Source organism: Ixodes scapularis, unplaced genomic scaffold, assembly GCF_016920785.2.
Source record: "Ixodes scapularis isolate PalLabHiFi unplaced genomic scaffold, ASM1692078v2 PGA_scaffold2__306_contigs__length_199485367, whole genome shotgun sequence".
Classification (NCBI taxonomy): Eukaryota; Metazoa; Arthropoda; class Arachnida; order Ixodida; family Ixodidae; genus Ixodes; species Ixodes scapularis.
The window spans coordinates 55342840-55414928 of record NW_024609857.1 but is presented as its reverse complement, the minus strand read 5'-3'; the positions used below and the strand labels follow the sequence as shown (position 1 = coordinate 55414928).

Sequence of the window (72089 nt, the reverse complement as noted above, 5' to 3'; positions counted from 1 at the left end):
TCGCGTTTTCATTGGTCACATGTCGTCCTGGCTGCAGGAACAATGCTTCTCCCATCACTGGAGATGACCCCGGCGTGCTCCATATTTGATTGATTTTTTTAGACCGCTGAGTGAGTTATCGCCATATTTAGACAATCTCAGAATCCTTCTCAGGGCACCTTTAAACATTGGGCCTCCTAGTTTTGGCACCATGAAACGGTGAATATATTATTCTGACATACGCGTGAAATTCTGGCATGTATCCTCTGCCATCCTTGGAGTGTGAGAACCGGAAAGGCAGCACAAATGTTGAATAATTTCTTCGCAAGCTAATGCGGACGCGGGCAGAACGGCATCGCTGTCTTAACTACTCGCTCTACGATTCGCGTGCGCGGAGGTCCCTCGATTGTTTGCCCAATTTTCCTCAAGAAGTCTGAAAAACGTCGAATCTTGCCGATTCCAAGCGCTCAAACCTCCTCTTATTCGTCTCATCACTATACTTCGTTTTAACATAAGTTTGAAAGCAGTCGAAGCAGACAAGCTCAAAATTACAAAGTCACAGCGCATTCACTACGCTTCGTCGGTTCATCGACGAAAGCCCATGTACATAACCATTACGAACGCAGTGACCTTGCGTTTTCGACGCTAATTGATTGTCCCTATCGGCACATAGCGTCGGCCGTGTTGCAACGTAACGTGAAATAAAGAATAGTTCTAACGCCCAATATATAAAAAAAAACTAATTGTTTCGTTTGAATGTTCCACACAAATATTTTCATTATGTTGAATCAGAACAACAGAAAACTTACGTTGCAGTAGTATCGTAAAATAAAACCACCAAATCAAAGCTATAAAATATATCGAAAGAAGAGAAGAAGAAAAAGTCGTAAATGCAAAATGTCTGCCCAAGGGCCATTTGCACTATCTGCTTCCGCGCACGAGCGACGTGTGCCAAGACTCGTGCCAAGAATCCCCCTCGCAACGCTTTCTCAGATGATAACACTGCACGCACGCACGCTTCCCTCCCCAGAGGTAACACTGCCCGTTCCCGGAGTTTCTCTGACGGCGCCAGCCAGGTAAGGAATAATAACGGGGCATCTCCACAGATGTTTCGTCCAGATTGAGCGAAGCATGATCACGTCTATTCTTTCTGCTTCCGTTTGGGGGGTGTTTTGTCTTTTACAGGCGGCGGGAGGGAAGTCACAGTTCTCGCGTGTTCAGGGTCCACGCGCTCGTCCCGGCACAAGAATATCATTAGGGCCAAAGCAACGCAAAAACGTCTACACACGAGCGAAGGCTGGAAAGACGTTGCGTTCGTTCAAGACTTCAAGTCAATCAGCAGCTGCATGAATTCATTGAGGGGTCGGTCAGCATGACCAATAGTTAGAACGCGGGTCAGCAACCTCTGCTCTGCACTTCTGCTGGCTTATTTGACTCCCGTTCTTGTCAACCGTTAACAAGATTTCGACCTCCACTTGTATGCTGGTTGCTCGTCGTGACAAAACTGTTAGTTAACCTATACCCCTACCATGGCTTGCACCTACGTCACAGGATAACGTCGAACACCGGTGACTATCGTGCCGATGGTAGTTGAAACGATTGCTATTTGCAGTGTGAGCCGTAGAAAAATACGACGTGTTTAGTTGTAACAATCGCTCCAAGAAAAAAAGAAAGAATAAAGAAAAACTACGGTTTTTAACATAATTTGGCGATCATGTTCTTGTTAATAAACGATTATAAGCTTAACTACACTGGTGGTCGTTTCATCAGCCTGCCCCGCACCAGAGCAGCTACCAAAGAAGAAAACGCAGGGTCGGAAGGCAAGGCTAGAAGAACCTGATATATGTGATGCGGCCGTACATGACTGAGTTTCCAGGAATCATTTTGTTGGCGGCATGGTGACCGCACTTTCCTAACCAATTTACGTTCGCGAAAGCCTCTGTATTGGTCCTGGAAATTAAATCAGTCAATCAATCAATCAATATTTGTTTCTTAAAATACATTTCTAACATATATGCCACATAAGCCAAAACTGGCTTGTGTGTGGGACGTGACAGATACCTCTGCATTTTATTAAAGAATTATGAAACTTGCACTAGAGCCCGTCATTGGAAAATAAATGGGTCTTCTAATTCGTGAAAAATATACTCACAGGCTGTTTTACTATTTCATTAAAGAGCAGTAATGTTTTAGATATGTCGGGTTTTGGTATTACTTCAACTTATCGAAGCGAACCAATTCTCTAGGATTGTTTTTTACTGCCAAGCATCCACGTATTTGACAGATTTCTTTTATTTTGGGGGATCATCTTGAGTAACTTTTCCGGTAATTCATTAAAAATCTTGGGTACATAATAATTTCTTGTGGGCTCTCTATATTTGGTAGAAATAAACGGTTCAAAGACTTTCTATTCGGTCTTAACGTTCTTCCTTCTGCATTTTCCACTTTATGTTTGATGTTGAACAGTTCTCTATTATAATATCATGCTTCATCTGGTCTCTAAAACGCAACATTCCTAGGTCTTTAAGCATATAGTTTTGTAGATCAGTTTCTTCACTTAGGTAACCCATATTTTTAGCTATCCTTTTCTGGGTCTATTCCATTTTTAGTTGTACATTTTTCGCACAGTGTCCGTATACTGTTATCGCATATTGAAGTGTGGACTTGTCCAGTGAATTGTAAATCATTCTTAGCATGGATAAAGGGACCAGATCTTTTATGTGTACATCTGCGCCATTAATATTGTTAATTTTGACCAGTTTTTTCTACATGAATATGTCATTTAAAATGTTTCTGTATCTCTATTCCTAGGTTTTTGAAATTATCACGGAATTTCGGCTAAACGCAGGAGCAATTACGTGGATGCCCTTTGACTTTACAATCATAGCACCGATAACTAAACAGCCCTACAAGGTCGCAACCACCAGCGAACGCCACACGGTGACTTTTGCATTGTTTAGCAGAGCTTAGGGAAATCAAAACTTGCACTTTGGTTTTGGTTGAGTTAAAAGTCCCTAGGTGCATTCACGCGGCAGACAAATTAAGGGAACCAGGTCCGCGGATCGGAGAAATGTGCGTATCATGTGACCTTGACGCATGTGACCTTGACGTCATTACGGACAAATTCGCAAGACCGCGTAAGTCCGCGTACCTGACTCTAAATCTCATGGTTACCGTGTACCTAAGTGAGGACCGGGAGTCCGAGCTCGTAGCTTCGGTTGCTACTTTTGCTGCACGTGCTACCAAACAAGATTAGCACCTCTCAAAGTTGAAACCTTGCACCCCATAGCTTTCGCTGCACTCCAAGCTAAGAAAGAGCTATCATGCAGCTCACGTGACGCTCGATTTGCATCTTGTCGGCGTTTGGCCAATCTGCCAGTGAGGGAAACAACGATAAAAAACCCCAGCGACGAAACGCCGTTTTTTTTTTTTTATTTCACCCGTGGAAGAATTTATACACCTGGAATACCTCCACTATGATGTGTACAGAAACAATGATACCCAATGCAAACCCTGGCCTCAGTGAAGAAATGCAGCGGCGCTTCTACCGGTATGCTTACATGGCAGGTGAGATTATTGAACGCTTACTGATTCACGTGAACCTCGCAGTTTTATTTGCCATACATTAAAAAACAAAACAAAACAAAAACCGTTGTTTAGAAAAAAAAAAAGCAACGCAATTTCAAGTCAGAAAAGAAAAAGGCAAAAAAAAAATGACCAAGTTGCTGAAGATGAGTAAGGTATGCAGAGGTCCTAACGTAGCCTCCAATTCGTAGGGCGCAACCCAGACAGCACACGACGTCGGGCCACAATTGGCATTTAAACAGCAAACATTGGTCCAGTGTTGGGCCAATGTGGCCATCGTACAACCAATATTGGTGGTACACTGGAATATACTGGCCAACGTTGGCCTGAGTTGACCAACGGCTCACCAACGTTGGTAATCGATTGGCTTAGGCTGGCCAACATTGGCCTATCTCAGCCAATGGCTTACCAACGTTGGGAATCGATTGGCTTAGACTGGCCAACATTGGCCAACCTCAGCCAACGGCTTAGCAACGTTGGCAATTGGTTGGCTTAGGTTGGCCTACATTGGCCTGTCTTAGCCAATTGGTTACGAACATTGGTAATCAATTGGCTTAGGCTGGCCAAAATTGGTCTATGTTAGCCAATGAGTTGCCATCATTGGTAATCGATTGGCTAAGACAGGCCAATGTTGGCCAGCTTAAGCCAATCAATTACCGACATTGGTAATCGATTGACTTAGGCTAGGCAACATTGGCCTGTCTTAGCCAGTGGCTTACCAATGTTATATATAATTGGCTTAGTTCTTTTAATGTGCTGATCGCGCACGCTGAGAACAATCTCTAGCTATGCCTCCGGGGGGAACGATTCTTCTGTTTTCACACGCAGAGCAAGTTAGCAACTGAATTAAAACGCTGTATGCATTGCGAGCTGTAGCAAGTTTGAACGTCCACGCAGAAAAAAACCGTGTTCGGTGACAGGTTAAAAATAAACGCTGGGGAGGAGGTCGACTTCTCCTGATCTTTCGATCTACAAATATGGAAAGAGATGGGAGGAGCTTCTACCACCTGTCACCGACTATAACTAACACGCGTCTTCCCAAAACTGATAGTTATGCTCAGTAAATTCCACACGAAATACAAACACGCTTCCTTCGATTTGTGTATATGTTTATACGGCAAAAAGCATAGTGCCTCTTCTCTTATGCCCATTTAGCGACGCAGCCGGGAAACCTTTCCAAAGAGGGGGGGGGGGGGGGGGGAGGAGGCAGGGTTCAACCCCGAAATTTCCACCCGCCTCCCCAACCTAGGACACGGGTGTATTGTCAGCCGTATGTGATCTTGAAAATCTCAAGGCAACCCGCTTTGCTGAGCCGCAAAACGCGGCCTATAATTCAGACTGAACCGGACAAAATTAAAAAATAAATAAAAAGCACTAATATTTTAGCAAAAAAAATAAAACCTTAAACAAATATCCAGCGACTGGTACATGTCTTCACGAATAAAAAATTGCGTTGAATTAACATCTCGAACACCATATATTTGAGGCAGGAGGTGACATAAAGCTGATGCGCATTTCAATCTGCAAAGCAAGGTTATCACGCAACATATAACAGCTGTTATATGTTGCGTGATATGTTGCGTGAGCATTATGCCTGCTTGCCCAAAAATGACTTCAAAGTGCGTACAAAATACGGCAACAGCAGTATTGACTACGGTAGTGACAACGCCCTCAGAAATATAAGCTGTAATAGAGCCAACGGGTTACCAAAGTTGTCAATCGATTGGTTTAAGCTGGCCACCAATTGTCTGTCTTAGCCAGTGGCCTACCAACGTTGGTAATTGATTGGCTTAGTCTGGTTAGGGAGCCTTCATGTGCGCTTTGCTTAGGGTGGAGACATCTCGCCATTTTGTCCCACACTTTTATTTTTATTTTTTGTTCTGAAGCGCGTGAAAGAGCATGTCCCGGCACGCGTTTGTGGCGCTGACTGTGCTATGGCGACATTTTGTTTTCATCGATTTATTTGTATTTTACCCGTGAGCGCGTGCTGTCGGCATCGGGTACTACAAAGGGTGGCATCACCCTAAGCAGAAGGACTATGAGGCACCCTAAGGGCTCATTCACACTGGAAGCGGATCCGCGTTCGCAAAGCGGTTGCGAACGCGGTTGTATAAGGATTCAGTACAATTGCACGCGCACACGATGACATCAAATGCGCGTGCAATTGCACTGGATCTTTATACAACCGCTTTCGCAACCGCTTCGCGAACGCGGATCCGCTTCCAGTGTGAATGGGGGGTAAGTCTGGTGTGATGAGCGATCCCGCGACCAGCCGAAGAGGACGAGAAAGAAGAAGACGAGGTGGGGGCATGCGAGGAGCGCGAGTGGGGATTCGGGCGGTTGACAAAGGACGGTGCAGACGCGACCAGGCCGGACCTCCGTCGGCGTGACCAGACGTCAAATGCCCGACCCACAACCCACTTCTCACGCAGTCCGGGCGCCAACCTTCCGGAGGTAGACAAGACTGCATGCGTGGCGCAGTTGAACACCCGCTGCCACTCCGTGCCACAGACGTTCTGGGCCTGACTCAAGCCTTCGGCCAACGCCCAACTGCCTCGTCGCTACGTCCTTCGGCCCAGACCTTGGCGGACACCTGGTCATAGGCTGCCACCGTCGTACGGGGCCTGATTCAAGCCTTCGGCCATCGGTCAACTGCCTCGTCACTACGTCCGGACCTCGGCCCTGACGTCGTAGACCCCTGATCATCGGCTACACGGGTGCTACGCCGCAAGGACTGAAAAGTCGTGAGCGAGGGACTGACTTTTTAGGGGACACTCAAACCTTAACATTTGTTGAAGTGCTGCTTGGGAGTGTGCTTTACTAAGACCAATGTGGGTTTGAAAGCGTTGATCTTTGACCTTTGGATCTTTTCGTAGATGCCATCAGTGCGAAGCTAACAATTGAAGAATCGGCAGCTTAAAAATGATGCTGAAGTGGCTGCCAGGGTCTTGCGACAGGGGAGGCTGCAGGAAGAGGCGTTCGGAAGCCGTGATGGCTCCCCAGCCCCAGGACTCGCCCCAGGACCTTCCCCAGGACCAGGCATAGGCTCCCCGCTGAGCTTCCTCCCTAGCCCCATTCAATAAAAGTTCCGAAAAAAGTATTAATTGATCTTGAATTAGTCATTTGCTCGCCAGATAAAATAGTGCTCAGACAAAGCATAGGAGGACCTTGCCATTTGTGCCCAGAATGTTTTTCTTGCAGTGGGCTGCTAATTAGAAACAGGCCAGGGGTTCTTAAAACCCAATGTTGGAATAACCAAAATTTAAACACATTGCCATCATTGCATAGCCAGCATTAAAGATATGGCATTAACACTGGGACATGCCAATGAATCAGCTTGACTGCCGATAACGGCCTATTCAATGATTGAACTTGTATACCAATGATGGCATAGCCATTGAATTAGTGTGAAAGCCACAATTGGCATAGCCAATGACATAGTGTGGATGCCAACGATGGCTGAAATATTGGTTTAACGATGGCCTAAAGAAGGTGCCAATGATGGCTGGATCATTGGTTGAACGATGGCCCAACGTTGGCGCCAATGACGGCTGGAAGGTTGGTTGAACGATGGCCCAACGTTGGTGCCAATGATGGCTGGAACATTGGTTGAACGATGGCCCAACGTTGGTGCCAATGGCTGGGCCAACATTGGAAGAAGTTGCGCTCGGCCAGAATACCAATGTTGGACCAACCTCCGGAGCCAACGTTTGCCATTGTTGGCCCAATGTAGGTCCAACATTGCTGTACTGCCTGGGAACAAGCCTATGCTTCCCCGGACATGCACAGGAATCAAGCGAGAATATGGGGATCCTTATTCCGTGAACAACACAAAGACAATTCACTGGCTTTTTTTTATGTTGACGAGTGCTCACGCTCCCTCTTAATTGATGGAACCCATTGATTCATGTGCGAAACAAGCCTGCCGATGGCTAGCATATTCATAGTGTTGCGAAGCACCTTTAGCGTTGAACCTGTCCATGACCACGCTCTGCATATTTTGGCATTTGTTCGCTCGAATAGATCATTTTTTACTGAAATGCGAAGTATACGCCGAGTGAAACTGCTAACGCGAGTAATTGTCAGCCAAGTCTTCCGCAGGAGTCACGCTCCTTCAAGGCGACGAAGTTGGGAAGGGCATATGTACGCTTATAAACGTTGCCTCGGGGAAAAGAAAGCCATAAAGACAAGTCAGAAACACATTTAGCAGCCGCTTTGGTGGAATAACTGGCAGGAAGGCGCTCTATATAGTTAAGGAACACGGGACTAACTCATTAATTTTTTCACTTTACAGCTAGACAGCGAAGCAGGGTTGGGATTTATTGTGACTGATACGATAGGAGGAGGAATAAACTTTATTATAACTTGAGCAGAAGAAAGCTTGTGGGTCGTCCCCAGGTGGGTGGCTGCCTCAGTCCAGGATGCCATGGTCCCGCGCTGCCAGTCTGGCCCTGTTCACCAGTCGGGACTGGTCCTCAGGTTTTGAGCTGGTCAGCTGGTCCTCCCACTGCTCCGCGGTTGGTCGGGAAATGGGGGGTATGGAGGTGTTGTGCTTGCACTCCCATACCATATGGTAGAGAGTGTTAGGCACTCGACAGTTTTTACAGTCGTAGTCATATCGAGTTGGGTACATTGCGTGAAATAATGTGCCGTGCGGGAAAGTGTTAGTTTGTAGCTGTCTAAGTGTCACGGCGTCCTCTCTGGATATTGTAGGGTGTGGGGGAGGGTAGGTTCTCCTCCCTAGTCTGTAATGCGCTAGAATGTCGGTGTATCTTTTTGGAACGCCCTCGTCTGTATCCGCTGGAGCACGGTCGCCCAGCGAGGTAGCCCGGAGAGAGTGTTCTCGGGCAGCGGCATGCGCCGCTAGATTACCCGCTAGGGTTTCATGTCCTGGGGTCCAGACTATGACTATTTCGGGGGGGTCTTTGATTTTTTTTAACGTTTCGAGGGCCAATCGTGATATTCGGCCTAGTTGGTAATTTCTGCAGGCGGCTTGTGAGTCTGTTATTACCGTGAGGAGTTCCTTGCCTGTCGTCGCCGCAAGAGCGATTGCTGTCTCCTCTGCTGAGTCCGTGTCTGGGGTCCTCACGGAGGCCGCCGCGATTTCTTCTCCATTGTTGTTTAACACGCTAATCGCGTGTGCTTTCTTTCCCTTGTATTTCGCTGCGTCTGTGTACCGCACGCGGTCATCGTCTCTCTCGTAGGTCTTTCTCAGTGCTCTCACTCTTGCCATTCGTCGTTCTTTGTTGTGTTCTGGATGCATGTTGCGAGGAATGGATGCAACTGTGATATTGTCTCTTAGTTGTAATAGAATCCTTTGCTTACTTCTTGACTCGTCTTCGATTGCGTAGCCCAGTCTTCTTAAGGTGTCCCTGCCCGTCTTGGTGAGCTTAAGTCTTTCAACCTGGCTCACCTTGTGTGCTTCTGCCAGCTCTTCCCATGTGTTATGTATACCCAATCGGAGTAGTTTCTCTGTGGAGGTTGTTGGGGAAAGCCCCAAGGCCAGTTTGTATGTTTTGCGAATGAGTGTGTTAATCTTCTCGCGCTCGCTGTTTTTGAGCCCCAGATACGGGGTCCCGTACGTTATTCTGCTGATGACGAGTGCTTGAATGATTCTCAAAGTGTCTTGCTCCTTGAGGCCGTGGTTTCTGTTTGTTACCCGTTTTACTAGGTGCGTAACTTGTGTGACTGTTTCTTGGAGTTTTTGCACTGTGGCGATCCCTGCACCATCCTTCTGAAATACTACTCCCAGGACACGGAGCACGTCGACTTGTGGGATGTTATCTTCATGTAGAGTTAGTACGGGGTCTGGTGTTTCCGGTGGAGGACGACCTCTCGCCCTCTTTTTTAGCACCAAAAGTTGCGATTTATCCGGAGCGCACGAGAGACCACAATCTTTCAAATATCTCTCGGTCCTGTTCACCGCTTCTTGCAGAGCGTCTTGCTGCATTCCTGCCGACCCCGACGTCGTCCATATGGTAAGGTCGTCCGCGTAGATTGCATGGCTGAGACCTTTAATGTCTTTTAGAAGGAGCGGTAGACCCCTCATTGCAATATTGAAAAGCAACGGTGAGATCACCGATCCCTGAGGGGTTCCCTTTTGTGGAGCCTTGATCTGTTCGGTCCTTAGGTTTCCCAGGCCCATGGTCGCTGTCCGGTCTGTGAGAAAGTCACGGACGAAATTGTAAGTCTTTTGGCCGCAGTTTGTCCTTTGTAAGCTGTCTAGCACCGCACTGTGGGAGATGTTGTCAAACGCCCCTTTGACGTCCAATGCTAGAATTGCGCTCTTGTGCTGCGTGCTGAGGTTGTCTATTACATCCTCTTTGAGTTGTAGAAGGATGTCTTGGGTCGATAGAAGAGGTCTGAATCCAAACATCGTGTTAGGGAGGAATTCGTTCTCCTCGAGATACGGGGATAGTCTGTTGTGTACCATGTGCTCGAATAGCTTGCCCACACACGATGTGAGGGATATTGGTCTCAGGTTCTGCACAGTGATCGGTTTGCCCGGTTTTGGGATCATTGTCACATCCGCGTGTTTCCAGCATGCCGGTATCTTCCCGGTCTCCCAGCTCTCATTGATGTGCTTAAGGAGACACTCCGTGGCTCTGTCGTCCAGGTTACGGAGCGTCTTGTTGTTAACTCTGTCCCTTCCTGGGGCCGTGTTTCTCGTCAAGTTCCTGAGCGCCGCCACTATCTCTGCCCTGCTGAAGGGTTGATCCAACTCTGGGTTGGATTTTCCCTCGTAGTCCAGGTGAGTGATCGTCGTCGTCTGTTGTTGTTGGTTGCCAATGTATTTTTCAGTGATGGCTTCTAGCACGTCTTCCTCTGAACCCTGATAGTTGTGGATGAGGCGTTGAATATGTTGGCACGTGACCTTCTTTGACTCCGTCTTTGCCAGCAGCGACCTAAGTATTGCCCATGTTTTGCGATTGCTCAGGGTACCCTGTAGCCGGTCGCATAGCTGATTCCAGTTTTGTATTCCGAGTTTCTCTGCGTACTCCTCAGCTTCCCTGGTCAACAGGGCAATGCGGACCTTGAGCTTGCGGTTTCTCTTTTGTTTCTTCCATCTTTTTAGGAGGCCCTGTCGGGCCTCCCAGAGGTGGAGTAAGTGCGGGTCAACTTCGGGGTTGTCCGAAGTGAGTTGTATCGTCTTGGTGTGCTTGGTTACCTCTTCCATCACTTGCCTGGTCCATTCTTCAATATCGTCCATGTCCGCTGGGTGTTCCACCTTTCGGAACGCGGTCCAGTCCGTGATCTTCGCTTGTCCCGTTCTCAATGGAGTCTTGTTGTGTCGGAGTTCGGTTTGAATTATATAGTGATCGCTTCCTAGGGTTTCTTCCAGCCTCGTCCATTCGATTTGCCGTATGCCCTTCGAGAAAGTTAAGTCGGGGCTTGTGTCCCTGGAGATGCTGTTTCCAATCCTGGTTGGACACTGAGGGTCGTTCCACAGCGTCAGTTGGTGGTGCTGAGCCGCGTTGTGCACATCCGTGCCTTTCTTGTTGGTTTTGTGGTATCCCCACGCTACATGCGGTGCGTTGAAGTCCCCAACTACGAGTATCTTCTGCCCTTTGGTAACATTCTTTACCTCCCTCAGGAACTTGTCCAAGTCCCTTAGGTTGTCCGAGGGCGGGCTGTAAACATTCAGGATAAATAGACTCTGTAATGTCTTCTTTTGTGGTATCATCTCTATCAAAGTGTGCTCAATTCTGTGGCTGATTTGGTGTTGTTGTGTTGTGTGGTGTTTCTTGGTGAGGATGGCTGTCCGGTTTCTTCCTTCGGCTATGTGTGTCTCGTAGCCCCGTATCTTTATGGTGTCTGTTTCTGTTTCTTGTAGCGCGATGATATCCGGTTGATGAAGGCTGATAAATTGTAGTCGATTTTGTCTTTTCCGGTTAATCGATCGGATATTCCACTGCCAGATTTTGAGGATTTGGGCCGCGTCTTTCTTTCCCGTCTTTTTACTCTCCATTGTGGGTTCTGATCGTTTCTTCTGTCAGCGCATCCCCTCCTGGCGACGTTTTCGGCTTCTTTCGGGCTTGTTCCCTTTCCTTCTCAAGGTCGGAAATACGTTGGTTGAGCTCATCACCCATCTTGCCCATCTGGGCATTGAGGGTCTCCCCCATTCGATCAATCTTGGCGTTGAGGGTCGTACTCATTTGGATGATGGTTGGATTAACGTTTTCAAAGACCTTATTCACGGTTTCCATCATTTTGTTCATTTTATGTTCAACTGCTTTTGTCATCTGGCTCATTGTCTGATCAATCTTGTGATCGATCCTCTCATCTAATTTGTTCATGTGATATTCCATTTTTTGTTCGAGGTCCTCCGGCAGAGGTGTCGGAGCTTGCGGCGGTATTTGCGGCAGTTGTTGCTGCTGTTTCTGCATCTGCTCTATAAACTGTTGCAGTTTCTGCTCTAGGGCCTGTTCCCTAGCCTTCGCTTTTTTTTCGTTGTTTTCTAAGCGCCAGATTTGCTCCGCGTTCTGTTTCTTAAGTGTGTCTATGGTCTGCTCGAAATGTGCGTTACTTGAATCCTTTTGCGTGACCGGCAGTGGGGGAAAGGGGTCTGGAGCATTGGGAGAATGGGACCCCAGCTGGGGCCAGCTCACCACTCTGTCCTGCGGCAATGACGTCCGTTGCTGCTGCTCGAAAGGGCTGTCGTTTGCAACTCCCGTCCAAGCGGCTTGTTTACTTTGCGATTTGCTTCTTTCCCTCACGTGTAAAGGTGGGGGACTTGGTTTGAGTCGTTTCTGGCATTCCTTGCTTGCCGTTTCGTGGGGTTGGTAGCACAGCTTGCACTTAGGCTGACACTCGTGATTGTCTTGAGGATTTTCCGCTCCGCATCGGTTGCACCTGTTTGTGTCCGGGTTGGGGCAGACGTCCTGTCTGTGGCCGACATTCCCGCAGGCTCTGCAGTACTGCACGGATCTGCGGTGGGGCCGGCATCGGGTGAACACGCTACCCGCTTTCACGTAGAATGGCACGTGCGGTCCCTCAAACGTGAGTAGCGCCGAGCTGGATTTTCCGAGCATTCTTGCGTGCAGAATGCTGTAGCCGTTGACTGAGATAAGTTCTTTAAGTTCCTCTTCTGTTGTTCCTGCTTCTATTCCGTGCACCACTCCTCGTACGGTGCCCGGGAGCGGTTTTAGGTAAGGCATGAGTTCGTACAAGGCCGCGCCTAGCTGTATCTGGGTGATCATGCTCAGCTTCATGGCGTAGTCCTCGTCCGCAGTACTTGCGATGATCAAGTTCTGAGCCCATTGCGTCTGGATCGTCACATTCGAGTAGAAGTCTTTGAATGGAAAACCGCCTGCTGTGGCGATGCCTTGCGTGAGGCTTTTATCAGACCACGAAGAAAGCTTGAGGCCCGTTCTTGGTCTGTATACTACCTTGTATTCATCCTCTGGTAATGGTGGCAACATGCGTTTCCTTGGTGGCGTGTTGTTGCCTCCGCGGGTTCTTCCGTCCCCGCGTCGCTGTTGCTGCAGTTGGTTGTTGGTCGGTTGCTTCTTTGGGTTGGTCAGCCCACTCGTCTCTTCTTCTAGATCCTGGGCGCTGTTCGCCTTGCTGTTTCCTTTTATGCGGTTCTCATCCGCTGTTTTCTGGCTTTTTCTTTCTTTGAGAACTTCGTACCACGGGCCAGGCTGGCTCAGCGTCCTGCCGCTGTTTTCATCGAACTCCATGTGCGTGCCGCTCGTTCTGGTACTCGCGCTGTTCTCCATGTCTATCTCGTTGTTCATTTCCTGCTTTGTTACTTGCGTATGTATCATGCTTGCGGGGCCCGAAGGCCCGCGCGCAAAGCGGGTTTCGGCGTTGGGTCTCGCTTATTTCTTTCTCTCGGCGGGTGCCCCGTGTTCGAGTATAGCCAAGATGGCGACCGCTTGTATTCCTGGTGAGGCTTAGCTCTCCGCATACGAGGTAGATCTTTCCAAGGTGGAAATTTGGCCGAAAAATTCACTCACTTGTACAGCTGTGGTATCCCTCGGTGCCGCTTTTCTTGGTGAATTGAATGACACTGAAGATTATAAGGATATTTTGGTACTTTCGCGTTAACTGCCTAAAAAGGGCAGGAGCCCATGTGGAGCAATTCTGCTTCGCTCGACCCCCTGGTGTCTTTTTTTCACTGATACGATAATATCCTGTATTGACATGCCTTCAGCACACACATCATGCGCAGCAACAGGCCCGAGTGTGCAACCATCAGGCTCGCCTAGGAAGTGTCCAAACGCGATAGTAGAGAGAAAAACGGAAACAAATACTCAGCCTCCGGTTGAAAATTTCGCACAGATGCGTTCACTAAAATTACCGAAAGCTTCGCGGCAAAGATATTTTGTTTGTGGCTGGAAAGTTTGGAAGAATAGTGGCGGACCATATCTGAACATTAAGCGAAATACGTTTCATTCAGTGTGACATACATCTGTGGAACTAAGTGAACGTCATTTAGACCATCGGAGAACAAATAGCTATGTATCCTATTCCGCCGAAATATTAATGCTCCGCAAGCTATAAACATAATTAGGACCAGATATAATCAATCTACAAAGTCAATCAGCTTTTACAGCATTTTACACCTGAACGCATTGAACATTCTTCCAAGTTAGCATTTGCCTGTTTAATTTATAATTGAGTTACCTTCAAATCAATATAAATTCAAGAACGCGAGACAAATATTCCTCTTATGAATAAGAATCTGAAAAGAAATCTAAGCAAATAAACCTTTCTTTCCGAAACAAAATGGGTTTTCCACGTTTCACTGCTACTTTTGATAGCCAGAAATGACCGCACGATTATAGGGAGTTTTAGAATAGCGCACGCTAAAGCTTTACGTGCGCAAAGAATAGCGTCATCGCTACTGCACATGCTCCGAACGCAAACCAGGTTTTGCACTTTGCGTGCGCAATTTTAACGTGCGCTATTTCTCGGAAATAGTGTGAGTGTGCGTACGCAACGAGTCTGCGCTTCTCCGAGGAGGATTGGTAATGAGAAGTTGGCTAAAGCCAAGACGAGCAGAGCTAAAAAAAAAAAAAAAATGGCGGCTCCCAGGATTATGTTGGCGGCTGCTTTGGCATCCTCACGACTGCAATTTTCAATACGGGACGACATTGTACTCGGTTGGCGACGATCACCGGCAACTTGATGCTTGTGACGCGCGAACATTTCTCGGCGAGGGTACGATGTGCGAAGGTCAGTACAACGAGACCTCTCTTGCCGAGGCGACGCAAGCGGACACGACCGGTCAACCGCTCGCGTCTCATTCTCATGTTTAAACAAATCTAAAATGGTACTCTGGACCAAAAAAAACTTTTTTTTTTCTCTAAAGTTACAGCATTTCGTGTGTGAAATAAAAATTGTGACTTTATCTTGGTGGCGTCGTAAGCGCGAGATGCTTGGGCTTTTGCGTCGCTATTCTTTAAAACTCTCTCGCGTCGCGTGCGCTAATACAAGCGCTAAATGTAGCGCTAGCGTGTGCTAAAATTGCGCACGTTATTCTAAAGCTCCCTTTTGTGTTGCGCTTTTGACGCTCACTGTTACCTCTGGCTATGTATGGGCTTGCATTCACGCGTATTATGAAATCGTTTCGGGCTTTCAGACAGAGTTTTGCCCGTTCCTCCAAACTTGTATTGTGTTAGAATTACAAATTACCGAGCCTCAAATGTAATGGATTACCGTCACAAATTACTTTCGCTGAAGAGTAAGCATTACTTTACTCGTGATGTTACAAATTTCTTTCAAGTTACTTTCCTCGTATACTCATCAAGCAAACAACAGAAAAATTTTTAATGTTTTAAAAAATGTTCTGAAACACTACTTTTCATTTCTGATACACCCACATATGGTAGTCCTTGTAAATATAAAAATTGTATTTAAGAGAAAGGAAATGTAGCTGGACTCCGTTCACCTACAAGCTGACAAAGCAGAGAAAGCTGCAATCACACCCTCCATCCCTCTAGCGTATACGTTGACCGGGAATGATCCCTGGAATTCTGTAGACAAAGCTAGTGGTGCGCATGCTCAATATCAGCGTCTACTTCCGCTAGGAGATCATGATGACAGCACCTAATCGGCGTTGTCTTCGTGATCTTTGTTTTTTGCGTATTTGTATACGCCTTGCACGTTTTTCTAGTGGTTCTAGTGACAGGCTATACAAAAAATCGTGTTTTCTTTTCGGTTATTCTAATCACGATTTTTTTTTTCAAAGTTTTGTTGAGCTTGCCATTTTTATGTTGCTAAATCGCCCGCTCATATTGCTCCGGTTTTAGTATTATGTTGATGTTTGTAAAAAAGTAACGAGTAATTACAGTAATCCGTTACTAATATTTAGTAACGAAATTTCATGACAAATTACTGCCGTTAAAAAGTAACTTGAAAAAGTAAAGCATTACTTCCCAAGTCTGCTTTTACTTCTGACTTCTGTATTTAATACATTTTGAATTGGTGTTTGTTTTCGTCGAAGTGGGGTTCCTCTATTGAAATGTTAAGAGCGCTATCTGCATTTTGCAATAAATGAAACCGTAAAACATTGTCGTTTTTCTAAAAGTTTATTTACACGCGGCAGGAATGAAGGCAGTAATTGCAAGAAATAGCATATAAACACATTCAGTTCAATGAGATGTCAACTTGTGTCAAGCGTTACGTAAAACACAGCCAACGAAGAGCCAGATAAGCAAACGTTAAGAATGCCCTGTTAGAAAAAAAGTAAAGAGGGTTCGTGTTAGATTAAGTAGTTTGGCGCTATTGGTTCCTTCCGAGTTAGCCGAGTCTGTGGACCTGGAAAAGACCTTGCCAGACCAGGAAAAAGCGACAGTAGAGCAGGTTTGAAATCTCGATAACCAAGGTACGACAGGTCCGCGGACCTGTTGATGACGTTTGCCCGCATGATACACAATATTCCACAGGTCCGTGGACTTGCCCCCGGACCCGTTCCTGTGGTCCGCGGACCAGCTCTTGAGTCTTACATGTTGGTTTTTTTTTTTCTTTGTCTGGCATCACCGATTTTGTGGGAACTTGTCCGGGGACAAGTCCGCCTTGCGAATACAGATTTACTTTGCCACTCACAACAAATTTAGCGCTTGGAAGAACTATCAATAGCGACTGAGCCGCTTATCAAATAATTGGGGAATTCCAGTGAGTTACACGCTTTGAACTGCGTCATAAAGCTTGTTTTGCCGACACGGCGGTCATTCATGTCAATATTTTCCACCTGGGGATTAGTGCTTGCTTCGGCGGGTCTTGGCCGCCGGATAATAACAATTTCTGCTCATAGCACGATCGCACCGACGCCGGGAAATTTCGCACGTACAGGCTGATGCCACCATTGTAAGTTCGACACGCTTTTTTTTCAAAGTTAATTTTGAAGTTTAATATTTGGTACATTTGTTGAAAAGATAGGACATGTTTGCACATGTTTGGGCCGCTAGTGGCATGTTACGCCTGCTGGTAACGTCACGCGCAGTGTATGTGTAGCAACAAACAATGAACACTTCTCGCATATGTGTAAAATATGCCTTTATGGTAGCCTTCTTGACAGATTCCCGGAAGAGTGCCTATATGAGCGCATTCATTTGCGTGTTCGTATGCGTCTGGTATGACGCGCATTTCCTTCACTGCAAGAGGGGAGTCAATCACATGACCACAGCCGCTAAATCCACTGGACCATTGTTTCAAGCGTATGAACTGCGTTGTTTGTTTGTTTTTTCAGTAAACAGTTGTTTTGTCTTGATGTACTTTTGACCGTTACTAAGTGGACCTTCTGGAAAACCTGCACAAGAGAGGAGATAAAAGACACAGTCGATGTAGCAGCTTTAAGAATGTTCCCAAATCCACTTTGGCGTCTTTGTATTTTTTTTTTTTTGTTTTTTTGTCAGTTTGGAAAAGGGGTCACTGAAGGGATCGAAGACAACAACGTTGCACGCACCAATTTGGTTCCCTTTAAACAAGCGAAACTTGAACAAATGACGAACACTGAAAGCAAAAAGCGTCAGAAGGCGGCTGGCAGACCGCGGTTCTAAAAGCGGAGCGGATTAATAAACGTGAGTGACAGCAACGACCGGAGTAATGAGAACGCGTGCCCACGCCTGCCCACGCGTTCTTCGCTGCCGCCAGTCCCGTCGGGTATTCATGGTGGTCGCGCGGTGGTCTACCCTGCTCGTAAAACCGGGGCTCGTAAAAATAAGCTTGACTCGTGTTTCGCTGAGCGCGGATCGCTTGTTTTTCATCGCACCGGGAATTGCATAATCTCGCTTACTGTTTGCTGATGATTGAGTCGCATGCGAGCATCGGTGATTTGTGACCGCCAACCCCGTAAAACATGCATTGCCATGATTGTGTCGTGCGCAGCGTACAGATGCGTAGCAAATAAAATCATAAAAGCCACCAAGTTTGATTGTGACTGGCCTAAAAAAACGTCCGCGCATACACTCCCCCCTTATTCCCCCCCCCTCCCCCCCCCCCCCCCCCACACACACACACACGCACACAAAAAGACAGTAAACAAAAAGAGAAGTGTTTAAGCTTTTGAACATTTCAAAAATAGCGACCACAGGAGAAGTCATGAATGGCCAACGTGTGTGCATGTCTTCTGCTGTATCTGCGCTGGAATGCTCGTATTGGTCATACTAAAAGTAACAAAAAATGTTATTGACCTACAAAGACTGTTGGCTTTTTCTGCAACATCAAGCGACACCTTCACACGTATGCCATACCATGAGGTCAGACCTAGTTTTTGTCTTCAGCTAGTTATAAGAAGTTTATTAGAAATGATCTGGTTCAACCCGGCCGATGGTGTGTTTAGAGCTACTCCAATGCGCCGCTTGATCGGACAACAAATTTTGTACGCTGACAATATTTATCAGGGCATCCCTTATTTCAAAAGAGAAATTTGGTTAGAACCATGTCGCACTGAGGCAACAGTTATACAACTCTATCCGGAAAATCGAGTAAATCGTGCTGCCACCGACCCTGTCACATCGCGACCACAACGACAGTCGGGCAACATGTTGGGCCGCCCGGCAACCGTGTTGGCCGATTTGTTGTCCGGCCACCTTGTTACACCTTGCTGACGGCGGGGCCAACGCGGGGAATACTCCGCCATCTTGACTTTTTACCTTCATTCGTTCGTGGCGCGGCGCCGCTGGAAATGGGATCCTACAAAGTGCTAGCGCGTTCGAAAGGCCGGAAATAATCACGGGATGACATCAACCAGTGACCATGATTAGAAAACTTGACACAGGAAGTATTTTTCACCCTTTATTTTATCAAAATGTTCTTCATTCGCCGACAAACCGGATAGCCCTAACACAGCTGGGAAAGTGAGATCGCTGATATATGTTCGGCATCTACGCCACCATAAAGCGTTTCTGTCCGGTTCTTTCTTTCATGCAGTTACTATTTCTCCTGTAAAATTGAGTAAGTACCCGCAGTACCCCAAAGCGTCGTTTCTAGCGGGGTGTTGGTCTGAACTGACAGTGCTTGAAAACGGTGACACCGACACGATCGGCCTTTATAACAGTCGGTGGAGTAAATGTTCAACGCTGGCAATTTGCCTACCGCCTTCTATGTGCTCGCTTCATTCCCCAAAACGTCTTGGGGCTTTTTGAATCTATTCAGGTGACTGGTAACGGCTGTTCCCATGTTCCAAGCATCAACAATCATGTTCAGAAGAATCGTTTTAACGCTTCGATTTTTAAAATGTTTACTTTCATGGATTATTTTAATTATACGTTATCAGCGGGTGAGTTGGCATGCCATTCTATTTCACTAGCAGTAATGTGAACTGACCTCTCAGCAGTTCAAATTTCAACACCTGTCGGTACGTTCACGACCTTAGCTGCGACCTTTTCGACAATCGCTTTCCGTAATTACGCAATAAAAACATTAATAAAATTATTACTGTTAAAAAACGTTTTACAAGATTTTCTTTGAGTAAGCTCTTAAAAGAGACGTTGATTGGAAACTAGCTCTGCCATCGAAGCTATCTCTGGTGTCGTGTAGCGGCCCAAAAAATCGATCAGCCACCGATGAGGGCAACACACGTTGTCCAACGCAAGTTGCTCCTGTTTTCGTTGCGAAAGCTGGCATACCGAGGCAACGTTTTCGTTGTCGTTCATGTTGTGCTGCTGTTGCCGCGATGTGAGAGGTTTGTCCGACGACACGGAAAGCGAGCAACAAGTCTCCCGACGGTTGGACAACGTGTTGTGTTGCTGTTGCCGTCGTGTTGCCTCAGTGTGACAGGGCCTTTAGTTTCCCGGTCTCAAAAGCTTCTTGTGTATAAGCATTCGCAAGCAATATAATTTTTATCGACTCCTGCTCATTTTTGCTCAAACGTATGATGTACGTACTACTCGACATATGACATCATTATCTCATCACGAACGTTTAATTTTTTATGCGGAGAAACATACTTGCTCACCGTATACTATTCATGGACGGCGTTGAACGAACCAAAACCACAGCGACAGTACCGTTGCATAAATTTGAAACTGACCCAGCAGAGACTTCTTCACGAAACAGCGTTCACGCTAAGCGTTCGTCTGCATTCCACCCAGACCTTTCCAGGAACCTCCTTTCCTTCTCGACCCTAGACATCATCACCGACGGCGCGACGAGAGCCTCGAGATCCAACGCTTCAAAGCTCTCACTGTAATGGTTTCACTTTCGGTCGAAAAGCCGAGCTAAGCCAAAACCGCTTCGTTTTATTTTATTTCTTGTTTCTTTTCCCGTTAGCGAAAGCTCGGTGGATCAGCAACTCGTCAACTTTTGAGTCGCTTTACGTTGTTGGAAAGAAACCTGATTTTGGGTCCTTTCTTACATAACATACAAAAAAAAAAAAAAATCAACGAGAAAAAGAAAAATTGAAAAGGGCCAAAAAAAAAAAAGAATGAGAGGACGTTAGCTTATCTTAAAGGTGCCAGGCGGGTCGACGTTCTTTTTTCGAGGAATATTCTGGAGAACGGTTTTTTGAGCGCAAATTCGCTTCTCTCAACTCGAAGAGAAACTGGACAGAGTCTCTCCGAGCAGCTTCGAAAAATATCATTCATTCATTCATTCATTCATTCATTCATTTGTTAATTTTTTAATTTTTGTTAATTTAATATTTGCAGTCATTTCCACTTAAAAGTGTTAGGACACACCAAAAATAAAATATGAGAAAACTCTACTGCTAGGACCCATTGTATTTTCCTATAATCCTGGTTACTTTATTTTGAAAATGACGCGATAGCTTCGCTGATAAACCGATTTATATGCGGGAACCTCGGATTCGTCCCATTCGCAAATGCTGCCGCGTTTGTTGGGCCCGTGACGCCAACCGCCCAATGCGAGGCGTACCCTTGCAAGCACTTGCAGAGTTGATTCTCTCGGCGTGTCGGGCTTGAGCTTCCACGATTACCTTCCGCGTTTTGACCACGCGGTATCGAGACGGTAAGGTCTACGGCATCACTCTATTCGTCGGAGTCTCCGACTATTATCGCAGCAGCGGTGAGAGTTATGTTATCAAACCATGTTGAAAGCTGGTCATTTTGACTTCGACCGGCTCGCGACCAGCCCTAGCGACCACGACGAGATCGCAAATCGGGGGTCACACTGCTTATAGACGATTGCAAGCTGGGCGACTGGCCGCCGCCATGTCTCTGCTCGAGCAGGCACGCCCGTGCGATTACAAGCTTGCGAAAGCTACGTTCACCCGCGCGTTGCACGCGCTTGCACGCATGGGGCACCACTTGTGGCGCCGCGCTTGCAATTGTCTATAGACCTCGAGACCCAGGGTGAAAATCGCGTGGAAGTGTGCTTTTGTTCATCCATGGCTCTGTATAAGGCACGTGTTGATTCCACCTGCACGGAATGCGGATGGAAAAAATCGTCCATACCAACGGCACAGAGCACAGGCAAGGGTACAGAGCACGAGCTCTTAGCAGTTGTTTCCAGTGCGCGAGCGTTGCGTTGGCGCCCCCCATGGCCTCGTCCTCGCGTGCGTAGCATTTGTTTTGCTCCAAGTAAAGGCTGATTCACGCTGCACCTTTTCCTTGCGTTTTATTACGTTACGTACAAGTCGCCGAAACATTCGTGTCTCGAATGTCGCGTTCCAGGTTTTTTTTCTTTGAACTGGTAGCCACACTTACTATGAAGCACAGATGTTCCAGTGACTTTTACGTGAGATTTTGTAATGTAACGTAACGTAAGAAAACGGGACAGTGTGAATGGGCCTTGAGTGTAATTAATTAATTGGGTTGTGTGTGTGTTTATACAGCCTAGAACTTGGTCTGCCTCACAGGGGCGACGAGTCTCCCAGCTGTAGATGAGAAATTTAGCCAGTGCGGTACAACCGCCAGCCTGGGGTCTTTAACGTGCGTCACGCAGTAGTGATACACGACCGCACGCCGGTACGATGCTCATCCAGATCGAAACGGGCAGGGGTGGGGCTCGAACCCAGGATCCTTGAGTGTAAAACAAACCGTAGTCCTGCTTTTCACAGCATGAGCCGTGTCGATCGAATCTCGAGGCGAGTAGACCCTTTTACTGTTTACAAACACGAACCACTGTTTGCGTCCCAATGCGACTTCCGGACGCTCCCTCTTTGCATACCTGTCGAGCTTGCTCATGTCACCAGTGCTAGAAAGCATAAATGCTACACGGACAACAAAGTTGGAGATTTAGTGGCTGTAGGATTTAACATATTGTAGAAGGTTGTGCTTGTGCACGCATAAGCACAAATAAAAAAACACACACACACACAAAGAAGAAGAAAAAAAAAACGATATAGAAATGGGTTGCATCGGAACTTCGAGCTTAAAAAAAGTGAAAAATCCTTCCCTTTATACTTTTCTCTCGACCGCTTTCACAGCAGGGAAAGGGAAAGCTCCCTTATCGGCCGACCGCAGGAGTTGGCCGCCTTTTGTGCCTGTTAGTGGGTGCTACCTCGTACCAGAGGCGCTATCAAGAACAATCTGCCAGAAAATAGAATGTATGGAAAGGTAGTAGCGAACTGCTCAATACAAAAAACGGCCAATGTCTTCGCCTTGTTTTGTTTGTGTACGTGTGTGTCTGTGGGTTGTCGACCTCTGATAACCAAAAGATGCCCAAGCAAAAAATTTATACTTCATTTGAGTATAACTTGGCGAACGACAATATCTATGAAGCCACAGTAAACCAATTGGAATGATGTGATAGCTTTCCACCTGGCGAGTATGCTTAGTAATTAAGTTGTGTGAATGGTGAGACAGCGAGAAGTTAGCTCCAAGGAACGCCTGGTGTCTACGCTATAAATTAGAACGTTTGCCATTGCAGCACCACCAGAGGTCTGCACGGGCTCGCTCCGGCCCGCGGACCAGGCCGGGCCGGGAATAGTATGTATTGTCCTCGGGCCCGGGCCCGAAACCTGTACTGTCGAGGCACTTCCACGCTGGCCGGGCTCGGGCCGGGCCGGATGAGATAGGTGACCCACAGGGCCTGGCTTGGGTAAGATGAAACTTTGAGTCAAACGGACCCGGGCCCGGTCGGGCCTCAAAAGGTAGGCCCGTGCAGGGCTTCAAGTGATACTGCTAGCCTGGAGTCTCTAAGGTGCATCGCGATGTGTATATGACCGCGCGAAATGGGTAGAACGTGATGTGTCGCCGTGTGTTCCGCTCCAGTGCTTTTATTGGGCGCGTTAAGGTCACGCTCCTTTATTCCTACTTCGATGCTCCGAGTTTCATACTCCCAGCGCAGCAACTAAACGGAGCGTAGCGTACAGGAGCGTGACACACCGAAACTATATGGACGAGCTGCATGAGATACTTCCGACCGCACGGTTATGACGAATCTGGCATCTCGTGGATACGGGTGGCAGAAGCAGAAATTATTTTGAAGATAAACTAATTAGGGCCTATGTGAAGTGGCATAGCGTAAATTAAAAAAAGACGGTGACGTCAGAAATTTTTTAAGAATATTTTAATATTCGTGAAAGGTTTTAAGACTCGCTTCGAGCACATATAGGGAAAGTTACTTCAACCGATATGCACAGGAATCTGTGAAATTTATCAGATATTCCGTGATTCAGTCTTGCAGCGCGAAACTGAACCCGTCGATGTGCTATACCGATACCGGCACAACACCGTTCAATAAATGGCACGTAAATTCGTTTTCAGGCGAAATACATGAAGAAACCTTTTCCGCAAAGCTAACTTATTTTTTGGCTTTCCAATCGAAGTATCTTTATTCGCTGGGCTAAGCTTTTTAAAAAGGGTAGCGTTTGACTGTCTTCTCATCTCGACGACTTTTCTGCCGCTGTGCTATCGGCATGACCGTTTGATAGATGAATTCGTTTTCAGGCGAGATGCACGAACACAGCTTTTCCGGAACGTTAATTGCTGTCGTGGTTTTCAAATAAAATGGTTTTTACCTGCTGGATTAGACACTATTTAACTGAAAACGGGCAGTGGTCCGGGAGCGACCTTGGTCTCGGCAACGTTTCTGTCTGCGCAGCCATCTTGTTTGTAGACGTGACGTCACGAAGAGCGAACAAATCACTCGCGCTCCGAGAGATACTCGGTGCACGAAGAGCGCGCTCGAGTGACAGACTCCGGCGGCGCTCCTGTCCGTTTAGTGAACGGAGCGCCAAACTCTCGCGCTCCGGAGCACGGACTTAACGCGCCCATTGGCTCAGTGGAGCAGGTTTTGTGATGAGGCAATTTTCAAAACCGAGAGTTCGTGGATCGTCTGGTCTTCCATTCACCACAACAAATACTGTGTCGATACGTTAAAATATTCGCACGCATATTTCTTCCTAGACATGTCTTGAACGCGACATCATCGGATCATGGTGCTGGTGATTCCTTTTGTTGTAGTCGAGAACAAATTCGGTGCCGTGCCGCAGCATGAGAGCACCATGATCACAAGGGCAGCTGATCTGTCGGCAATGCAAACCAGGTACAGGTCATGTGTTAGCTTGTCTTGTGCTCGGACGGAAAGCGCAGACCATGCGTCCACACTGTGCTGGTCATACGACACACATGAATTATTAGTAACACAAGCTTTCAGCTTCAAAATGTGCTTTCGCAGAAGAGCCATACAAGAGATTAGTGCATTTAGTTTTGACCTTGAGTTTCTACATAGCTTTTGCTCTGCTTAAATTTAAACTAAAACCTGGTAAAACGGAGCTTAGAGGCGCTCTTTCTTGCTGTGCGCGTGACGTTGGAATCTCGCGTCCCATTCTAGCGTAGTGTAAATGCATAGATATCTCCATCGGTGAGAACACCAATAAATTGGCAAAACGTTCAGTAAACAGTGGATGAACAAATTCACGTTTGAACATTATTGAGTGTAGTTTTCGAAACCATTAATTGGTCGGGGAAAAGAAAGCTAAAAATAAATCCTCTATTTGTGGAGTATGAGCTTGTCACTGCGTGGCGCGAGCGTTATTAAAAAAAAAAAAAAGTGTAAAGTTGTGTGCACTTTTACTAACAAAATTTAATTAGTTATCTTTGGATTTAAAATTTGCGCATGTATTAATTCTCCTTTTCCCTTGTATTGTATTTCTGTAATATCCTCAAAATAGGGACCATAAGGAATAACTGAAATGAAATACAACGAACATGTTTGATTTTCTTTTTTTTTTTTTTCATTTGAGCAATTGGGATGCGTGGTATACACTCGGAAATGCACCTAATTATGAGTCCGATGGAAAGAAAAGTAGCCGTTAAAGGAAGGACGCCTTAATTTCCCCAAGGACATGCTCCGTCCTTTTCCTTCCCTTTGGAGCTCCCGACATCTTTACCGAAACCTCTAATTGAATCGGCACTCGAGTTGGCACTTTCCACACGACCCCCGCGTCGCTTTATCAGGGTCGTTCACGCAGTGCGGCAGAGCGCTAGCTGCCCCACGTTATCGCGGGACCTCTAGGCTCCACGAGAATGAGAGTCCGCGAGGGGAGGAGGAGTTCCCTTTTCGGGAGAAAGGGTGTCTGAAGAAAGAGCGGAGAGAGCCTCGGCATCGGGGGATTAGGGAAGCTCCCGAAAACCGTCGTCGTCGTCGTCCCGTCGCTGGGTGTTTCTTCGTTCTCGCTGCGCGAAAGCCGCTGTCGCGGATGTTGGGGAAATGGGGAGAGGGGGGCGGCGCCTGAGTCGCCTCGATTGCTGCGTGCGCGGGTGAGTCGCGCTCACCGTGGGCTCAAGCTGGCAGTCGCAGATAGTTCCAGCTGAGGCACCGCGCCTCCGCTCGATGCCGTGAACGCGCTTCCCGGCTCACCCACCCCCCTCCCTCCACCCTCGCCCTCCCCCAATCTCTCTTTCTTTCTCTATTTCTCTCTCTCCCTCTCTCTCGCTCTTTCTCATCCTCTTTGACTCGTTTTCAATCACTTTCACTCACCCTCTTGCTTTTTCTTCCTCCACTTATGGTCTTTACGTTTTGATATCTGTAACTGGTTTCATTCCATCCGATGTCTAAAATTTAGAAGTACAGGGTGCGATACAGAAAATGAAACCCGGTTTGTCGCTCCGCATTAATATGCTATGCATCGTGGAGAGCTGTAACTCTCGCGTGAATGAAACGCTAGCAGTGGTGATGAAACCCGAAATTTTGAAAACCTGACGTTAAATGCATCATAAGATAGATAACACGATAAAAACTAGGTATCTTAATATGCCGACGTCCAATCAGGCGTGTGGTATTCGTCGAACCTATGAGCGGTGTTGTTTGCGCATGCCTAATTTATTTCAGTGAAATAAACCTGTCGGCGAGAAAGGCAATATTGGTTTATTTCTTCTTGACAAGTGTCGTTTCAGTGAAATCAATGCCAAAGGCGCCGGGAAAAAAAAAACGTTTCTTGGTTTGATGAATATTAGGCCTTGGTGGACGTCGGCTCATGTAGACGTTACGTTTATTGGTTTTAGCTTTTGATCCGGGTAACATTATGTTTTCAAACTTTCGTTTGAAAAGTAAAACTTCAACGGCTCCCATACGTTTTTTTTTGTTCTTAATTATACAATTTGAAAAATGATTGGCTAAGCACATTTTAGAACAGATAATGGATAAAAAAATGACAGATAAGTCTTATCCTCATCAACATATATCATGTCATTTTACATGATACAGTAACTACCGCTTTGTTGGGAATATTTTCCGAACGAACGATAAATCATCAAGACTGCGGCATCACCCCAATCTGACAGAGGATCACAGGTTCAGACTCATTTCACTATACTTTCAAATAATTTGTGGCAATTTTTAGCATTGTCAAAATAATTTCCCATCTCCTTCAATCGTCTTGAGCATCTATAGTGTAGAGTCTGCTGATACTGCTTAGAAAAAAAAAAGTTTCCTGTGCAACGGTGCGACTAAAAAGAGATATTTTCGACTCTTATTTTTTTCTTTCGCACGCAGACGGCATTTTTCAAATAAAGAATGGCGATAAACCACGAGAGCGTCCACAATCGGTACACGCTTACGATGCATTTGCACACTCCATCTGATCTACGGCTTCCACGTTGTAAAAACGGCGTGAATATAGACTGAATCTAGGGGCCATTTCGATACGATGGTTTCTTAACAAGTGCGATGTATCAAGTGCCATCTCTCGCCACGCAGTCAGAATAAAAGGGAAAGCCCTTCATTTCAAGCCGGGTCGCTTTCAGCGCCATTCACCCCACTCAAGGATGCATGGCTGCCATTTCTTTTCTTTTTTTTTTATTTCCAACAATACTTTCCCCATTAAAACCGCGATTATCGCCGCTATAAATATTGTCTTGTCGCCACGTGGAGGGTTCGAAAGGCACACACAAACCGAAGCCCTTTATACGCATATACGTAACGCAAATGGCACATTTACAAAAGAAAAGGCAATAAATATCGAGACTCCCTTTGCAACAGTGTGTCAATACGCGGTTAGCCAAATAAACTAAACTCGAATATTAAAAAAAAGTAAAAAAAAAAATTCGGATGGTACCTAAACAACCGTATACCTTTCAGGAAAGATGCACGGTGCTACTGAAAGGGGAGACCGCGTTAAGAACGTGCCCTGTTATATATTTGCATACAAATAAAGAAAGAAATGTTAGGTGGGTGTCCTCACCCAAAAAAAGGACGACATCAAATCGGTGGTGCGGTTGTTTCGTGCCCGAAGCGTCAATGGGGCCGTGTCTCCGTTCACCCCTAAGCTGAAAGTGTGGTAGAAGCTACGTCCTCTTTAAGCCAGTCATATACGTTCATCTTCCGCGACTTCGCGACTTGATCAAGCTCTCACCCATGTTCACGGGGCGGGGTCCGTTGATGAAAGGGAGGCGGCTGATTGGTCCGGCGAGCACGTATCTTCTACAGCGCTTTCAGCTTACGGGGTGAACGAATATAGTGTGTCCACGTCTTTCCCCAAACTGAAGTATATCAACCGCAAACCACGTATCGCTGCTCTGGCTTTTTGCTCGGGACCTTTTCACCCCCTCCGCGATTGCGCGGCAGAGGGCTGTCACCAGATTTAACGGAGCGGCCCTTCTTCTCCCTGGGGGTCCCGGCGGTGCCGAAGTCGACCGGCGGGCATTGTGAAACCTACAATGGCTTAACGAGCTGCGGGAGAATCCACAATGTAACCATTAGATGGGTGGTCGTTCCGTGGTGCGCCGCCCGTCCCCTGCGCGCTGACAGACACCGACACCCGACGCCGCTTCCGCGGGCTATTCTCGAGGGGAACATTTCGAGCCCCCCGGGGGTGCCTGCTGGGACGCTCTCAGTAATGTTCGGAGGTACACCGCGTGGTGTGCAACGACGCGCCCGTCAAGTGTGCGACGAACGCGCGGGGATGAACGAACACGCGCGCTCCGCTTCACGTTCCACATCTGCTCCTGGCTTGAGGAGGTTTGTTCGGGAAAGCGTGCTTATATTTCGTCGTGTTAACTTAGTGCTCATGAGCCGAAGGCTCGAGCACTTACCGGGAACGCCCGAGACTCCTTGATCCGTGTAAGATGTAGAAATTATGAGGCGTGTGGCGATAGTGTACTCAGCTATTAGTGAGCTGCTCGAATTCACTCTACTATATACGAGGATGTTTCATAAAGTAACAGCGAATCGACAGTATTTAATTGAAAAACAACCAGCGCAGCCATTTCAAAAGCTTGCGCAGGGAAGGTATAGGAAGCATTCACTGGGCGGATATAAGGAGTATTCACTGGGCGCCATATTTGTGGGTGATGTCTAGAGCGCATGCTCTGAACGAGCCCACATTAATAGGCTGCTAAGGACGGCAATCTTGATGGTGTGGAGTGCACGTTGCAAAAAAACCGGGGAAGCTCGCCATCAGCACGTGCTCAGCAGTCGTGCACACAACTATGGCCGCCAGTGAATACTTCCTATAGCTGTGTGCGCTAATGCTGAGCGCGTGCTGATGGCGAGCTTCCACAGTTCTTTTGCAACGTGCATTTCGCACCATCAAGAGTGTCGGTCTTAGCAGCCTATTGATGTGAGCTCGTTCTGAGCATGCGCGCTAAACAGCACCCACAAATATGGCGTCCAGTGAATACTCCCTATACGCACATTCTTAGAAAAGACTTTGCTATTGACATTCGAGAGCGCCCGTTCTGAAGGGAAAGAGCCGGAAGATCATCATCATCAGCAGCAACAGCAGCCGCATCGTCATTGGCCGTGTTCCAAAATTTACTCGATCTCACTCTATACTTCGTTTCAGCTTCGGTCCAGACGCAGCCAAAGCTACAAGCGCGAGCTCCGAGCTTTCAGCATCCCTGCCAAGCACGCGCGCTCGTGCAGTGCAAGCACTGTTCTGGGCCACATGCTCGCGCTTGTAGCATCGGCTGCGTCTGGACCAAAGCTGAAACGAAGTATAGAGTTATACCCTTGTTACACGGGCACACTTAACTGCAGTTACGCTGAGCCACAGTTAGCGCACAATATTTGCCGACAACATTCGGCGGCTATGCAGTCAAAGCTATAGGCGAACGTGCGCTCGAGCATCTTGATCATCCATCGAAGCAGTGCACGCGCGCTCTTCACTTCTTCTGAAATGGCTGTTTGAGAGTATAGTGCGGTATCAGTGGTGCCGCGTAACAGCAGTTAAGCTGAGTTAACCGCGGTTAAGTGTGCCCGTGTAACAGGGGTATAAAGGTTCTGTAACTTGGCGTTCGAAAACCTACCCGCATCCAGCGTTGCTTTACCTGCCTTGTCACGTGACGAGATCCGCCGGATTAACTCGGACTCATTCGAGTAAGATTTGGAACACAGCCATTATCACCGAAGGGCAGCATATTAAAAATGGTGGTGCCATAATTTTTTTTTTTTTTTTACCATTGAGAAGGTGCGGACAGTCATCAAACTTTTGTGGTTGGAGACCGTGAAACCTCACGGGGTTTATAGAAGAATGCTAAAACGGTATGGAGATGCCTGCATTAGCGAAAGAACAATGTACCAATAAAACCACGCGTAAAAAAAAAATAAAAAAAAAATTGGGGGCGAGCATGCAGAGATCTTAGCCGGAGCGTTTTCAGCATTCCTTCCAGTATCCCTTGAAATGTCTCTCCAAGAGGGAGTAGCACTTTAAGCAGAGGAGCGCTGGCGGCAGTTACCACAGCGACACGTAAACGGAGTGTTTGTAGCTCAAACACACGTGTAACCGAGAACTTATTCAGCAGATTCTCGCTTCAAAGCGGTCACCGAAAGTAATTGAAAGGCTTCCCCTTTTCTACCGCGAATGACCGCAACCGAAGTAATTTATCTGTGTATATGTTTAAACACAGGGAAGTTAGTCATCCACTCCAATGGGCGTCTGGTGTCTTCGTTGTAGGTGAGCAATTTTGCCATTGCGGTACGACCCCTATCCTGGGGTCTTTAACGTACATCACGCAGAGGTGATTACATGAACACGCGCCGGCACGATGCTTCCCCGGATCGAAACGGGCAGGGGTGGGGGTTCTGCCACCGTTCCCCCTGATTGTAACACGTTACCTAATGAAGTTACGTAAACGTGACAGCCCATAAAACAAAAAATGCGTAAAAAGAAAAGTTCAAGGAGGACATTAGGCCCTGTAGAACAAAGGATAATCCGACCTAATCCTGACCACCGGGCCGCCACCTCCCGCGGTGTCTCCCGATCACCTGGTTCACGCGCGAGGCAAATCCCCACTTCGTGTAGGTCGGAGAGCGAGGCGAATTTTCTGAAGGCTGCACTCTTGTGTGCTTGTTCACGTATACACGCTGCCAGTATTTTTATGTTATATTCTCGCGAGTGCTGGTTTTACCTGGCGCGTGCTCAAGAAGACATGAGCTCCCTTTTTCTCTTCTTAATGATATTTCAACTGTTCTCGCTTTATGTAATTCATTGTTCACTGGGTTCTTTTTTTTTTTTGCGGCTGTTAAAATGAGAGGGCGGAAACATAAAAACCTGGTATGTCTTTTTTATTTATATTTTTTTTTTCTTTTTTATTCTGAGTGTTGTTTACGTTTTGGTACTAAGCTGGGTCGGACGAGGGCTTTAGTCTCGCTGCAACCCTCACCGAGGACTCGTGAGCAGTTAGTTGACAGTCGGTCACATTTACGGGGAGCGAGGGTTGTTCAGGACAAGTTGATGGAGAAGCGCCTCTATAGTTAACTGGCGCTCTTTTTTTTTTTTTTTAGTGTTTTGGGTTATTAGCGCCACTAATTTGGTACGCTTAAAGTACCGGCACCTCATTTTCAAATTTTCTGATAGGCGCCACCATACTTCTCTATGAGGGGGCTCAATAGACCCTTCCAAAATGTCATTATACCCACCCTTTGCAGAGCCAAACCCGACGCTCTAATAATAACACTATACAACCCTCCACAAAAAAAAAAAAAAAAAAAAAAAGCGCGACCGTTTTTGGAAGCATAGAGCAGAAAGCGGAAAAGATGTTTGTCCTTTTACGCCACCTTCGATTCACGAAGTCGAGGGTGGTTGATTTAGGCGAGCACGATCTTTTGTCACCGCCATTCGAGCGGCAAAAATGTAGAGCTTTTGGGGCTGCCACATGATGACTCTGGCTCTTGAAAAAAGTCTATTACGGTTCGTTATGCTCCGAAAATGCGACTCCCTGAGCTTCGGATATTATGTCAAGAAGCTCAGACGATATCGTTTGTCCCTGTCCCGGACTGTTTGAACATTTTGGAGGACGGAACACCGTTTTCTGCATTTACTGCCAAGAGAAATTTTATTCGCCAGGATGGCTGGAGTGTCGACACTATGAAGCGTAGCTCACTTAGTAGAAAGAGTTTCAGTAGATGGTTCCGATACCTCCGACACCCCCGATAACGATACCAAATGACGATACGACGCATGCGCAAAGGCGGCGGCGGAGTATCTAATATAGTTATTGGAGTCGTCGGAACGATCTACGAAAACTCTAATGGATTGAAGTAAATCGAGCGGTCACGCGTGACGTTACAAAGTCTGTCCCAAAGGCGCTTCGGTGTCCGTCCTTCTAGCTCGGGGAAAGGACAAGCTGTTGTTCTTTCTCCGGCTCGTGCCGCTCTTATTCGTCCCAGCCACGCTCTTTGGTTGGCTAGTGTTTATTGAACTCGCTGGACACTCTATGAGGATGGCACGGAAATATTCGAAGCAGGATGGCAAACAGGTATGTACGTGGCCACTAAAACACCAACATCGATATTTTTGTTTTATTACTCCAAGCGACTAGACATGATCATCCTAAAAGTGCTGAACTTGCCCAAACGGCGCATAAAATAAACATAATTTCACGAATCCAGGCCGCCCAAATCAATACCGCGTGCAAGTTCGTCTACTCCTTGCGCAGCTGGTCCGTTTGTTTACTCCCCAAAACGCGTCCACGTGCTTTTGTTTTCCTCCAACCCACGGTGGAAGCTCCGACCTCAACCAACGGCGCGCGCTTGGCTGCCTCGTCATCGCGCTTTCACTGCACGTTTTCAGTGTTTTCCTTTGAATGGCGTGCTCCTCCCTGGCGTCCGCTGCGCCGAAGAGGCATTTTGAAACACTTGTTCGCCGTATGGGCAGTTTTATCATAGCGTTACGCTACGCTAAAACGGTATTGTTACCGTTTTTAGGGCCGTGAGCTCATGGAGCGGTTGTGGTATTCCGTGAGCTCGCGTCGTGAGTTCGGTGCGAGCTTTGCAGCGCGCGGAACGAGCGATGTCGTGTTCAAGGTATCCTGCGATAACGCTATGCTAGAAGTGACAATTTTACTCCCGTGAAATGCAAATGGGCGTAAAATGCCAAGGACACATTTTACGGTAGCTGGAGGGTTAACAAAACACGGTAATGTAATTTTTACTTTAAAAAAAATCCTCTTTTTGGAAAAAGAAAACACGACCACGTGATTCGCGCTTTCTATTGTGAATATTGAACTCAACCGCACTCTTCACACACACACACACATACGCACACACACACACACAAAAAAAAAAAAAAGAAAAAAAAGAAAAGAAGCTTTTTTAGATTTTTTTTTCTTGTCTTTACGGTTTTGCGATTGGGGATAAATAATTGACGTATGGAGTCGTCACTTCGGATTACGCGGGATTAAGTTGTAGGGACGATTGGGAGGGTGTATCGACGTGGGGATGAGGACTAGGGGAACTGGGGGGAAGGAAAAGGGGGGAAGTGGGAATGGCGGGGTGCGGGGATGGCGAAGCGCAGGACGATCACCGCAGATGGTTCACGAACCACGTGTGTAACTCGAGTGCGGCAGATACAATATAAAACAGTTAATCCACGCGTTCATGAGGTACCCATATAACAAAGCTGGTGGGCGTTGATTTGGCCCCCTAAGCTTTGTTTTATTTAGCGGACTGATTTTCATTGGCTTCTTGGTTTTGAACGACTTCAAACACCATTTTAATAACCATAGCAATATAGAGCATATATGACATGTATCGGCAATAAAACAAAACTAAGTCACACAGTAAAAGCAATAAACATAATTCTTTTAAGGGGTTACAACAAGACGCCTCAAAGTTGTCTCTATTTTCCTTTTTTTTTTTGTGACGTTTGTTGACGGAATCCGTCTGGCGTTCTCTTCTAGCGGCGTGCTTTGAGCGAATGCCGCTTAGAACGAATTCCACACATTTATAACCTATGAACCACGCTTTAGTGTTTTTCCCCACGCATTAGTAATAATAATAAAAGAAAACGAGCATTGTTTATTTATTTTTTTTAATTTGCAGCTAGAGCAAGCGGCTACGTGATCTGTAGCCGATTCACTCCAATGTGTATCACAGCCACGTGCTGGGACTGGCGAAGGACACGCGCTGAGCCTGAGTTTTTTTTTTTTTTTTTTACGGCGGAGCTGCTAAGGGCTAGGATCCCCAGTATCGTGTCCGCGGGCAAACAATTGTCGACACAATACTCCGAACAGCCACCGCCATCTATGAACGACGGTGGCAACCAGTCAACCGGCTTACCGGTATCTGGTTGCCGCCGTCGTTTATAAATGACGGTAGCTGTCCGGAGTTTTGTGTCGACAATTACACGATCACACCTTAATCCTTACATTTATAAATACTTCATACCCACCACAGTAGAGCTTCGCTGGTCTTCCTTCGCCACCAGAGTGGAAAGGCTGAAAGTTTTTATTCTTTATTTGATTCTCATATTTTCACCAACCCACCCTTTGTGACTGTTTTCTCTCTTTTTTTTTTTAGTTTCAGACATTGTTTGGGTTTGGCTATATGCCGTCATCGCAGCGATTGGACACGAGTCGCTACCCGAATGCTTGCCGAGCTGTTGATTATAACGAGCCCAAATCGAGTGCTCACGCGATGCTCGTGTTCAGTCTACGAGGCCCATTAAAATATCGTCACTCGGAAGACTATGCCAACACTGTGAACTCCGATCCAGATCAAGTTTTGCGAAGGAGAGATTGGAACAAAACACTCGTTTTTATCGTTGAAAGTACATCGCGGGAAAGAAGGTTCTTGGTCAACAGCGTTGTTTGCGAATATACTTGGGTCCGAGGAGGGCCAGGCAGCTCGTGTAAAGTGAAAAACATTTCAAATGCATATTGTTGCGGATTTATGGGTCAGGCATGGGGGGGGGGGGGGGGGGGGAGGGGGGTTGTTTGTTGAGATATGACGTTGCGGACGAAACGTTGACCAGATCTATTTTTTTTTTACCCAATATTTTCTGTGTCACCAAGAACTAAACTTTCAGCTAATGTATATATGTTTTTTTAATTAAAGAAACAAAAAAAAACCTTAATTTTAAAGGGATGTTGAGCCAAAATCTGGATTCCACAAAACACGGTGACAAAAGCGTGTAACAGGATGCTACAAACACCAAGACATCACTCACACAGCAATATCTCGAACGGATGACCATATTTTTAAAAAAAGGAGGCGCATTTGACACATATGCTTAGGTCTTGCTTCTCCGAGAAGGTGAAAGGGAAAGGCCTCGCGTTTTTTCCGCCCCGCCGCCTTGAGGGGACGAAGCGAAGAGACGAGGAAACGAGATATGTTGACGTTACGCGCCTTGTCGGCCTCGTTCAATATCTACCTCTTTTTCCGAAAATACGGCCGTCCATTCGAGATATCGCCTTACGAGGAGTGTTGTAGAGATTGTAGGCGCCCCGCCTACTGCTCCTACATTGTTTTCTGAAATTCAAATTTTGGTTCACCAAAATTTGAATTTCAAGGGGGAGCGGTCGGGCCCTCTTCCCCTTGCCCTAAATCCGCCCCTGGTTGCACCGCCTCTTTACGTGTATGTGGCTTCAATACAAAATTCAATATCAAAATTAAAGTATCACAAAACAGCCACGCTACTTGAAAGTAAAATTGAAGCGAAAATCATGCTGTGCGCACTAGACCTTCCCGTGTTTTTTTTTATATTTCCACAAAATTGCAAGCTCATTATCTTCTACTATATTGCCGGTCTTTTACGTTTGTGTGGACATCCCGAAAAAAATACAACAAAAACAGTCATGCTGCTAATTTATGATATTTTCCCAGCTAAATATAACGAGCCTAACTGAATAGCATTCATTGTAAGTTCGAGAAGTCCCTGTTGGGTGCATTACTCAGAGGGAGTGCAGGGCTTATAAGATTTTTGATGCGATTAGGTACGTAAATTGCGAATTAAGGTACACTGATGAAATCATTTATAGGATAGAAAATTGTGTTCGCGGCGAAGGCTTTACTCTAAATTGTTAAATAAATACAGTATACACATATGTTTGCCGGCGAAATGCCCCTACAGAAGAATACCAAAATGTAATCACTTCAATTTTCCGCACGGAGCAGGAGCCCCATCTCTCGTTTGAAATGACAACTAGGCGGCAACTTTATAGTTCCGCATAGAGCTTCGAGATGGCGGCACCTACCTTCTGATAGAAAGGTTTCTTCTCGCGATGAAGCGGGTAGGACTCTACGAGACAGTGCGTGTGTCACGAACCCTTCGGGAGAGGCACGGCGACGCTTGGCGCGCGTTGTCACGTGAGGTGATTGCATCTTCAGATTGATTGGCACGATCCGTAGCGCCCGCCGCGGTCCATCGTGAGGTTAAATCAAGTATAGTTATAGGTGCTTGTTGTTGGTAGAAGCCAACAGGCGTGTATAGCTACATGAATAGGCAAAGTGCAATACCGAATTCAAAGAAGGTGGCAAGCACGGCTACAGCGGTTGTCACTCTTTCAGTTTGTTGTTTATTCCTAGATAATATTTTTTTTTTCTTTTATGTAACTGTGAAAATATTTGATTAACCTTTTGGTCAATGATCTGATCCAGGGTTTTCCAAATGTCTCGCTAAACGGCCGGCAATCCAAAATAAATAAGCATAAATAATATTAAGGGCCACCGATTCATTATCGGTGACCCTTAATCATTATTAATCGTTCGTTGCACAGCCTTAGTTTTGTGCTTGCGGCATTAAAGACGAAATGAAATAGTCGCCGCTGCTCCTCTGCGTATCACTATTAGCTGGTCATAAAAACGCATGTTTTTGTAAAAGTGCACTCTTCACATTGGGGATATAATGGATATAATAGCATAATTTTACGTCGTGGTTCCCGTGTCATGCGTAGAACCTGTGCGTTAAAAGAAAAAGACATGCAAACCCTCCTTTTCGTTTTTTTTAGTTCGTTTATTTGAGTGCAGTGTTTTTTTCTCTTTTTTTAACTTCTTTTCGTGGATTTCTTTGCACAGTTCATGCATACTACAAATCTGAAATTATGATTATGACGATAGTTTTTTTTATGATATTAACATTTTGATACAAAAATATGAGCGCTAAAGTGATTTTTCCCGTCAATAGCGAAATAAGGCGTACAAATATGGCGGCTTAATGCCGCCGTATTTTAGCAATGGTCACTATTTGAGACCATGCTTGTAGTACGCTGCATTCGAAGCTGTTACTGCCTCGTAGTAGCCTGGTACAAGGTGGTGAACCGCCACCAAAATTTGCATTGCTTAGAGAAACTTGAAGAAGTTCTCCTCAGAGTATTGCCTTCGAAACAACCATTATGCAAACAATGATAGGCATCCACCATTTTTCTTGAGGAGAATATGACGGCGTTCGTATACGGCTATCACCAGGATTTCTCAAAATGAGTTTGATAAGCGAGCTCTTCTAAAGTCTCAGAGTGACCGCCGACGTTTCGCTGAGACTATGCGCTCTTTATTCTCTCGTCGAATGGTCGCCTGTCACTCTGAAGAATGTTTGTTTATGCATTCTTCATTTCGAATGGAGCCTTTTAATTTTGTTTGGACTTCGCAGAAAAGAAGTCGAGGTTGCTCTCGCCAGAATGGACAAGGTTTGGTTTCATGAAACGGCGCCAGGAACCATGACTATAATAATCCCTGAAGAGGGGGAACAAATGAGACAAGGGACAAATATAAATCTCCAAACACAGCTAGGTGACTGGTGCGCGGCCAAAACAATCCGCCTATTCCTGGTATCGAACCAGGGACCACTCCATATCCAGTAGAGCGTTCTACCAACTGAGCTCACTCCTGATTAGATCAGTTGGTAGTGCGCTCCACTGTAAATGGAGAGGTCCCTGATTCGATACCAGGAACAGGCGGATTTTTTCGGCCGCGCACCGGTCACTTAGCTGTCTTTGGAGATTTGTGTTTGTCCCTTTTCCGCTTTGCTCCCCCTCTTCAGGGATTATTATTGTCATTCTTGTCCATTTCGCTTCCACCTTTGCATTAATTGCATTATAATCGAAGCCAGGAGCAGGTCTCGAACTCGTCTGCTTATCGCGCCCAAAAAAATGTGCTTCCTTCATTTCCACCTGATGACGTCATAGAAGTGTCATGCTGTTGCCGGTCGCGATTCTGGCGGCATCCCAACAGCTGTGGTTCTGCTGCAGGTCGCTTTCGAGTATGGCAGTCCAGGGTAGCTTCCACAGACAGGAGTCAGACGCTGCGATGACAGCGATCACTCGCGTTCTCTCGCGCTTTTTGCCGGAGCCTCTATAGCACCAGCCGCCAGGATCGCGATGATCCGACAGCATTACACGCCGGTTTTCCTGACGTCATTTGTTGCCACTTCGGGCCCACTTTCATTGTATGGGCGGGATATAGGACGCTAAACACACCAGCCGAAGTCGCGTTTCAGGCATAGAGTTATTATAATGTACGCTAGAGGTTCAACTGGCTCTAGTGTCTATGCGACTTCCGGGAGACAAATTGGAAAAGACAGCAACCAGTCTACTTTCGCGGTGCTCCTGTGCATTCCTATGGTAAAGTACGCGTGCATTTTGTCTTTTCGCCGGGAAAAAACGTGGATCACTGTGGCTATTTTGGTCGTACCGAATAGTATGTACCTTGATTAACATTGTAAAAGTTTTTTCTTCATTGAGCAATGTGTACTTTCGCTCTATTTCAAGCCCAGACATCTGTTCCTCAGCAGGTCTGTAAAACCGAGCAACGATTTTAAGCAAACTATCAATCGAAAGGAATATAGAGCGTGTTCACGGCTCGTCAGGATTCCGGTGACGCTTATATATTGACAATATGCCACTCTTATAACTATATGAAAATGGCACAGTCTTGCATCTTTACGAGCGGATAGAAACGTTCAACATGCAAAGAATATAGTACGTGGACTATAAAAGGTTGACGAAAATATTCCCTGGAGAAGAGAAACAAGAGTGACAAAGGACAAACCCAAATCTCCAAACACAGCAAGGCGACTGGTAAGCGACCGAACAAATCCGCCTGGTCCGGGTATCGAACGCGGGACCTCTCCATTACAGGTGGAGCGCTCTACCAACTGAGCTAACCAGAGGTTAGACGTCAACAGAGCAAACGGGTTTTATCAGCTGCCATTAGTCTAACACCAACAAGGGTGAAGCTTACGATTTAAACTTGTAATTATAATGCAATTAAATGCAAAGGTGCAAGCGAGCTGGAAAAGAATGACGAAAGCGCGCACACCTACCCCCTATCAAAGATTCGAAGTAAATAACCAAAATAAAGCGTTGACGGACGCGCGTGCAAGATGCAATTTGTTTTAGGCATTTGGTTTGAGAAGGTTACCGCTGCATGCTGAGGCAAGCACGTGCGGCGTGTGGAACACCAATCCCTGCATCCTCCTTGACGCTTGGGTAATTTAGTAATAGGTCTATCCTCACCCCTGCCCGTTTCGATCTGGGTGAGCATTGTACCGGCGTGCGGTCGTGTATTCCTATTGCGTGATGCATGTTAAAGACCCCGGGCTACCGGTTGCACCGCAGCGGTTAAATTGATCATCTGCGGCTGAGAGACTATAGTCGCCAGTTAAGGCAGACTACCTTCAGGCTGTATAAACATACACACAAACAGAATTCTTAGACTGTGGCTTAAGATGCTGACGCCTTTTGCCTCATTACTTGTTCTTCGACGTTATTATCGACCGGTGCCGCAATCTCGTTGGCTGCGGAGGTATAATGAGATGCTCGGAAATAGCCACGCCCTGCATTTCTTAAGCTATCAGTGGCTGTCTCGTTCCTCCTCTTTATCAGTATAATATTTTTTTGGAAAGGAAGAGGCTAAGAGGAGGACAAAATGAATGGTACATCCTTTGGTGGATCCTTACATAATGCGTTAGCATGACCCTTGGGAAACGCCACGCCTGTCATTCTTTGGGAAACGCTTACGCTGACCCCTACACTTTTCTCTATTATGGCTTTCTCTTTGGCTTCCTCTATATGTTGCTGCCTCTTTTTGGCTTCGTCACGAAGTTAGTGTCACCGTCTACCAGGGGGGAGGGGGGGGGGGGGGGGGGGGGGCGTGTGTGGCGCTTCCCAACGGTCATGCTAGCGGATTCCATAAAGATTCACCAATGGATCTTCTTTGATTTTTTTTTTCCAGCGAAGCGGGATCGGCGAGCCCACTTCGCCCCAGCCTTTGTCGCAGGCAGACCCGCGTCGGCTTGCCGCTTTTTGCGCCGCATTTCGGCCAGCCGAGCCAACACCACCCAGACAGAAGGCCTCCGCATGGTTTCCTCTTCCTCTATGAAACGTCATCACACTCGGATCGCGCTCGGTCGGCTATTGGACCTGAGTCCGACCTTCGACGCACTGATTGGCCACGAGCCGCAGCCGAACACTGACGCAGCACTCGTGCCCAATCTCTCGCCTCGATCGATCTGACTATGATGACGCGTGCGGAGGCTTCTGTCTAGGTGGTGTTGGCCGAGCTCGGCGCTGCTGCCACTCCTCTGCCTCGTTGCCTGCCTTGCACGCTTAGCAGCGGCATTTGGTGCCCGACGGTGCTTTCTCTGTTCACCTGTTTCCCGCGCGCGCATTCGCTTTTTCCTCGTGACATCGCCCCCTCTCGCCTTTGCCCTTTACTACTTTCCTCCTCTCTACGCGGCGCGCCTCTCTTTTCATTATCTTGTATCCGGACGGACGGTGTCAGCATTTCGCTGCCATGTAGGTGCTAATGCTAACGCATTAATATAACATCGCGAAAGGGACCAAGGACTGCCTGAAACGCGTGTCCGACTGGCGTGTTTTGCGTCCTATTCCACCCACGCATCTAAAGTGGACCCGAAGTGGCAACAAATGACGTCACAAAAGCCGGAGTGTCACGCTGTCGGATGTCGCGATCCTGGCGGTTGGGCGTAGATGTAGTCTCGAAAAACGCGAGAGAACGGCAGTGTCGCCGTCGTCGCAGCGTCCCAACTCCTGGCTTCTTCCGTGGACTGTCAAGCTTGAGAGCGACCTGCGACAGTACGGGCGCCTGCCACATCGACCACCGCTGCCGCGGTGCCGCCAGGATCGCGACCGGCGACAGTAGGACACTTTTACAACGTCCTCAGGCGGAAATCGAGGAACCAATTTTTTGTACTCACTAAACTCATTAGTTGGAGACGCGTTCCAGTCACCGTACTAAGGGATCATGGAAGACACAATCAAACACAGTGTTGTGACTTCCGCTCTTCTCTGTGTCCTTTATGCCGCTGTTTTGTTTATTCTCATTATGCCTCGACTCGCAGAATTATACACACTTCGCTAAAGGCTAGGAGGTGGTAAAACAATGTACGACTGTTTCAGATCTCATAGAACGCTGAGTAAGCTTTGTCGTCAAGTAATGAGCCCGTACTTACCTGTCTCTTGCTTCTCATTTTTCCAAAAAAGTGAAGGTGACTGCTTCTTTGACGAGTTTTGACAATATTCTTTCTTTATTGAGACATGTGACACTCCACTGTCAGTTAGCTACAGAAGTGAAACACGTAGCGATGAGGAATTCCTACGCAGCTGGTTCGTCCTTCCGGCTAATTCCTCGATGACCCAGATTTGACGTGTTAGTTGATTTTCGATTTCACAAGCGATGACATAAAAAATGCATAGTTTTCTTTTTGTATGCGAGTGAGTGTGTCTGTGTGTGCCCTCATGTGTACTTTTGTCCGTTATGCAGTGCGAAATCAGAGAACCTAAATTATTGATGAATACGTTGCTTGTCTTTTTTTTAGTCTTTCACACTCGGATCAAGTATACATGTTTGGCCCTGGGAGTTCACCACAAAATCACCAGATAACCACCAGAAAACCGATGAAAGGCCATCATGCGATTTCAAATTTATCAACATTTTATATAGCCTCAAAAAATTCTTTTCAGTAAAATTGAGACTCGACATCTCCAAATAATCTAAGGGAAAAACCTGTCATATCTTTGTTACGAAAACACAAGGAAAACAACGTTTGATTAGATAAAAGATTTTGGCACCCAACGTGGGGTGCCACACGTATGTCTTGCATCCGCATGAACAAGGCACTAATGTTGGAAAAGGTAACGTGGGATGTAGTATATTACACTGCAGACGAGGCAAACAACAACAACAACATATCAAAAGAACACTCGCACGCGTGGTGACACGTACAAGTCACGAAATAAAGACAAAAAACAAAACAAAAACTAAGTAAAAAAAAAGGCTCTTCCACGGTACGTTTGTTGCCGAGAAGTGCTCCCTCAACATCGTACGCTGTTGAGGCAGTGAACAGAAGGCACTAGAATTATAACGTCTGAAATAAATAAGGTTAGCGATACTGCACACCACAAAACCGCCCTCACTCAAGGAAGCACTCAGTTCATTCACACCGTTGTGAAGTTTTTCTCAGTAGTGTGAGTACGGAATTGTAAAACATAGATTGATTATGTTCTGCCGACTTTCAACAGATTTTTAGGGCTGAACAATTCCTTTAAAAAAATGGTTCTATTTCATACTGCGTTTGTCGCGTACCACGTACAATTAAATTTAGAAGCTTACGCACATTCGGCTGGTTAGGTTACCGATTAGTAATGCAAAACTATCGGTGCTATCTACTGAAGGTTGAATCTCGATAGTGCTAGTCAAAGATGAACGAACTTACAAAACACTGCTAAATGATCGCGATCATCGAGAAGATTTGTTAAAAAGAAACTACCGGGCAGGAGTGGAAACAGGGGAAAAGAACATGTGTAAAGGCGATTCATAGCTTTATGAAGGTAGACTTATCTATCATAAACCAGCCCGGCTTGCACATTTGATAGCAGCATTAAGAGCTTTGCGTTACTGAAGCACTTATACTGGACAGAATACCAGATAGTTTTGGGAGGGTACATTGGACAATTAATGACTAATCACTGCTCTTTAATGTCAAAAGCCCGTGTGGCGTCATATTCAAATTGTGTAAACAGGTGCAGGAGATCCTTTCAAAGCGCAGTTATTCGCTAATTCATGGACCTTCAAAGCATGCATCGACCCACCGAACCACCGTGAATGTCAAAGGAGAAAGAAAGCTTTGGCAAGTCAACTCCTGGCCATGTTCCAAAGACAACACGGCTTCCGTTGAGCGGGCATCTGGAGCCGAAGACACGCAGTCAAGAGGAAGGTCCCCCCGTCTGACGATGCGGTACTTCGAGGACGTATACCGGGAAGGTGACCGGTATAAAAGGACACGGCGACATAAGTATTCCCTACGGATTTCACAGGAAGTCGGCTGCATGCTTGCATTTTCTACCTGTTGGGGTGCATGGCTAAAGAGTGATTGATTTACATCGATGAAGATGGCGGCAACCTTCGATGTGATGGAGCTACTCTAGGCGCAGCATAATCACCTCAAAGATTCTTGTATGAAGGCTGACAGGTGACGACGACCTTGAAATAATCATTACTCGTGTATATCGTGCGAGATACTATGCTGTTGATTAAATCTGGTCTATTATTTGGCGTTTTGTGTAGGCCGCCTCTATGCAGAGCTGAGATGATTCACCTTCTCGCCATATTTGATTGAACAACGGCTATTCCCAGATATACACTGAGAGTTAAAGAACAATGCATTTTGCGTCTGATTGCCTCACATCAACTGCGAGGTCCAACCAAGCAATAAGTTTAACTTTCAATGTCATCGGGAAAATAGGGTAAGCAATCACACGGAGCGGAACTCTTTGCAGAGGAAAAAAAACAAAAAAACGTGTACATTCTTCATTTCTTTCGAAGCTTGATCTGCTGAAAGAAAACAGAACATCTTGCTCAAGGTTGGCCAGGACTGAAAAGAGGGTTACCGCAACATATCTTTTTTGTACAAGTGGCACCACCGAGATGAGACATAGTGGCGTCTACTGTATGGCTCTGCTGTATGGTACAGTGCTCGAGTTGTCTCCAAACCTTTGTTTTGTTTCAACACAAAGAAGTCTGCACAGAAAATGCATTTGTATTAAAATGGCAACCCATGAGAGCAAAAATGAAGCTCTCGCCTTTACATTTCCTACCTACCGCCTGAATTGGAAAGGTACCGCTAATAGCCCGATCTCACCAGCAATCTTTGTTACACCGCCACTGTCGGCATGCATAGTGGGAGCTGTAGCCCTCCAGCACACGCGATAATCCCGTTGTAGGTCTGTGCGAGCAGAACACGAGGCGGCACGAGCTGTCTCGCGCACTGTCGGCAACTTCCTGTGGACTACAATTATGGCGGCATCAGGCATGCGTGAAACGCTTAGTGAGATCGGTCTATACTAATCTTACACTTCACAATCGGTACACTCTGCAACTGAAGGATACCGTTACAAGCTAGGGACTTGGAGGCAGGGTGCCGATTGTAGCGCTTTCTTCCTTGATTGTTAACTTGAGACTTCTGCTTTTTCATAATGAAAGTTTCACGAGGTGCTGCGAACTCAGTATTTGGCGCCTTGTCTCATCTAGGTGGTGTCGGTACAGGATGGCCAGAAACACCGAACTGTACAGCACGGTGTGCTGAAGAAGTGTGAGCCCCCAAACAGCAACACCAAAGTCCGTTCCAGGCCAATCGAAATGACGATCGAACCCACGTGTCCGACACGGTGACGGAACATCGGAAGAGCACCAAGGGCGGGAGTCGGGAACAGAACTACGGATGCCCTTTCAGAGTTGGAAGTTGTGCATGGAGGTGGAGTATTCGGAGCGGTAGTTGGGCGCCGGTGGTCCCGTCTTTGACCTGGCTGTCCGGTGGGAGTACTCGGAGAACCTTTCCGGGTCGTGAGGCACCGGGGTCAGGCCCCCCGGCTGAGGCATCAGCATCACAGGCTGCAGGTTCATGGACTTGCGGGACGCCGTCGACTGGTTGTCCGCCATGAAGGCGCTGTTCACCTCGCCTGCAAGTTCCAAGGGCAACTTCAGTGGCGCTCCTTTTAGAATCCTATAGAGGAACTTTGCGGCAATTTACGCACAAAACGAACATCTACGATACATTCGAATATGTACTTAGCGATACTAAATGTATTACTACGCGCAAATTTTTATTACAATTAACATTACACTACACCTGCCTGTACCGCACTGTACTGTACTGTACAGATGTACATTATCTAGCTGCCTGTACTGTACTGCACTTGTGATATACATTATATATCTGCCTGCACTTTACTGTGCTGTTTCTGCGATGATATGAATCACTAAACCAAGAACTATGACATCATTTAATTTCAGGCTAGATGCCCGAGCTCATGACTTTTACAGTTGCTTCCCTTTGTGACAGCACTCGCGCAGCCGAAGTGCTTCGTTGCGCAGGAAGCTCGCACTTGTAGCCTTCGAAGCATTCATCTTGAGGCGAAACGAAGCACAGTCGTTTGTATCAAATCTATCAACACTGCAAGTTTTTGCAGCACTCATTAGCATCATGTGATTGCTTGCACATCATGAGGTTTAAGACATTACAATATTAGTCTCGCGAAGAAGAAACAATTTAAAAGGAAGCCAGGGATAACGAGCATTTAGAAAGCACAGGAGAAAATCAGAGTCGCATAAACTTTTCTAGTTATTCGTTGTCGCAAGTGGGTTAAGGATATGAAGAAGGCTCCAGCGTTGGCCTCTCAAACGTGGAGCAATTAGTGAATGTCTTGTTTACTTCATTTTGTTTGTCAGAGTTAGTGGTTGTATCTAGGTTTCAAAGTAATTGAGATGATTCGCTATATTTTGAGGACTATCGACACTAATCGCTTGGGAAGCGGAAATGAAGTAGTGGGAGACCTTGGACGGAAAAGTCGAGCTTTTCATTGCTAGGAATTTGTGAAAAAGTTTGTTTGTCCGCGGATTTTTGTTTACTTCCAACTACCTTCTTAATGGCTTTGTAAGTCTGGATTCCTCTATGTAAATATAAAAAAATAAAGTTTTTCATACGCAGAAAGTAGACAAAGCATGTAGCCAGTAGATATTTAGACGTAAAAAAACCTCGAAATCCCTCGAGCGTTTCAGCATTATATAGACGGAAATTTAGGTAAATCTCTCATTATACGCTTGACAAAGAAGAACAGATCAAGTGGCGCGCCTGCTCCAAACCAACACTTATCCAACGCCATCCAGACTGAACCTGCTTTACCCACAGCTCTACCCCTCACCCACATGCCCAACTGTCAACAGCACCGAGGCACCATCTACCACATGGTCCTGGCCTGCCTGAAACATCCAAAACGACAAGACGCAGCACGGCTTCAAAACCGCCTCAACTCCTAAGAGACGGCCATCAGAGCCTCGGACGCGGAAAATCAACGCCAGCTGGTTATCCTGGCCGATGAGGCGAGCAAGGCCAATGGGACCCCGGACATAGGGGCCACCCCAGGGTGAACACCCGAAGTCATCCTTGATCACCTGAATAAAGTATATTATCTCTCTTTCTCTCTCTCTCTTTGTTTCTCATTGGTTATTTTTTAGGCCTATGATCCTGTCGCATCTGCAGTATATTGTTATATAAACTGTATGGGACATCTGAAAAAAAAAAAAAAAAGGATGACAGAATATATTATGTCACTTTACAGTTGGGGGAAGCTGAGTGCTTCCCCGGGGAAGCATTCGTCCAAAAAATTTTACATTCTAGGGTGCATTTATTTTTCCCGGAGAGTATTCGGAGAACAAATAATTCGAGCGTATTGAAGAGTTTTTAAAATATTAGAATAGATTTATAGCGTTTTTATTCTCACATGTTTAACTTCACGCATAATGGGTTCAGTGTTTCAGGACAGATAACAACTGGAAGCCTATAGCTTAACTGGCCTCCTTCAAAGCTCGTCGATTTACAACTTCAGACAGCTTTCACGAAGGGCATAGCGTGTGCACTTACTTTTTCTAACCTCTGCTTTAAAAATCACGTAAAAATATGTAGAAAGAACTCGAAGAAGAAACTTTTAGCGAAGCTTCGAAATAGCAGCAGTTGTTTCTTAACGGTCGTGGTTCCTTCATTCCCTAAGATAGCCAAGTCCTAACTCTTGCGAAACGTCGGCTTTAACTGAGTTTCCTAAGACGATTCCTATTGCCTTATACTTAGCCTCGCTAAACTTGATTTAAGCTTGCAATCGACGGTGGAATAGGCTACAAACGATCGAAGCGAATCTCATGCCGTGCGTGACATTCGGAAGCGACGCAGCGACGCCCGAAACGCGAAATCACAAGGTACGTTCGCAGCACTGGATAGGCTAGAATGGCTCGTGGAATTTCTGTCGTCCATCGTTAGATCAAACTAAGCACAACTAGTATATTTCTTGCGATCTGAGAAAACTGGGACCTTCTGAGACGATCGTGGGGAGCCTTGGACTCTGCTCGCCAACTACGTTTTGGGGCGGTGTGACGTTACCGAAGCTCAGTACCTCCGTGTCCATATCGGGGACTCACCCGTAAACAAGGGACCGAATGGGTTCCGAAACGTGGGAATTCTTTTTATTAAACTTACAGTAAGAATTATTTTTTATCCGCTTCCTAAACAGGCAGAGAGCTGCCCAACCTTTACCTTCACCACTTCTAACCTGCGTATATATTTTAATGTGTTTCGTATTCGTTTTTTTAAATTATTTCCGTGGATTTGACATATTTCTGACAATTTTATAAGCGAATATTGGTTACAAATAACACGTAGGTTTTATTTTGCAAATATCACAAAATTTACCGTTTTTGGTTCGTGGTTACGAGAGAACGCAACGGCAACGCACTCTCCACCAGACAAGAGAACGCAGCTGTGTGGACAACCATCGAGCTGTCATATGGCCTGCCAATAACCGCGAGTGGCCATTGCATGCGCCTGGCTCACCCTTGTAGACGGATCCGTTGGAGATGTACTGGTCCGGCAGCAGCTTGACGTAGCGGGTGCCCAGCACGAAGGCCAGTGCGGCCAGGACGACGCAGTCCGCCACGCCGATGACGGCCAAGATGTAGGCCCAGCGGATGCCGCACTGGCCAGGGTCGTAGTCGCCGGCGTCTGGGCCGCATACGTCGCGCACCACGGACACGTCCCAGCCGGCAGGGAAGGTGAGCACGCCGATCACCATGCACACCGCTGCACGAGAGAAAGCCAGAGTTCCACATGAGTACGTGCGTGTCATCTTGCTATTCAGAAACAAGCACCAGAACAGCCCACGTCCATGAGCTTCCCACCACGAAAGGCTAAAGCCGCGGTCACCCAGCCAATACAACATACAGCAGACAGTCTGCATACACTGTCTACGGCGAGTTTTTTTGTTGTACGAAGTTCCCGTCTATTGGTCTGTCACAATGTCTGCAGAAAACACCTTGTTTCTTGTATGATTATAAAAATTGGCTTGTTTGTATGCTTATACAGCCTAGAACTTGGTCTGCCTCAAAGGGAGGCAGACCAAGTTCTAGGCTGTATAAACACACAAACAACCCAATTTATAATCATACACATATGATTATATGAGCAGTGGTGTCTGCGGCCTAAAAACGGTTGCACCGAAATGCGTCAGGTTTTCTTGTTTGTTTCCTATATAGATCGTGCATTCATTGTGGCTTGCGGACCCTGCGAACGCGGGCTCAGTCCATGTTCGAAGTGACGGTACAAGCTCATGCATATACGATCTACGGAAAGTCTATATAATACACGAGCAGCTCCTTGGACCACAAAAGTAAAGACTACATACGCCAACACCAAGGACGGCTCCATAGCCTCGTAGGACGCCTAGGAGACTCGTGCTCAGTGAGCAGATCTTGCGCGCGTAACACGAATCATTATTCGTGTTTGCGAAAATAGTCAGGTTCAATTGGGAAAGCTCCCAATCCGGTACCACGTCGATGTGCGAGGACACCGCAGGCTTATACAGACAGCGCTCAACAATGACAATCTGCATCTGCTCATGATCTGGTAGCACGTGAACTTCCATCGTGCAACTTGAGGTTACATGCAGTCAGCTAAAGCATGAAATGCACGATGTTATGGTCCAAGTATCGTAACATAAATTGCGGAAAAGCCAACTAAACGAAATGGTTGCTGTATTAATTAGGGCTCGCCGCACGTTCTTTCTAAGCGTCCATGGCTATCGCAGTTCAAGATTACGCCATGGGTGTGTGTGCCATGTTCCCATAATGAATTCGTTTCGTACGTTTTTCTATTCTGAATCCACAAGAGCCATCACCGCTCTCACTTCTAACTGTCCGATTACGTTGTCGTTGAATATTGCGTGCTTCGTACCATTAAATGCACGCCGTCAGCTTTGGTGATCAGTCAAAGAAACTAACTAAAATATGGCAATATTCGTATACGTTTTATCACAATAGTGAAAACACAAGCCTGGCAACTACGATGGAACCTGCTACATGTAACAGGTTTAAATTTGCTCGTCACAAGCCAAAATTCTTAAACTGATTCTTGGACTAATAAAACAGACTAAAAGAAAACAAAAAAACATCGTTAACACCATGCGTTTGTTTTCTGCTACAATATTTGTAGCTAAATGAGATTAAAACTTTATTTTGTTCAGTATCTCTATAACTGACTCTTCGATACGTATACATGCCAGGTACGGGTTATCCGCATCCTCCAGATGTAGACAATGTTATCAAAGTTGTAACAAGACTTCGCTGACATACAATAACTAAATATAGTTGGCCACGTCAATTTTATGAGTGAGGAACGACTCTTTCGCATAAAAGTATCTCGAAAAAGAAAAATCAACAGTAATAAGATGACGAAAATTGTAGGGAAGAAAACTCGAGGTGGTATTCAATCACTCAGGACTGACACTAACTAGTCACTTTACCGGGTGATGCCCCTCTTACTCCTCCCGAGACGTCAGCTTAAACCGAGCTCAACGAGGAAACCATCCAAAACACGGCCTTGTGTCAAGTGTCAAATTTATACCGCGAGCCCAAAAAAGAAAGAAATCGAGAAGAAAACAACGAGCCCCCGAAGCATTTCTTTTGAGCGCATAGAAACCGCCCCCCTCCCCGACCAACCCCCAATTGTCGACCCGAGCGCACGGTTGCCGAGTACGACAGTGGCGTGCACGACGTAGCGAGGCTGGCGACCTGAACACGTCGTTAAAGAGCAGCAATTTTGCTCGCCCCTGTTCGCCTTATTTTTTTTTTTTTTGCTTTTTTTTGTATTTATTTGCGGCGGCTGAAAAAGCAACAGCCTTGAAACTTTTTGCTCTTCATTCGAAATTACGCCCCGGCTCTCCCCGGCAATCGAATCTGCTCGTGCGTTTGACAGCGTCCAGGGAATGGCAACCACTTCATGTTAGGGCAATGCAGCCGAGATACCCCCCTCCACGAAATAGGTGTTATTCGGCGGTGTTGCATACCAGTGCTTCTTTATTGCTTCGAAGGACGTGCGGAATGTTACGCTTAAGCAGATCGAGATTTGTGCTGTAGGTGCTAATGGTAATATTAACAACAACAAAAATCACCTTGCTGAGACATTCAGTTAAATGCTGAGGGTGCGATAGCACTTGATCGGGGTTTTAACATGCGGCCCTTTCTAGCAAAATGTAGCCGATATATATTTTCACGCTACATTTAGCGCAGAATTTGATGTCCTATGACACAATGGCGTCGTGCGATGGTATGTCACGTGACACTGTGAAGACATGTCACGTACCCACATCAGTGACCTCAGGTCACGTGAGTCATGCGGTAAAACCAACACGAACAAGAAAAGCCTGTCGAGAATTCCAATATAAAAATATTTCTTAAAAAAAGAAAATTAGGACAGGGCACAAAAAACAAACAAAAAAGGTTAGGTCGTCCCGGAAACGAAGTGAAGGTGTCTTGTAAGAAAAGGCGAAGAGATCTCTTCCGTATGCTACATGTTTTTCGTGGATTCCGAAAGTGCTAATTGAGGTATAATTACTGCTGATGGCCCTTTCTGCAGAGATTTCTCGTCAGCGGTTGCTTTAGGCATTTCCGGCGGTTCTGTACGGTGACACCGATGTCGTTAACTATGCGGTTGTTCCGGTTGCTAGATTGCGTGGGGTTTCTTCCGTCTAGTAATGAATACCAGAACCGCGGGCAATGCACAACACAGCCCACAGAAGCAATGTGTTACCTGCGTGTGCTGGGGCCATTTTACAATGTTTCAATGCATCGTTCATCAAAAATGATTTCACTGAAACAAACAACGGTGGTAAGCGTTTTAGTTGCTTCTTCTGTTGTAGTTTAAGGGGGGGGGGGGGGGGGGGGGAAGGAGGAATAACCGGAAGGGCTTTGGGTCTCCTCTTTGGCACAAGTCTATAACCGTCTAGGGGACGGGAAAGCCGTAGGTCTTCAGCTTAGACGAAACCTGCTGCTGGTCTTAGGAAAGTGCTTTACGCTCGGTTAATGTTGGCCGCACTCGCACCCGCAACACAGTACCAAACAAGACGCGATCAAAAACTTTTGAAGAGCTTCCAGTGCCGATGTGAAATAAACGGCAGGTACTTCGTGTAGGCATCAGTATAATCACCGCTTGGACGCGAGCCTTTTACTTGGACACTGTAAACATGCAGGATGTTGAACGTGCTAATGACCAGACCCACCGACAACAAAATGACCTCTTCGCCCGCAATCGGCAAAGTGGCGCAAGACATCGCCCGATTCGGATGGGTCAGCCGTTTTCTTCCATCTATCCATCGCGTAGAAATTCCGTGTTTGTCTATAAATTCTTTTTTACGCGTAGGAAAACAACAACAAAAAAATTGTTAAGGATTCTTTACATTTCTGTTGATAATACGACTTCTCTTCAAAACTTAACAATGCGCCTATATATTGCGTACAGACACTCGCCTTATTTTTATCCTAACTCAAATTTCAATTGTCGTAAAATAGCTCGAATTATTTTTGTTTCACGCCAATAAACAAACGCACTTTAAAGCCAGGCGTGTTCCGAGCTACTCTCGTCTTGAAGGAAAGCCGAGTCATCATAAAAACAACAACAACAACAACAACAACAACAGCAACAGCAACAACAACAACAACAACAAAAGCTCTACTTCCTCAGATCGCGACGAGATATAATCAAACGTTCGATTGCAACGCAAAAAAGCGGACTGACAGCCCGTCAGGCGTCATAAAACCGCCTTCATGTCCCACCAGACCCGCATCCGCATACACGAGAGTTCAAAAGAGGCCCGATAACATTCGAAAGGACTCCGACGATGCGTTTCCGTTGACTTCTGGCAGCTTTCAAGCACCGAAATAGTAGCCAGCCGCCCGCTGCTGCCCTGCCGACGTCGTACGGACATACTCCGTCCGGAACACAAAAGCAACCCGCACGCAAACGCGCGGACGAACACGCACGCGCGCACGCGTGTTCTCGCAATGCTGATACACGTGACGAGTTGTGCACCGTCGCAATGCTATAACACCCCGGAGACGTCTCCCATGTCCCGAAATAGTCGGAGACAAAAATAAAAAATAAATAAATAAAAGCGCGACCATGAGGCTGCGCACCCCAAAAAGTCACCGTGAAGGAGCCCACTGGTACGGGTCACACTGCGGAGGACAAAAGAGCCACGGGCGCCGCTTTTATTTCCTGGACTCGGTTCATCTCTAAAGCTGACAATGGGGTGGAAGCTACGTCCTCCTTGGACCAGTCGTGCGTCCGTCTTCCATCACGTGATCACGCCTCTCTCGCCCATACCCATGCGTTGAGAGCGGGGTCAAGGGATGAAAGGGATGCTGTCCATTGGTCCGGCGAGGACGTATACCTTTCAACGCACTCTCAGCTTAGGTGTGAACGGAGAGTAGTACCTCTTGCTCCCATGCATGCTTGCGAGGACGAGATCGGAGACAGAAAATACTACGGCGCTTGCCGAGAACTAGGGGGGGAAAGATTGCAGAGGAGTCGTAGGCCAGCAAGCAGCAATGGACGACGACGACGACAAACGGGTTCTTTTATCTTAATGAATCCGGGTTGGGAGGGGTAGTCCTTGACAGAGAAACACTCGCATGCACACGCCAAAGCGGGAAGGGCTGGCTATCTGCTGCGGCCATGCAACGACTGGGTAACCGTTGGGCCTTGGTGAACTGAGCGTGTATAGTCTCTGCCACCGTGCCCTCCGCTAACGCCGTTTGATTCGCCGTGTGAGTGTAGATAGGTGGACACGGATTACAAGATGTATATCAGGTTTTTTGAAGGTTTCCGTAATTAGATTGAGTGGGAAAATAAAGAAGGTTGACAAAGCTCATGCAGATGTGTTTTTAACTGAGTTTTAAAGTATTCTTTCTCGTTGGTTCTTTTAGACCGAGCGAAAGTTGCGCTGAGTGGGAAAGGAAACCTACGGAAGCGAAATTCATCGTCGGGTTCTCCGCGACTGAAAATGGGGGTACCAGGCTTGTCCAGTGGCGAGCGAAACTTCGTGTTGGTAGGAGCTTAACCGACGCTCAAATGGCCGGTAAATGGTTCTATAGACACGACTGATTGCAAGCAATAATTTTCCGCTTAAATCAATATCAAATCAATTTGATTCAATATAGCCTCCAAGATAAAAAAAAAGAAAAAATACGTATATGTATAGCTTCAGTAAACAGTCGTTCCAAACGAAACATAAGCGTATTTTGTCGCGTTTTTTTTTTAGCTACCCTCGATGCACTACAATGAAGCTATAAGACAACCGGCATTCACATTGGTTCGCGTTACTATCGGGACACAGATGACAACAGGAAATCGGTCGTGGAAATCAAAGCAACAATGTAGTACCAGGGTAAAATAAATAAAAACAAAAAGATAAACAAATGTCAATTGAAAAAACAAACAAGAAATACAAACTTCTACTCTTCAGTACGTCTCGGTCTGTGAATATCTCCGTGAGGAAACACAGCGGGAACTATACGCCATTTAAATCTTTACAATCCACAGCCCAGCACGCGCGTGTTCGTGGTTTGGCAAAGCGAGCGTATTGCGCGCCATAGCGCAGGAATGCTAATAAAAATGGCACCGGCCAGAAGCCCTTTTCTGCAGTGATTTATATATACTGTATCGTGGACCTGTACAAATAAACTGGACGAAAACAAATCACAATCGTATTATCAGCTTCTGCCACTTACGCTAATGAATGCGTGACTCCAATTAACGAATGTGATGGATGCTGCTGGGCGCTAGAACCAATAAAAGATTGTTTACAAACCGCGAAGACAGAAGCAAGGGTCAATGTTCTTCAAACGTAAGTTATATTCGTGTCTTAATAACAACTTCACCTTTAGTCGAGTAAAAGAACAAACAAACCATGATTGGGTGCTACGACGGAGAGTGGGAAAACAAGCTGAGAACCACGCCGCTTCTTCAAGGCGTGAGAAAGAGGTCTCCGTAGGCTGCCGGAGGCTTTCATCTTCTTCCGTAGCCATTACGCGCTGAACATACAACGGGCACCGATGACCTCTTGTCTAGTCTAGTTTCCCAAGACCATATACATTATAATTGTACGGTGAATCTAACCGCCGCAGCTCTCTCCGCACTAGAAAAACAAAAAAAGGTGACTTAACGAACTTATAAATCGAACCCGACAGACATTACGTCGGCGAATCACCGATCCCATAACTTCATCCCCGTCACTCTCACCCTTCATAATAGTAGTGATTTGGGCAAATCGACCACCATTTCCGGCAGATTAGACGGGCAGCCAAAGTATAGTATGAGAAAAGCTGGCTGAAAGTAATACGGCGTGCAGTCAGCGTCCTCACCTCAGCGGCCATGGAGGAGAGCCGTTCATCCTTGAGATAGACTTGGCGAACAATGCACAGACGATCAACGCAGTTCGTCGCTCTGTGTGTGGTTCCTCTGACGGCCTCTGATATTTTTTGCTTCGAATATTTTCGAGCGCCAGTCTAAGCATGCGTGCACGTCTAGCTCCACGAGGGTTGTTGGCGGCGTAGCCGCTTTCATCATGGCGATTCTCTTTTAGCGCTCTTTCCCATCGTCCTCCGAGAAGTATTCATCATTCCCTCCAAGGTCCTTTAAACTGGAACAATCCACTCTCGATGGACTGCTTCACAGCGCCTTGTGTGTGTGTGTGTGCGCGCGCCAGTTGAGTCGATCGCGAGCTGTAAGTTTGCTGGGGAAGGCTCGCTCCGTATAGGAACCACGTGGAACGCAACGCCCAGCGTTTATGTGCTTAACGTCGGAGGCACGTGTCGAAAGACGTAGTTTTGTTCTTCAGTATTAAAACAAAACAAAACAAAAAGTCTGCGTGCGTGTTTCTTTGTATGTGGGCTGATAATCGATTCCGTGGTCTCATTTTGACGAGGTTTGAAGTTGGCGTGAAATTGACGTTTTACGCTATCTCGACACCTTTACCGTGATATTCCCCGTCTCATTATCAGCTCGTTACTCGAGGCCTCTTTTCTGGCGAAGGCTCGTTTTGAAAAAAAGTTTAAATCAATAAAACATAGATGGAGTAAGTGGAATGAAGTGTTCATCTTAAATCCATTCAACGGATCAACATTTCGGAACAAGGCTACTAGATTCGCAGAGTTCAACTGAAAGCACCTTTATTTTTTAAATTTGTTTTTCTAGTCGAAGTAGTCGGTGGGCGTCGTAACAACAAGGCAAACACTTCCTGATTTTTTTTTTGTTTGCTCAACATGCCTATTAAAAGTGGCTATCTAACCCCCTTTAACGTCTGCCAACAACAAAACTCATATTCGGTGCTCTTCGTCCTCCATGCTTTGCTCACTGTCAGATGTACTGGAACTATTTCGTGCGACTTATGGATTGGCTGTAGTGAACAATTCGTGTAGGGATCTATTCTTCGACGAAGGCGAAGAGTCAACAGGACTTCTCTCATTTAGGAGGCATAGCTGTATGGCCTTGAAGAGTCATTTTAAGTTATAATAACTGTATCAAAATTTGTTCAATCGTGAAAACATTTATTCGGGCCCGTTAAAGCCTTGTGGGGCGAAGCCGCGCCATCCACTTCATGTTCTATTGGTTTTGTTGGTGATCTCTCGATAGACAAAGATAGAAGTCTTAATAGATACACACGCTATGCATCAGTCTACACCGATTAAATAAATTACACAATCTGCACAAAAGGGAGACATTAGGGAGCTTCAGAACGGATGGCACTAACAGTTTAAGTCCTCCGAACAGCTGGGGACCTCGTACTGCGCTTCGGCAGTTTGACACACCCAAATCGTTTGGGCACCCAAAGTGTCCGTGCCTCTATTCTAAAACTTTCTATTCACTTTGAGCCAACATATCAAAGATAGCAAGTTATCAACCACTTGCACATATATAGTTATCCTTCGGTATAGTTATACTCAGAAACAACTTTTTTTTTTTTTTTTGGTATTTCAAAAAGAGTGAAGACCACAAAGCGTGATCGGCGGTGAAGCTTCGCGACCGCGCTGGTACCCATAGCTTGGGCTTCATTCCCAGATGATATATTTATTGCAAGGAATAAGAAAAATCATGCAAGTTAATTAAAAAAAAATAAACAACAAAACTTCAAAGTTAAGACGAAAACAAAAACGGACAACACGAACACGGATTTCACGTTTGTGTTGTACGCTTTTTTTTTCATCTAGTTTTTGGGTTTTTTTTTGTTTTTTTTTAGTCTATGGTTTTAAGTGTGATATCATATAGCTGGGTACCTTAACGGGAAACTGTTAAATAAAATGGTAAAACGTAACGTTTCTAATTGCTTCATCAATTGGATCATAGTCTGCTACGCGGTGGCTGATTTTCAATCAGGCGGTAGACGGCGGTAGACTACCCTGATTAAATCTGCACACAATGGACGGCATACACGTTATCGCGTAGTTAGCGTAAATAAAAGATACAGATAAAAGCAGCTTCGTACGCCGATATACATCATCAGTGCCTTCCCGCCCTGATTTGCTCCTCGTGGAGTTTGGGACTGAAAATAAGCTTGTCTCGACCGATGTCAAACATGATAAGGAACAAGATATCGTTCTAACTGAGAGGATCTACTCGTAAATACGACCAACAAAACCGCATGTCAGAAAACCAATTAGGATTATACGAATCAGCTGTTGGACGAAGCATTAATAAGGCGAGAATAGGTGCTCCGAACTAGAGCGGACGTGTAAGAAAAGAAATCTACCAAAGCGGAAGTGTCGCGGACGCTGCTATTTGGCAACTGCAATGAGGAAGAATCATTATGTTATTCTCTATCAACATGTTTGGTTAGACGTAGATGCGTTCTTGTTTTCTTTTCCTGGAGACATGGTTGGCATCATTTATACGTCGCAAATTACAGCTACTTTCTTTCCTTGTACGGAGCACATAACGACGTTGATACAAACTGGGACGACGAATTCGTTGACCATTTCAGGTGGCACAGTGCTATTATTGCCATGGACATACATTGAAGGTGGTCAAAACGAACAAAACATTACCGCCCAACAAAACTAGACACGGCTTTCTGCAGCTTCATACTCGTGAGAACACGCGGAGATGTGCTGCGTTTCCTATTCCTCACTGCGCTGTACAACGTACGTAACAGGACAATGTTAGCTGCACGAGGAATCTGACTGTGTTCCTCGTGCAATACGAGTTGTTAATTTATATATGAAGTGTGCCCCCCGAACCCATTTTTTTTTCTTTTTTATAGAAACAGTTATGTTTCGAGAGGTACACTTAATAAATTGTCAACAAAGCGCAGTTCTGAGGGGTACCATTTAATTTTTCAACATAATCGCATTTAAACTTTAAAGTTTATTTTACTTTAATTAAAAAATAGATTTTGGGAAAAATATTTTTTTTTTATAAGTACTGCCTTGCATATCAGTCAAAATAAGGAATTTACAGGTGCCCGTAACTGAAACAGCTTCTTCCATGCAATGATATCTTGAAAACTTGAACGGAAAATCGTTACTCCGTGTAAGATGTACCATTTAGCCCGCATATGATTGACAGCAACCCTTTTTCACTGTGATATCAAAAGAATAATTGCCTCATAAAGTTATCTACTAAAACTTCGAACTAAATAAACTGTACCATGTTTTTAGAGCGCAGCTCTTAGGCGCCCGTTACCGGCTTGAGCGGCGTCGCCGTCGTCATCAGGTAACCCCGCGTTGCATTATGGGACGTTTCCCATAAGGACGTCACACGTGACGTCACGTGCGACGTTACGAAGTTTACCCTCGTGAGGGTTTATGAGGGTTACCCTTACGAGAGTTACCCTCGTGACGTCACACGAAACACCTGACGTATTACGTCACGTGACGTTACACGCATCTAACATTGCCAATATTCCCGCTGAATTTATCGGGGAAATTCCCCCACTCCCCCCGCTAAATTCCCCGCAATATTACCGCTAAAGTTACCTCCGTGATGTCACGTGTGACGTCAAGTTAAAATGCTTCCGCTATATTTAGCGGCGAACTTACCCCGCTCAATTTAGCGGGGAAGGAAGAGGTGCATACCCTCCCCTTCGTACTCTCCCCTCTTCCTCCCCAAGAGCTGCGCTCTAAATCAGCGTTACAGAAAATTGTAAACGTTTATTTTTTTACGTGCCTCTGTTCTTTTTTTATTTTTATATATTTTTTTTAATTTTAGCTAGATTACTTATTGAGAGCGTTTTGAAGAGTGGTTCCAGTTCATTATTAGCGGGGCGGCGAGGGTACGTTACTTCCAGCTCGCGACATCCGCAGAGATTTGGTTTCTTAGGGTGTAAGAGAGACGACGACGAAGTGATCTGGGCCGGACGCATCTCGCATCAGCTCCGTGAACTTTTCAAGCTTTCAGCGAACCTCTGCAGTATAGTTCCAAATCTTCACCACCAACATGCGGTGGAACGCGAGAGAAACCCCCGGACACCAAATTCTTGGGTGAGCGGGCTGTTTTTTTTTCAAGATTTCACCGTTTTTCTCGACGAAACAAGGCGCCGCCTTGCTCAGCCTCGCGCGCCATCAAAAGACAAATGGAGGGCGGCCGTAGCTGCCGCACCGACGACAAGATGGACACTCGAAGCTTCGAAATACCTCTTTTGACTCCCGGAAACGGAGTCGTCGAGGTAGAAGGAGAAGAAATCACTCCGGAGGAGTTTCACTCTGCCGGGGGAGGTTGGATGCCGGTCTTACTCAAGGCCCGAGCAGAAAAGAAAGCGCTAAGCCTAACGGCCGGTTCCCAGCCAAACCGCACTCTTGGTAGGAACAACGGGCGGGACGGCCGAGCTCGAATCAAGAAGGCGCCAAGGCCTCCGAAGCTTCCGGAAGACGATGCGAAAATCGTTTTTCGACTTCGGGGAGGACTAAACGTGCGGAAAGAAGACAGAGTCTTGGTCCAACGCAGCATTCAACGCGCGGCGCAGCTCTCATCGGAGAACGCAGGACACGACGCTTTTCGCTTCAACGAGGAACAAAATACGCTCATCGTGAGCACCCCGGCACTCGAAAACGCCGTCAAATACGGAGGAGTGCACTCTATAAGCCTCAAGGGACAAACCTACGAGGTTGTAGCGTACGCAATACCGCCAGACGACACCATAAAGGGCGTAATTCACGGGATACCGGACGAAGACTCCGAGCAAGACGTTCTAAACAACCTAGTCACGGCGAGGAACCCAAACGTGCTCCACGCCAGACGGATGGGCCGTTCCAAGTCGGCGGTGGTACTTTTCAAGGGCCAGAAGGTGCCGTTCTGGATCATGTACGGCAACGTGGAGTACAAGTGCAACCTGTACAAGAAAAAGATCGAAGTATGCGGTACGTGCGGCGGAGTCGGACATCGGTCCGACGTGTGTCCGCGACCGAAAGAGCAACGGTGCAAGATTTGCAACACTCTAAACCCGACAGACGGCCACGCGTGCTCGCCGTCGTGCGGCATCTGCGGCAAGGCTCACCCCACGGGTGACACACGATGCAAGCAGCGTTTCAAGACGCCGTACATCCTGCAACAGCGGCAGTGGGAGAAGAAGAAGAAGAAACAAGAGGAGAGCAGGTTCAAGGAAGAGGACTTCCCGCCGTTACCCAAAGGACGGTCGCGGTCGCGTTCGCGGTCACGGAGCCGAGCATCCGTGCGGTCAACCTCGCGGCAGCGGTCCGGCTCGCGGCGGAGATCGAAGTCCAGGAGGAGGTCCAGCTCCCGACAGCGAGTCAGCTGGGCCGGGGTGACCGGCCACAAGGCCTCGGAAAAGAAGAGCAAGGAGGCCAAGACGCAGAAAGACAAGTTAGACGAGATCCTTGTCATGATGCGACAACTCCAGGAAGAAAACAAGGCTCTACGCGTGATGGTAGAGAAGACCGAGAAGGAGAACGCATGGCTGAGGACACAGCTTCAGCAGAAAAGCAACGAGACGGAGAAGGAACCGGAGAAGGCTTCGCCACCCGCGAAGAGGAAGATGGTCGTAAGACCGGGGCAAAAGACGGTCGCATTGGATAAGGCCGAGGCGCCGCTGCAACAGGAAGTTAACAAGCAGGTGGTCGAGCTGATGTGCAACCCCGAGTGGCTGACGCAGCTGGCTAGGCACATGAAACAACTACGCACGGCACAAGTCGTTAGAAACCAAGATGGTGAACAGTAAAAAGTACATAATTTGGCAGTGGAATTGCCGCGGGTTTGGCAAAAAGAAGGGCAACCTACAGCAATACGTGAATAACAAAGACGAAAAGGAACGACCGGATTTGATTGCCTTACAAGAGGCGAAACAACTGGCCAAACTGTCGGGTTACAAGTCCTACGGCATGGATACCAAGGAAAAGACGCAAGTGGTCACGTTGGTCAAAAGGAACATACCGGTCGTCGTTCATGACACAGGCGTTTCAACAGTAGAACACGTGCTAATCGAGATAATCTCGGGGAAGAAGAAAGACCAGCGCAGCCCCTTCGTGCTGAACATCTACAGCAGCCCGGCGAAACGGCACAGATTCGCTTCCCTCTTCCAAGCGACCCTGAACATCGCCAGACGCCAGACACTGGTCGTGGTTGGGGACTTCAACGCCCAACATCCGGACTGGGGATACAAGATCGAACGACCCAAGGGCCGAAAACTGTGGATCGACTCTCACGAATGCGGACTATCCCTGATCACCGATCCGGATCATCCGACGAGGAGAGGAGCCGCCCGACAACAAGACACTACGCCAGACCTTACGTTTGTGCGCTATGCAAAGGATGCAGAGTGGACAAACACGTGGGAAGACCTGGGTAGCGACCACTATGTGCTAAAGATAACGATCCGCGCGGGCCCTGGAAAGCCGCGGGGCAGAAAGTGCGAGATCACGGAATGGGATAAGTTCCGAGAGCTGATGGGCGAATACGAGACGGAAGACGTCACAAACATTGGCGAGTGGATGGAATGCCTGCTGGCGGCTGCCGAGCGGACGACCAAGGTGATTCCGGAAGAAGCGGACGTGACCGCTGCGGATAGCCGACTCTTACACTTATGGGAGGCTAAGGCTAGTCTGCAGAAGCGGCAGCGTACGCAACGTAACAATCGGAACCTTCGAAGAAAGATCGCTGAACTCAACAGAACGATCGAGACGTACGCTGACCAGGTTACGCGTCAACAGTGGCAGGATACCTGCGAAGGGTTCGACGGTCAGCCCAATGTACCCAAAACTTGGAACATACTGCGGCACCTACTGGATCCGGACGGTTGTAAGACGGCTCAGCGTAGCAAGATGTGTGAGATCATTCGAAGTCACAAGGGTGACGAGGACGACCTAGTAGAGGATATCCGTAAGCAATATATTGGTGACAACCCGCCGAGAACACCCACGAAATACGGCGGTGCAGACAACGAGGTGCTAGACGCGGACATTTCTGAGTTTGAAGTTGCCGAGACACTGCGCAACTTGAAGACCAAGTCTGCTCCGGGACCGGACGGTGTCACCAACAAGATGCTGCGGAACCTGAGCAACGAAGCCATAACCGGCATCACAAAGTACATCAACGAGTGCTGGAGACAAGGCCAGCTACCACGGCAGTGGAAAACGGCCAAAGTGGTCCTGATCCCGAAACCAGGCAAGAAGCCTCAGCTCGACGCTCTGCGCCCAATCTCGCTCACGTCCTGCGTGGGCAAGATAATGGAGCACGTCGTTCTACGGAGAATCAACGACTTCATGGAGAGGAACCAATTGTTCCCTCACACCATGGTTGGATTCCGGCCACACTTGTCTACCCAAGACGTGATGCTGAGGCTCAAGCACCAAATCATAGATGGCGAAAAAAGCTCTCATCTCGACACTAGGGTGATCCTGGGCCTCGACCTTACGAAGGCCTTTGACACTATCAGGCATGATGCGGTCCTTGAGAACCTGGAGAAGCTGGGCGTAGGGCGACGCACGTTCAACTACATTCAAGACTTCCTCAGCGATCGGACGGCGCAAATCTCCATCGGTGGCGTCACGTCCGACGACATCAATATAGGCGGGCGAGGCACACCTCAGGGCTCGGTCCTGTCGCCATATCTATTTAACGTGGCGATGATTGAGCTGCCTGCGAAGCTCAGCAAGATCGAGGGGCTGCACCACAGTATATACGCAGATGACATCACGCTCTGGATGACCGGCGGCTGTGACGGGTTCATCCAAGACACGCTACAAGAAGCGATACGGACGATTGAGGAGTACGTCACTCCGAGGGGCCTAACTTGCTCTCCACAAAAGTCGGAGCTCCTCCTCCTCAAACCTGTTCGGTCCCGCCAGCTGCCGTCGGACATCGCGCTCTACTCGCAAGGACTGCGTATCCCGTCGGTGAAGAGCATTCGCATCCTGGGTCTGCGGGTCCAGGCGGATGGCAACAACTACGAGATGATCGAATCGCTCAAGGCGTCAACTTATCAGGTCACCCGGCTTATTTCACGCATCTCAGGCCGTCACTTCGGAATGAGGGAAGGAAATCTTGTACGCCTCGTCCGCGCTTTCGTTGTGAGCCGGCTGGCATACGTCCTTCCCTTCCTACGGCTCGGGGTGGCGGAGAAAGCCAAACTTGACTGCTTGTTTAGGAAGGCCTACAAGCGAGCACTTGGCATCCCGGATTCTACGTCAAACGAAAAGCTGGCGGCGCTGGGCCTACATAACACCGTGGAAGAGATCGTCGAGGCGCAACGGACGTCTCAGCTCGAACGGCTAACAAAGAGCGCGACCGGGCGTCACATTCTCGAAAACCTGGGCATCCGCTACGAAAGACAAACGGGCGAGAAAATAGACGTGCCGAGACGGGTCCGGGAGAAGCTTACCATCCCAAACCTGCCACGTCACATGCACCCCGTGCACCATGTGGAGCGACGAACGGCGAGAGCCAAGGCCCTTCGAAGACTACTAGAGAAGGAAGAGGGCGTCTACTACACGGACGCTGCGAGGTACGACAGGGATGCCATGGCCGCAGCCGTGGTTGACAAGCAAGGGAAGATCGTTGCGAGCTGCAGTGTCCGGACGACAGAACCGGAGGTAGCCGAGGAAGTGGCCATCGCTCTGGCACTCAAGCTGCAAGACGCTAAAATCATTGTCAGCGATTCACAGATGGCGATTCGCCAATACGCCAAGGGACGGATCTCGCCGGTTACGCTTCGAGTACTAGGTGATCCTGAAAAGACTGCGAAGGTGAAGCTGATCTGGACTCCAGCACACTCGTCGCTCCCCGGCAACGAGGAGGCTCACGACGCGGCCCGAGGTCTCACTCGCCGGGCCGGAGCAACGTCGGACCCCTCCATCGAATCGTCGACGGGGGGCGACAGACTGGTTACGTTCTGAGACATCCTCGATCATTACGCCGGCGAAAGGATGCGCTACCCTCCGGCGCATCCCTCGCTGGACAAAAGACAAGCGGTAGCTTGGCGGCGACTACAGACAGGCACCTACCATAGTCCTGCCCAGCTCAGCGGATGGTATCCGGATCGCTACAAGGGAGACTGCCAGCTATGTGGTGCAAGAGCGACTCTTCGCCACATTATTTGGGAATGCAGCCGGCTCGACCGCAAAGCCCAGCCACTACTAAAAAAGATCACCAACCAAGAGAGCTGGGAAGCTCTTCTTCTCTGCACCGACCTTGAGGTGCAGGAACAAGTCGTCCGACTGGCCGAGGACGCCGCTGGAGTCCAAGGGATTCTGGCCGTCGCCTAAGGGGTGATTGGGAGGGGACTCCTAGATGGGCCTCTGACCAATCGCTTAGTCTTTCTGGGCGCAATTAAAGGTTGCCTGCTGCTGCTGCTGAGGGTGTAAAGAACATCCAAGAACCCACTTCTGTATCCACAGATTGCGCGTAAACACACACAAACACACACACACACACACAGACGAAGAGTTTGATTCATCAGCATTGTATACACATAACAAAACCGCGTAAGGGTTAATTATGCGACTCCAGGGTGAAACGCACAAACCGCTGAGTTTGTTCAGGGTGCTGTCGAGAGGGCAACCCGCAAAATTCGATTTCCAATGCTGACATTCGCCCCCCCGGCGCTTCGCCCGTGTGAACGAAGATGCTGAATAGGGCGTTGCTAGCTTCGCCCGATGCAGACGTGGCACGCATCCGTTCACAGGTAATTATTCAAAGGCGTTTCCTTCGCGTAAATACCGCTTTGCCTTTGTGAGTTGTGGCCGTGAAAGGAGTCTGGCGCTATATTTTGCCATTGTGCGAAGTTTGCTGACTTATGCCAACACGATCATGGGATTCATAAAAAAAAAAACGTCTGTTCCTAGCGCAAAAACAATGCGAGTAGGCGGCGTAGTTCATTCATGGGTAAGCCGACCTCGTCCATCGGTGCGGGGCACGTCATTCCAGACTGCGTCACCAATTAAGCGTGAGTGGCCCCGACTTCGAGGCGTGGCACGATCACTCCGCCATGTGTGCGGAGAAAAAGGCGTACAGGCGCACCCCCTCTGCGCATGCTCACGATTGTCGGTTACGGAAGCTTACCGCCGCCGATCATATTGAACAATTAACGTGCTTGAGAATTGCTTGAGGGGGTGTATTGGCTATCATTTTCAACTCGTCCCAAGAGTTACATTGACAACTTGCTGTCAAGTTGGCTTTTGGGAAGCCTTGCTGGCAGGAAAGCAATATGTTCCAGAGGCTGCCCTTCCTTCCAAGGTTCCTTGAATGTACACAAGAAAGAAGGAAACAAAAAAGGAAAGCGTGGAAGTGCCTTCTTCGTTTGACTTTCATTTCAGATTGTAAAGCGTCTCTGAGCACCCAAATCAAAGGCCGCATTATATTTTCACCTACTTTGAAGTACCAGGCATATTTTTGATGACGTGGAGAAACAATTTCGAAATGCAACAGCGTATTTAAAACGAACATTCGAAGACAAGAACCGGAGCGGCGATTCCCAGGTACAGTCCTGGGCTCTCCATAATGAAGAGAAAAATCCGATTTCGCGTCTCCACTTAGGTCCTATCTCGCCCCTTGCGTCCGATCTCGGCCGTTGTCAGCAAAGCATTAAAAAATGATTTACCCGAAGAATTTCATACAGAGATATAAACGGGAATAATTTAATATTTTCTTACATTAATTAGGACCTTATATTAATTAGGAGCAAAAAGTCAAGGGCAAACTTTTTCGCATAGGAGAGTGAGAGAAAAAGAAAGAGAGAGAGAGAGAGGACAAGCAGTTCAGTACAAGTCGCACAGCTCCCTTCGTCTCCCTTATCTTACCGCAATTCCTTTTGCTCGCGGTCGAGTGCGTCTGTGAGCAGTTTCTTCCGCTGAGGTAGGTTTATGCTTACACATGTCCACGCGATCAACTTCGCGAATATGTAAATGCGTGTACATGTGCCTCTCGGCGTGCCTGTTACACGAGACTTCTTCATGTAAAGCGCCAGCCCGGTCCCATACACGACACGCGTTGTCTCTAAGCGCCATCGCCGAAGGTTCGTCGAAGGTTCGCTCCTCGCATAATAAACGAGCGGCGTCTGGCGAGCAGCGGGGCGTGGACAGCGAACCGAGGACCGTCGGACGGTTTCCGATTTCCACGGGCGCGGGGAGGGAGAAGAGGCCGACCGGAAAGGTGCGCGTCCAAATGGTGCGTGCGAGGTGCACTTCCCGGGTAATCACGGCCTCGCCGGCATGCAAACGAGACAAGGCGGTGGCTCCGCGAGAGGACGCACCTCCGTCCGGTCGGAGCACGGAAGAGGTCGCCGTTTAGGCTCCGTTTACCCCTAAGCTAACAGTGCCGTGGAAGCTGCGTGCTGGCTGTACCAGTGACTCGTCTATCTTTTGCGAGGTGATCACGTATACTGCCCATACCCACGCGCAGAGAGCGGAGTCGAGTGACGAAAGGGAGGCAGTTGGTTGGTTAGGCGAGCGCTTCTATAGCTTCTACCGCACTGTCAGCTTAGGGGTGAACGGTGTACGAGGGTGCGCGGTAGGCGGAAGGGCAAGCGGCGCCCGGCGGGAGACAGTGAAATCAACTGCGGTTTGCTGCCACTTAGAGGAAAGCTATAGAAGGGCGGAACCATCGGCCTTGTAATCACGCGCCCTCGTAATGCAGGGTACGGAAAACAGTATTTAGCGATTGTTTAAGAATGCCATACTCCGACATGTTGTTTCGTGAGAACGGGAAGCATTGGTAAGAAAGCGTGTCATCTCCGTTGGAGAGGCGTCGAGCGGTCAGGTCAATCAGGGCCCTGTCGATTGGAAATGCTTCAAAAGCCAAAGCAAACTCATCTCTAGATTTGGGCTTGAATGATACTATGCGCAACTATCAATCAACTCAGGAATATTGTAGCTGAATAAGCGTCTTACGTCTCGGCGACATGGTCACACATGACCCGCGGTAATGTGCAAGAAGCGAACGATCTGCGATGCTGCATCAAAACAATAGGCTGCTAAAAGAGTGTCCAAACGAGCTATATAGCGTCTGATGCAGGTTAGGGGCGAAGTAGAAGCTCCTTTCTCCTCTTTTCTCTTTAGCAGAGCAAACGCTGGAAAGAAGGCGACCTCCACTCCAGTCTTCGCTTTGCTAAAGTGGAGAGAGGTGGGAGGAGCTTCCGATTTACTCTAAACCTGTCACCGACTATAATTAACATTGACTTCCATCGTGGTTACCATTCAACACGGACAAATAAAAAAAAATAACAACACTTGCATTTTTTTTTCTTTTCGCTTGCTTCTTTTTTTTCCCCCGAGTCTTGATAACGCAAACAATTCAATGTCAAATTTTTTTATATTTTTTTTTGCTCTTTAGGCCGACAAGGTACAGTGTAGCGTGCAAAGAGAAGCAAACACAATAAAGTCAAAGTCAATTCCAATACAAAGTAAAGAACTCAAACACAAACCAATTATATGTCCACATTAGCTGTCGAAGTGCACATGTTTACATAAAATAAATTACATATTATAAAAAAAAAACATCAAAATGGTAATTTTTTTGTCGTTTGTTTTCGAATTACTTGTTTTATTATTCTCCCTGCTTATAATATACTGCCGGCTGTTCTACAGCACCAGTCGACGGAAAGCGGGAACGAAGCGACTAACAAGATGATGAGATTGAAATGGAAAGGATGAAATGCTACGTTTAGTTCTCCAGCGAATACCAGTCTTATTTTCATGGCGCTAAAACGCAGTAACTCTTATTTGAAAAAGTTATACACCTCGGTTCTATTCATTACCATTATCACGACACATACATTAGACGCAAATCTGAGAAAAACTAATTAAAGATGAAAGTATTTCATGTAATATGCAAGGTAGTCGGCAAAGCAAAAAAGACCGGATCTCACATGCAGCGCAGGGTTGAATCAACTCTAATTTAGCGCTGACTAGCTCCGACTTATAGCTCACTTAGCCTTACACTCTAAAACCGGTCTCTCATAAAAACGCTGTCCCTCTGATTTTAGAGGGGACAACAATGCTTTCAGGGGGACAGCCCTTTTTAAGAGGGAAATTGAAAAATAAAATAGCAACATCTAGAGGGACAGCAACATATTAAGAGAGACCAAGGAAACCGTTTCGTTAGTCCCTCTGAACAGGAAAGACAGACAAAAAGATTCACGCGTGCCCTTCATATTAAGAGGGGACTGGTCCCTCTTAACTGGACCAATGTAGTTCGGTCAGGAGGAGGTGGGAAGGCGCACTAATCCACGGCAAAGAGTTCGGACTGTGCTAAGGCTTCGCGCCAATTCACGGAGAGCTGGAAACGGTCGTTGCCGGAGAGTCGCAAGCGTCATGCTGCTCGTTTGACTTCCTTCGGGTGAGTAATCCTGTCATATTGGCGCTTTTGTTTTGGGTGCATTGCGGGTGGGAATAACGAGCCATCAATATTTTCACGCTGGCTGTGAGATGCGCGAGCTTTGCATGTAGAGTGAGAGTGTTCAGCTGTAGTCCGCGGACGCGGTCGCTTCCTGGATCTGCTCATTCAGCTAGGACAAAGCGTCGCTAATCGTTTGCCCTGCCGTGAGCCGCAGGGCTGTCTTTCGCACAGAACACTTTTAGCGGGTTAGGGTGTCCCAATGTGTACGCGTCTGTCTTAGGCTGGTGATATCATACCATTTTCTGTCCGACGCTTTTGTCTACTTTTTAATTTCGAACGCGCGTTCGTTCTTCTCCCAGCTCGAGCTGCTAGCTTTGGCAGTGCTACGCCGGCATTTTATTACCGGCAATTTCCTTGTATTTTATCCGTGAGCGTACACTGTCGGCATCGAGTACTACAAAGGATGGCATCACTCTCCCTAAGGCATAGTCAACATAAAGGCGCCCTAGCTGGGCAGTCAGTGTTTGTAAGCTTGGCTCGCCGATTTGTTTCTAGGTGTGCACTCTAAATGCTTGAGGTTGACCGCCCGAGAGCGTTGATTGCCAAACAATGTTGGTGATTTTGCGTTTGTTTGCCTTCACAATTCATTACAGCAATTTAGACTGCAACGTTATGTTGTAGACATCGTTAGCGTTGCAGTGATTATGAACATTTTTTTCTCAAGTGGGCGGCGAGCACAAACCCATAATGTGTATGTATGTTTGTGAAAAGGGCAGGGGATTGGACGAGCACAAAACAAAAAGAAGGAATAATGTGTTCGCGTTGCGTCGACGTCGCGGCGTCTGCGGAAAGGGGGGAAGGGTGTAGCGGTGGCCAGGAAGTACATTTTCTTTTTTTTTTTTTTTATTTCTTTGGCTTTCTGTTTTGTTCGTTATATTTTGACGATCGTGCCGGCACAGCTACCGGCTTTTTTTCTTTTTTTTTTTGGCGCCGACCATGTTTTTGTTTTTGGAGATTTTATGATGTTTATTATGCTCTTTGTTTTCTGTAGCTGGCTGAATATTTTTTTTTCTGTGTCGTACATCCGCGAAAAATATATAAACAAAAGTTTTCTTTTTTTTTTCTTTTTTTTTTTTCTTTCTCATGCGCTTTAGGGCTAGGTTGACTATGGGCGTTAAATGACTGACCGTTATTAACAATCTTGTTTTCAGAGTGGGGCAATGGCAACGAACGTTGACATGAAGGGAATCAGGCGGGGGATCCGCTCGGAATGCTCGTGGAAAGAGCTCTACCGGGACCCTCTGCACGGTGGAACGCACCACCCTGAGTGGTGAGCCTACTGCGGCCACCCGCACACGGTTCACAACGAACTCGGTAATTATTAACTTTTTGTATTCTGGTATGTAGGTAGGCTCTATTTACGTTCTGTTGGCATATGCACTGCTTCTGAAAAAAAAAAAAAAAGTAGTAAATGAATGGCTTGCGGCGAAATGTTTAGAGAAATGTAATTTTTTATTTGATTATGTTGCTTTCTAAAACATGCACTAGATCACATCTGCAGCTTCGAGACGCAAATGCAATCCATGCTTTCCAAAGCACATGGGGCTTCTAAAGTTCATCTACTACTAAATGCGTTTTCGTTTTGTCTTGGTAACACAGAAACGATTGATTCTCGTAAATTAATTAAAACTGCAGTCTATTCTCGTACCAAAAATTAATAGTAGCAGAAGTTACGTCATAAGCTAATGTCACTCGCTATTTCATTGTATACAGATTGGGTTCCGAATCTTTGAACTGTTTGCACTTTATTTTCGCATTTGTTTCCTAGCGCCTGCTTGATAACAGGTGAAAGCGCTTCATTATCTTTATTCTAATTCCCACTCTCTGTATCTAAAGGAAAACAATATGGTCTTTCATTCAGCTAAAGGTGGATGCACAACTTCGGTTCCATAACACAATCGTCACCATGCTGGGGAACCTGGAGGAGGTAAAAGGGGCCTTCTGCGGAGACAACCCAACAACATTCTTGAACATTAAAACCATCCTCCGGTGTCGATTGGCCAGAAGTTCTTTCATCACCTATGGTATGTGAAAAAGCGAATGCAAAAATAGAAATCTAAGTTTGACGCTGACGCAATTTTTTTTTTTTTTTTTAACAATTGCTGTTTGCAGGACGATTTTACCCCTGACGAAAAAGTTCCAAGACCCAAGACTTTCTTCGGTTCGGAGAAAGGGATCGTTTCTGGGAACTGGTCAGTGAAACTCACCGCTAGCACGACTATGGAGGGGGCACTAGTCATGTGCTTATGGGTGTATTACATAACGGGACTCTCCTACCCTGTGGCATGTGGACGAACCCTTGGACTCCTCTAGGGTCTGCTCGTTGAAAATAAAGTGTTTCGATTCAGTTTATGTCGGAGAAGCTCATAAAATCGCTTATGGCCGTTCAAGAACAACAGAAATTCTGAGCTTCTGCTGATGGCAAGAGACGCCGAATAATTCGTTTTTAATGCTATGAAGTAGGTAAATACGCTCTAAAAAAAAAGCACAGGAATCTACTTTCCCGAGCCAGCACTTGGAAAGTCAATCACCGTAACTCACGGAAGCAGCTCAGCGAATCACGATGCCGAAACATAAGGTTAGACCAAAAAAGGCAGTCCGAGTTGTGACATTAACCAATGCAAAACATCACGCTTGTTGTGCTTAATGTCGTAACTCATTTTTTTGGTATAATCATATGTTTCGGCATATACATTCGCTGAGCTGCCTCCGAGAGTTATGGTGATTGTCTTTCCAAGCGTTGTGCGGGAAAGTAGACGCACGGGCTTTTTTTTAGAATGTACTTTTCTTTTTGTGTTATCCGCTAAAAAAAGTTTTTTTTTCTAGCACGATTGTATTGTTATTGTTTATGATAGGCAAAATGAGTTACTTTGCAGCATGAAATTTTTTGTGTGATAGTTTCCAAGAAACGCCGATTTCTGGCGTCGTTCTAAGTCTTTTTTATTCGTAAAAGCTACCAGAACATCTTTATAGAATTATTATTTTGATAAAGACATATCAAAATATTTTCTTGTGTCATGGCAAATAAAACAGTGTTTACTCTTAAAGATTGTTACTGTTTTCTTTAACACATTGATTCCGTTTATCAAACAAGATATACAGATCAAATTTCAATTCTGCTACGCAGCACAGAATAACTTTGGTTAAACAATATCAGCGAAAGTGCGAGAAGTGCAGTGCAGCATGTCAGCTGACATTCAAAACACGAAGGAGCAGAAATTGTACGATACAATAACAGAGGTAACTTAAAGCCGGGGTCACGCTGCTTATACATCATACAAAATACATTCTGCAGACATGTTCCAATGCGAGTCACCGCGACATCCGTGCTTTGTATGCCACGTGACAAAGTAACCTCTTGATTGGTTACCTCGTGGCGTACGAAGCGCGGATGTCGAGGCGACTCGTTTCGGAACATGTCTGCAGAATGTACTTTGTATGAAGTATAAGCAGCGTGACCCCGACTTAAGGGGGACTGTACCCCTGCATATTAAGCGGGCCACCGTCCCTCCGAATCTAAGAAAGAAAATATCTAAAAACTGTCCCTCTTACTAAGGGACTCTGACCTCAAATTTAAGGGAGACGCCGCCTCGCTTACTTTAAGAGGGGTGGTGTCTCACTTAATTAAGAGGGAGCATCTCCATGTAATATTAAGAGGCCTGTCGCCCCCCTTAAAGTTAAGTGGGAAAAAATCGAAGAAATGTCCCTCTTACTAAGTGGGACCGGGCTTAGAGTGTACTTAGCAATGTATAAGTGATACCTTTTCTCACCTCACTGCTCTGTTATGCTTCTTACTCGCTGCAAAATCGCGGAGAAATTATCCGCAGCGATATATCAGCTTCATGAGATTGCGTGTCTGGGTCGTATGTATGATTCTGCCTGGTACTACTTTCTCTTGAAAAAAGTAGTTTATAATGTCTTGATTGGGCATGGTGCTTTGACATTATCATTTACACACGCCATTGAACCTGTTGTTTATGAAATAAAAAAGGCCACCAAGAGCACGACACATTCTTATTGCGAATTCGGATGAACAAAAGCGAGCAAGCTACAGAAATGTGACCTTCTCTACGCGAATATAAAACGCAGGTGGCTGGTGTTCTTGTTTGCATAAATCGTGCGTAAGCTTCGCTAATTAAAGAAAAAAAATCTTCTACAACACCTTGAGCGCGTTGATTGCGCCAAACACCGATAATGGAATAATGTCGTTCTTTCTCATAGATATCTCACAACACAGTGGTATCTTCACGTCTCAAAATATTGAAGGTGCCAGTGT

General features: G+C 46.8%; 1 protein-coding gene and 1 pseudogene across 1 annotated transcript; one reads left to right on the top strand and one right to left on the bottom strand.

The window, feature by feature from the left end:
* Positions 1-44325: 44325 nt before the first annotated feature.
* Positions 44326-47744, bottom strand: LOC8024198 (LHFPL tetraspan subfamily member 4 protein). The gene is made up of 2 exons (XM_002404581.5): positions 47477-47744; positions 44326-44555 (listed from the first exon to the last, which is right to left on the bottom strand). Exons 1-2 carry the CDS (start codon positions 47712-47714, stop codon positions 44326-44328), a joined length of 468 nt encoding a protein of 155 aa, XP_002404625.4. The 5' UTR covers positions 47715-47744.
* A 14704-nt stretch (positions 47745-62448) lies between these two features.
* Positions 62449-63724, top strand: LOC115315810 (annotated as a pseudogene).
* The last annotated feature ends 8365 nt before the right edge of the window (positions 63725-72089 follow it).

Excerpts from the sequence above, each read along its gene's own strand:
- LOC8024198 (XM_002404581.5), bottom strand. The coding sequence starts at position 47,714 with ATGGTGATCGGCGTGCTCACCTTCCCTGCCGGCTGGGACGTGTCCGTG. Across the intron at positions 44,556-47,476 it reads CAACGGATCCGTCTACAAGG|GCGAGGTGAACAGCGCCTTC; the intron begins GTGAGCCAGGCG and ends TGGAACTTGCAG.